This window comes from Urocitellus parryii, chromosome X (genome assembly GCF_045843805.1).
Source record: "Urocitellus parryii isolate mUroPar1 chromosome X, mUroPar1.hap1, whole genome shotgun sequence".
NCBI lineage: Eukaryota > Metazoa > Chordata > Mammalia > Rodentia > Sciuridae > Urocitellus > Urocitellus parryii.
This window is the reverse complement of record NC_135547.1, coordinates 31,210,096-31,282,184: the sequence shown is the minus strand read 5'-3', so window position 1 is coordinate 31,282,184 and position 72,089 is coordinate 31,210,096. Positions and strand designations below refer to the sequence as shown.

At 38.3% G+C, this 72,089-nt stretch overlaps 2 protein-coding genes across 2 annotated transcripts; one reads left to right on the top strand and one right to left on the bottom strand.

The window, feature by feature from the left end:
* Window positions 1-30,028: 30,028 nt before the first annotated feature.
* Window positions 30,029-38,095, top strand: Pgrmc1 (progesterone receptor membrane component 1). Its single transcript, XM_026409065.2, has 3 exons — window positions 30,029-30,428; window positions 33,983-34,138; window positions 36,803-38,095. Exons 1-3 carry the CDS (start codon window positions 30,101-30,103, stop codon window positions 36,904-36,906), a joined length of 588 nt encoding a protein of 195 aa, XP_026264850.1. The 5' UTR covers window positions 30,029-30,100; the 3' UTR covers window positions 36,907-38,095.
* Window positions 38,096-43,435: 5,340 nt separating this feature from the next.
* LOC113196948 (A-kinase anchor protein 17B) lies at window positions 43,436-52,707 on the bottom strand. The gene is made up of 4 exons (XM_026409057.1): window positions 51,955-52,707; window positions 50,310-50,440; window positions 48,386-48,620; window positions 43,436-45,067 (listed from the first exon to the last, which is right to left on the bottom strand). The coding sequence occupies exons 1-4, from the start codon at window positions 52,705-52,707 to the stop codon at window positions 43,436-43,438; spliced, it is 2,751 nt and encodes a 916-aa protein (XP_026264842.1).
* Between the last annotated feature and the right edge of the window lie 19,382 nt (window positions 52,708-72,089).

Below are 72,089 nucleotides of genomic sequence, written 5' to 3'. Positions count from 1 at the left end.
GCTGAGGCTGGCCTAAAATTCGTGGTCCTCTTGCCTCAACCTTATGAGTCACTGGAATTACAGCTGTGTGCCCCAACATATGGCAAACTTATGCAAAGAAAACCAACAAATGAAAATCTAGGCACTGAAGAAATTACTACAAGGAAGAATGTTAAGTTAATTATAGTTGACTCTAGATTACGGGAATATGGATATATGTGTATGCATATATAAATAGAATATATATAAATGTATATAGATGTATATATATATATATATATATATATATATATATTTTCATATGTGTAAATATCATATATACATACTCACAGCTGGGCCATGATGATCTGTTGAACAGCAACATCAGACAAGGCCACTCAGTGACAATGTAGGACTGAGGCAAAAACTAAACCATACCATAATTATATTTCAGCAGACTGAACATTAACACTGTCCAAACTGCAGAAATGACTCAACATCCTCCTCTTCTGGTGAGTATGAGTGACTGCTACTGCTTTGCCAATTACAGCTTTAGCCTTAACTAGCTTGCTCTTTTCCTAGAAAAAATGTATTGAAATACCTGAAGAATTGGCCCCACTTTCTGAAACAATTCAATTCAGAGCAACCCCCAGCTTCCTTAAACTCTCCCCAGGTCACAGAACACAAGACTAATTCTGTAGTAAGTGGTTTCAAACACCCTTTCCTTGAGATGGCCACAGATCCCCATAACATACTAGTCCTCACTGGATAGTATTCTAGAGAGAAAGTGGGGGGGGGCAGTGGGGGGGAGCTGATAGATAGAAACATACACTATTTTCTCCATGATTTGATCTTAATTTTAAAATTATTTTTATTTTTTTTTTGTACCATGGATTGAACCCAGGGGTATTAACCACTTAGCTACATTTCCAGCCCTTTTTAAAAATTATTTTAAGACAGTCTCACTGAGTTGCTGAGGGCCTCACCAAGTTGCCAAGGCAGGCTTTAAACTTGTAATCCACTTGCCTCAGCCTCCTGAGCTGCTGGAATTACAGGCGTGCACCACCTTGCCGTGCTTGGTCTTAATTTTAAACTCTTCACTTAACATTAAAATAAAGCCTTGGTTGGATTTCTGAAAAACAGAGTGAAGTCTCATTAATTGAAAGACCCATAACTTCATACCTGGCAAGTACTATTACAAGTAGCTGAAATTTGCCTTTGCCCCACTGTTAGAAAATGCAAACTAAGCAAATTGATCATGTGAATAAAAATGGTTGGGAGACAGTTTAATTAATTTAGAAGCAGTATCAAATTTTCTTTCTAATTATATGCTAATTACTGTATAATTTACCTATTTATTAACAAAGATCAAGATAACCTCTACTTGGTTACCTTCTGTTAGGCATTATTTGAGGTTACTATTTTACTCAAAAGTAACTTAATTTTAAAGAGCTTACAAGTCACATTTATTACTATTGCACAGGCTCTTTTCCTTCTTCTACTAACGAGATGGGAAGGAAAGAGAGAGAAAAGGGGAATTGCATGGAAATGGAAAGAGACCCTCATTGTTATAAAAAACTACATAAAAGAGGTTGTGAGGGGAATTGGAAGAAAAAATAAGGAGAGAAATGAATTACAGTAGATGGGATAGAAAGAGAAGATGGGGGGAGGGGGATAGTAGAGGATAGGAAAGGTAGCAGAATACAACAGTCACTAGTATGGCATTATGTAAAAATGTGGATGTGTAACCGATGTGATTCTGCAATCTGTATTTGGGGTAAAAATGGGAGTTCATAACCCACTTGAAACTAATGTTTGAAATATGATATGTCAAGAGCTTTGTAAGGTTTTGAACAACCAATAAAAAAAAAATCTCAAAAAAAAAAAAAAAAGAAATGAGAGATCAACCACCCATCACATACCATCAGTAGTCTAGCTAAGACAGACAAGCACCAGGCAATCTCAGTGCACTTTTAACAGGTTTGCAGAGAGAAGAATCCAAGGAGACAGGGTGATCCAAAGAAAGGTATCCAGCCCAGCCTGGGAGGTGAGGAAGGGGCTCCAGAGGATATGACATTTGAGCCAAGTTATAAAGAAATGGGAATTTGCAAGGGAAAGTCAAAGGCAAAGGCTGGGCTGAGTAGCAGGCAGTGTTATGTAATAGCCCAGCTTCAGGAGGGCAGCCATAAGAGATGGGAGCAGAGTAGTAGGCAGGGACCTGCTCATGAAAGGCCTTATATGCCAAGCTAAGAATGGCATCCTTTATCCTGAAGGATAAAGAAACGGCTGGTGGACTTATTAAGATGCAGATTTCCTACTCCTGCTCCTGGAAATGCTGATTCACCTGGCCTAAGTTCCAGGGGAACTACATATTCTTCTGTAGATGACTGTTAATATGGTGGGTTACATTAATTGAATTTCAAATATGGAATCTGCCATCCATTACTATGTAAACTCCATTTGGTGTATTATTCTTTTTATATATTGCCCAGTTTCATTTGTTAGTTAAATGTTGGAGATTTTTTAACCTACCTTCATAAGAGATATTTGTCTGTACTTTGATTGATATTTATACCAGTCTCTTTCAGGTGATGATGACCTCATAAAAGATATTGAGAACATCATCTTCTATTTTCTGAAATAAATTGGGTAAAACTGGTGTTTTCTTCTTTAAAGTTTTGGTAGAATTCATCAATGAAGCCACTTGGGCCTGGGATTTTCTTTTTTTCTTTTTTAAAAATTGTTTAATATTTATTATTTTTTAGTTATTGGCGGACACAACATCTTTGTTGGTATGTGGTGCTGAGGATCGAACCTGGTCCGAATGCATGCCAGGTGAGCGCGCTACCACTTGAGCCACATCCCCAGCCCCCTGGGATTTTCTTTATGCAATGTTTAAAATGAATAATTCAGTTTTAATAAGAATAATAGGTCTATTCAAGTTATCTACATCTTGGGTGAATTTTAGCAGCTTGTACTTTACAAGGAATTGATCCATGTCACCTAAATTGTCAAATTTATGGATAGCATTGTTAGAGATATTCCTTTGTCTTTCCTTTTGGTATCTAAGTGTCCATATCAATATATATCTTATCCTCTGTTTCATTTCTTTTTTTTTTTTTTTTTGAGTACTGGGGATTGAACCCAGGGATGCTTTACCACTGAGCTACATCCATAGTCCTTTTGTTTTTTATTTTGAGACAGGGGCTTTCTAAGTTGCTGAGGTTGGCCTTGAACTTGCAATCATTCTCCTGCCTCAGTCTCCCAAGTAGCTGGTGATAATAGGTATGTGCCACCACATCCAGCCTCTGTTTCATTGCTGATATTAGTCATCTGTATTTACTCCAGTTTTTATTTGTCAATTTCGCTAAGGGCTTGTAAATTTTCCTTGTTCTTTTCAAAGAATTTGGGTTTGGTTTCATTGCTTTTTTTCTATTGTTTCTCTGTTTTCAACTTGATTGATTTCTGTTCTGTATTAGTTCCCCCTTTTCTGCTTTCTTCGGATTTATTTTCTTCTTTTTGTAGTTTCTTGAGGCAGAAGCTTAGATTGTTGATTTGAGAATTTTCTCTTCTTAAACAAACATTTAATTCTATGAATTTCCATGTCAGCAGTGCTTTAATTTAGCCCACAAATTTCAATGTATTGTATTTTCATTTCCATCCAAAATATCTTCTAATTTCCTTTGAGTCTTCCTATTTTGACATATGGTTTACTTAGAAATCTGTTGTTTGCTTTCCCAGTACAGTATTTGGAAATTTTCTTCTCATGTTTCTGTGACTGATTTCTAGCTTGATTCCATTATAGTCAGAGAACACACTCCATGATTTCAATTCTTTTAAATTTGTTGAGACTTGTTTTATGACTCAGGATATGGTCACCCTGGTGAGTGTTCCAAGTACAGTTGAAAAGAGTGTGTATTTTGCTGTAGTGGGTGGAGTGTCCTTTAAATACCAATTATATCTCCTTGGTTGATGATGTTGAGTTCAACTATAATCTTTGCTGATTTTTTTCTCAGGTGTCTACATTTTGGGGAGTGGCAGGATACTGCAGATTGAACTCAGGGGCACTCAACCACTAAGCCACATCCCCAGCCCTATTTTGTACTTTATTTACAGACAGAGTCTCACTGAGTTGCTTAGTGCCTTGCTAACTTGCTAAGGTTGGCTTTGAACTTGCAATCCTCCTGTCTCAGCCTCCGGAGCCACTGGGATTACAGGCGTACACCACCGTGCCCAGCCTCAGGTATCTATATTTTTAACCAAATGTGGTGAAGTGAAATGCAGACTTTGCTTGAGACCCACTGCTTTGGGGACTGAGTGGAGGAGGATGAAAGTATGATTTATGGGGCACTAGGAAAAAAAGTTTCCCTGACTCTAAGTGTCTTTCACACCCAGGTGCAAAACTTGAGGAGTTTCACCAACCCAAAGCTCCAAGGTCTCTGGGAGGATCCACCTCAGATTACATACATTTAGCCCATTAATTCTTTTCTAGTCATAGAGCATGATGTTGAAATAAGTTGCCCTGCAAGTGTTTTGATGGGAAGAAAGGAAGGGAAAGGGCACAAACAGGGAAGCAGTACATTTCTATTACAATCGTTTCTATTATAACTTTGCATAGTGTCAGCCCCTGGCTTTGGGGAATCTGTGGGAACCTGGCATGAGTGAGCTGCTGGCAGCTCTGATAGGACACATGGGAATGAAGAAAACCTTGATGTTCCTTCACTGGGAGGATCCCAGCCTTTGTTCTAGCTTGGTCTTGCTCAGCCCACTCATAGAGAACTGGGCACAGTTCCTCCAGGGTACGCAGCCCAGAAGATAACCGGTCTGAGGGATGGCATCTTCCTTCCTTTTTCCGGTGGTGCAGTGCCAGTAAAGGCCATGATTTTCTCTTGTTATCTCCTTTGTTTGCTCCAACTCCAAGAGTACCTTGATTTCTCTTCCTCTCCGCCCCATATACCCTCTGATTCCACATCCCCAGCTGAAATTTTCCCTCAGAGCACCTGGGTGAAAGCAAAAGTGTGAGTAATTGTTGGGTAGGGGAGGGGAAACCCCAGGTTCCCTGAGCCAGATCTTCCTCCTCCTTCTCTCCCTTTACTTCTCCCAAATTATGGCTGGAGTAGGGGCAAGGGCTCTGAAGAGGGCCTGGAGGGGAGTAGGGCAGGATAGAAAGTAGTCAAAGGCAGTGGTTCTTAATCATCAGTGGGTCCCAGAGTCTTTTGTAATGTACCTGCAGTTATGCCTTTCATTTTAGGGGTGTTTGCAACTCTCAGAGGAGTTGTCTTCAGACCCCTTTTTAAAAACCCTTGAATTAGAGGAACTTACACCTACCTGTCCCTTTTCCCTTCAGATATTAGAAAGCCTACTTCTCTCTGACCGCGAAAGCATTCCCTCTACCTTCTTGATCACTAAAAATGATACTTCCTCTTACTTTCATGTCCTTTAGCTCACATTTCATCTCATTGATTTGTGATTCCAGTCCCTAGCAATTTGGGCTATTTGGGGGATGGAAAAGTCATTGATTTTCTGGTATTATTATGTCTGTAGACAGAGTATCTTTGAGTGATGACTAGGGTGTCATGACTGCAGGTTTAAGCAAAGTAAGATATATAGAGAGTCACTAGGGTGAGAGGATGCTGTACATTTGAACTTAGAAAACATACAAGTATATCCGATTTGGGGCATGAAGAGAGAAAAAGATGGTTTGGTGGAGAATCTGAATTCCTATTAAAAGACTTCTATTTAATCCCCACCCTGGAGCCTTGCCAAGATCAAAATGCATCTTGCATCATTTTATGATGTCATTGACTTTGTACCCTTTACCTGATAGATCTTGGGTCCTCTCAACCAAGTACATCTTTTGATTGTTTTATCAGGCAAGAGGAACAGAATATTTTACTTAGTCCTCCTGTTCCATCTCATCTGTCAGCCTAGTAAGTATTTTCTCATGGAGATTCCAACAACTGTGTCTGAGAGAGATCAAGGGCCTGATTTGTATTTACCTCTTCCCATTAATGTCCAGGATCATTTAACAACTGTTGTCCAAACATGAGGTTGCTTCTTAGACCCAGACTCCCAAATAGTTGTACACAAGTAGCCCCAGTTCCTCAGGCTGGGAGATATCTTTGAAGATGACAGAAAAAAAATCCATCTTCCTGCACATTCATTGGACATTGAATAACATTCCTGCCTGTGTATTTCCACCACGTGTAGATTTCTGTGCTCTAGTGGCCCTGAGGAACAAAGACTGTGGTCAAGTTGAGGGAGGCATTTGATTACTGTGATGCCTTGATGTTTGAGAGACATACCCTGCACCTTCAGGTCTTGACCCCAGACCCTGAAACCATAAAAGGCACAATGGAATCTGTTTTATAGAAGACAGTAAATGAAACCACTTCAGGACAAGAGCTGAAAATCATCCCATTCTATCTCACTCAGTTCTGCCATTTTTCTTCCTAAACATTTTTATTTCTATTAAATTTTAAGTCGTTAGGCTATTTGCCCTTCTTTTTGGTGGGGGGACTAGGATTGAACTCAGGGGCACTCGACCACTGAGCCACATCCCCAGCCCTGTTTTGTATTTTTATTTAGAGACAGGGTCTCACTGAGTTGCTTAGTGCCTTGCTTTTGCTGATAAGCTATTTGCATGGTTCAAAACTCAAAAAGTACAATAAGGCATTCCTTCCTGTGTCTGTTCCCACCCAAATCCCCTGACTAGAGGCAAACAATATTAACTGTTTCTTCTATGTCCTTCCATGGATATTTTGTTTCATTTCTGTTTCATTGCCTCCTCTCAAAGTTTGCATTAGATTTTTTGCAATATTTAAATACAGAAGTGATGGCTCTTCATTTAAAATCAGAGTTTACAGAACAGGTGTTTTCTTGGCAAAGCACTGTTCTGCAAGGCTTGCTGACTTTTAGCAGTTTTTCAGCATTTTGATTTAATTCCACCAGGACAAATGCTATGTATCCAACTTTAGGCCTTGTGAGGAACTACAAGATAAGTGAAGCCTTTGTCACTCCCCTGATAAAATCTCTTTGTTAGTAAGGGAGATAAATAAGACTACCTATCTCAACCAGATGACTAGAGCAAATTGGATGAATTGGGGATTTATGAGACAGTTTTATATAAAGTTTAAATATCAGGAGAAGTTTGACCTCAATACTGTTAATCTTCAGTAAGCTGCTGGTGGATCAATGTCTTTTGCATCAGAATAGATCTTGGCTTCAGTGCCAACTCTGTTCCTTATCAATTCTCTAAACCTCTCCAAGCCTTAGTTTCTTCTTATATAACTTAAGAGTAATGATTTATCAGCATGAATTAGAAGAGATGATGAAGATGCAGCCTCTGGCAATCAATGGGTGGTCAAAAGGGGGATTGGTTGTTTTCTTAATGTATCTTGTTTAAGTTTTAGTTGGACATAATACCTTTATTTTATTTATTTATTTATTTATTTATTTATTTAATAGGGTGCTGAAGATTGAACCCAGTGCCTTGCACATGCTAGACAAGCACTCTACGGCTGAGCCACAACCCCAGCCTTAGTTGTGAAACTTAGGACCACTAGATAGACATACACATTTATGGGTTGTGGGGAGGTGGGTAGAAGGAATAATATTGACAGTTAGGTCCATGAACTTTTAAGAGTGTGAATAGGGAAGGGGCAGAGAGAGGGACCAGATGGAGGCTTTGCCAATACATAGAAACTGATGCTGAGATCATGAAGTTGAGCTTCCTTGTTGACTACTAGAGTGGGAAATAAGGTGGGGGCCTCTGACAGTTTATGGTGAGACTTGAACTCTTTTTTTTTCTTGCAGTGCTATGGATTGAACTTAGAGCTTCATGCATGCTAGGCAAGCTCTCTACCACTGGGCTACATCCCCAGTCTGATCTGTGACAGTTTATGAACATAATCATATGTTAAAAGTAATGTCTTACAAGATTCACATGGGTGTGGGGTGGAGGTTGGTATAGAAAGATGCAGGAGTACAGACAAGTAGTCCAGTAAGGATTGTCATCAAGGTGACAGATTCTAAAAACTGGTACCTTGTTGGGTATGGAGGAAAGGGATATTTAAAGGTGACCATAGAGTTTCTGGTCAAGGGAACTGGAGTTATGATACTGCCTTTAAGAGAAAGAACAAGTGAGGAGGTTCAGTTCGGAGGGGAAAGACAGGGTGGGGATACCAGCTGTAGGACACAGGGAGCAGTAAGACACCTAAGTAAAGTCAAACAGAGCACTGGAGTAAGTAGTTTGAAAGTGATTCCTGTAAATAGAAAGAATACAACCAAAAAGTTGCATATCTACTTATGGAATCCTGAGATAGAGCCGATTGCACTGGGAAAGCTCCCCAATTTTCTCACCCTCCAGCCTTAAAGGAGAGAGGGAGAAGCAGTGCGACTTTACATGTTTTCTTGAGATCAGGGACTGTCTGAATAGCTATGGTGACCAGAAAAAGGAACATGACATTTTTACCACCAGCCATGTCCTCAGGCTGTGCTCCTTTATACTGCCTTGTAACAAAGGTTCTGAGCAGCTATGTTGGCCTAATAGTCTTAACTGGGTGAAGGATGGACCTAGGGCTGCACCCCGATAGGCTATGGAGATAGATAGGGGAGGCCTCAGTTATACCACACTGCCTGGTAAGCACTAGCTCGGGGATCTGTCCCATAATTCCACCGGTTCAGGTCTTTCTGGGCACTGAAGCCTAAATTGAAGCAGAGTGATGACCTTTGTGATATCAACTTTTCATGTCCTCATTATTCTGGCACATCCCCAGCTTCCTGTCATGTCAACCTCTTTTCTTGTGCTTATTGCCTAGAAAATGATGTTGACAAAGTTCTCCGAAGGATAACAGAGAGGGCTCATTAAGGGAACATCACACAGAGATCAGAGAGGCCACATTTGAATGATTCTACTGATATGCTCAGAATAGGCAAGCCCCTAGAGATGAAAAGCAGATAAGTAGTTGCCAGGGGGTAGGGGGAGTAGAAATGGACAGGGAATGTTAATGGGTACAGGGTTTCCTTATGGAATGATAAAAACATTCTGAAATTAGAAACTAGTGATGGTGGAACAATTCTGTGAATATACTTTCAAAAGACCTCTGAATGATACATTTTAAATGATTGGATTTTATGATATGTGGATGATAGCTCAATAAAGCTGGTGTTTTAAAAATGATCATGTAGATTGATCTGCATTCAGGTCAAAATGATTTGCATTCCTGTTTCCTACAAAGTTCATAAATATGTATATGCACTGTTGGGGAGGAGGACGGGTTGCTGCTTTTTCCCTGTCAAATTGCTTTTAAGAGTTAGCCATATCCTCATTACCATATTAATACTTAGCAATAGATTTTAAGTTTTCTAAATCCTCCTTTGCCAGAACTAAGGAATCTTGGGGGATGGGGTAAAGATGAATAGGGGAGGGTTATTTTCTCTGATGAGATTATAAAGTTAAAAAGGGTTAAATGGAAACTAATAAAACAAAATCAAAAAGTTCAATAAAACCCATGAAAGTGATGAGTGCACATATTTTGGATAACCTGAGGTTTTCTTGACTTTGCTAGATCTTCTGAAGAACTCTGGCATCAGGATTAACTATACTCATCTCTTTTTCTGGAATGCTAGGCATGAGCAAGTTTTTCTTCAACATTTACCAGACATTTAATTTATCTCCCCATTTTGAATGAGTTTTCAAGGGTGTTCTCAATGTATGGTACAGCACACATCTTCATCCATAGAACAGTGAAATTATTTCCCCTCAGAGTTATATGAAATTCAGTTCAACAAGTGTTTATCAAGCACTTACCATACACAAGATATCACAAAAGAACAAGATAGTTTCTCAAGCCATTTTCTCCTCTTGGCTGTGTAATTGCTCTTCCAAGCAGTGTTTATTAGGTGCCAAAATACTTCAGCAAAAAGGAGAATGTGTGATTATCATGTGCTAAAATACATCTTCACTTCTGTTCAAGGCTAACTCTGCTGCGGGGGCAGGCTAGGAGTCCTGCAGCACCTTTGTGAGGTCCTCTTAGGGGGATGGTTATAGTCATGCATGGTCACTCTCATGACTTCATTTGAATTATACTCTAGAGATGTGCCTAGCCAATCATCATAACACTGCTGTCAATATTGGGGGACTTCAGGCCCTAGACATGACTGTCACAAACTCAGTGTGCATCCTAAGCTAAATCAGTTTTTCCCCCTTTCTGGTATATTCACTTTGTAAAATTAGGGACAGAAGGTGTATCTCATTGTTAGCTAAGGTTCTTTCCAGTTTGGCTATCTTACAATTTATAGAATTATGTGTTATGGGGGTAAAGAAACTTAGAAGAACAGATCCAGGAGGGTTTAATGCTGAGACTCAGGATTGAGAATCAGTGGGATGCTTCCAGTGACCAAGAAAAGAGGGGCAGGAAATAAGAAGGCATGCTCAATTCAGTTTAAAATTTATATGGCCTAATTTTAATGGGAAAATATGTCAGTGGATTTGGAGGGCATTTACACTTACTCTGGATTAAGAAGAGGTAGAAATTGGCTTTTTTGTGACTGGATAGGAACATTACTAAAATTTACAATAGTTAAAATAACCTCATCTAAGGACTGACCTTAAAAGTTGTCTGTGGGGGTCTGGGGATGTGGCTCAAGTGGTAGCGTGCTTGCCTAGCATGCATGAGGCACTGGGTTCGATTCTCAGCACCACATAAAAATAAAAAAAAATAAAGATTTGTGTCCACCTAAAACTAAAAAATAAGTATTTAAAAAAAGGTTGTCCGTGGGGGCTGGAGATATGGCTCAAGTGGTAATGCGCTCACCTGGCATGCGCGGGGCGCTGGGTTCCATCCTCAGCACCACATAAAAATAAAATAAAGATGTTGTGTCCACTGAAAACTAAAAAATAAATATTAAATTTTTTTTTAAAATTCTCTCTCTCTTTCTCTCTCTTAAAAAAAAAAGTTGTCTGTGGGCATAGGAAGACTCCTTCCCTCTACCCCATTAAATACCTCTTTCCCAAGTTTACTGTTGCAAAACCAATCAAGAAACTCATAACTAATTAACAAATCTCAATATTATTCTTATTAGTGGAAAGAGGTTTACTGGGGGCCCATCTCTGTGATAAGAATTTTATTTCCATCCAATAGTTCATTGAATCCTCCAGACAAGTCTATAAGGTAGGGACTATTAACTGTGGCAACCCCACAGATGAGAAAACTGAGGCTACTTAGTCTGTGCTCAGCACATTTGTGGAAACTGGGGGACACTAGAAATTAGAGGCTTAAAAGAGGACATCCCCTAAAATCTGGAACAGTTCTGTTAACAAAAGTTTTATCAATTGTCTACAATAAAATCACTGAAAGAATTTGCAGGGAATAAGAGAGAACAAAGATGGCTCACTAGTGATAAGTTTTAATTTTCTGGCTTAAGGAGAAATTTTCCCTTTGTGTATGTGTGTGTGTGTGTGTGTGTGTGAGAGAGAGAGAGAGAGAGAGATGGGTGTCCACCATGTTGTCTAGTCAGGCCTTAAACTCCTGGACTCAAACAATTTTCCTACCACAGTACCACAGCCTTCCTAGTAGCTGGGACTGCAGACCTGCACCACTGCATCTAGCTAAGTTTTCTATTTTTATACAACATACTGATGAGTTATCTCTCACAATTTATGCATAAAATTGTAAGCACCTTTATCCATTTTGTCGTGCCACAATCACCATCTTTCACTTTCTGGAAAGCAAACAGGTGGCATGTGAACTTCTGTCTCTACAACAAAGAGGATAAGAGGATAACTATTTTCAAAAATGGAAGGAAGAAAGCAACTTAGTGTGGCCCAATTTTCCACACCTGATGCCCTAGATCTGGCCCCAACCATGGCCACAGCAGACTGCTCATTCTTCAAACCTATGATGTTCTTTTCATCTCTGAACCTTCAGACAAGTTGTTCTTGAGGCCTCTCATTAACTTCTCCCTTCCCCATCAGACAAATTTCAGCCAAGATTCCGATCAAGTACTGTTACTACATTTTGTGAACTCCAGTTCCCATGCACACCAGCAGACTGGATTTCTTTCCCTTTTTCCTGGATACCAAGGAGAACACTAGGGTATAGCATAACACCATCAGTGCATGGCCGATCACCAGCTAGACTGATCTCTTCAACTGTGTAACCTCCCCAATACGCATACACACTCACACCACACGTGGCGTGCATCTTACAGAGTACAATGAAGTATTGTGGTTAGGTGGGTGAACAATGGATCTAGACAATCTGGGTTTCAGTCCCAGCTTTGTTACTAACTTAAATCAGTGACCTTGGGAAAGTATCTGAACCAATCTGATTTAGTCATCTGCTCTATAAAATTTGGATAATAATACTTCTTTCAAAAAGTCATTTTAAAGATTAAATGAATAGAGTTCAGTGTTTGATATACAATTTCAATTGCTGAATCAGTAGTACATAGCATTATTATTGCACAAAGCCTGATATATAGAGTATATATAGGCTACCAAATACGTATTTAATGATCTGAACACAGTAAGCCTTTAGGTGATACTAAGTCACATAAAGAAGGGGCTGAGGCTGGGGCTCCGTGGAAGCGCTCTTGCCCGGCATGTGTGAGGCACTGGGTTTGATTCTTAGCACTGCATAAAAATAAATAAAAAGGTTTGTCAACAAAAATTAAAAAAAAATTTTAAATCACCTAGGGGCTGCGGTTGTAGCTCAGAGGTAGAACCCTCGCCTATCATGCATGAGGCACTGGGTTCAATCCTCAGCACCACATAAAAATCAAATAAAGATATTGTGTTCACCTATAACTAACTATAACTAAAAATCAAATATTTTTTAAAAATCACCTAAAGAAGAAGTCAGGGACAGCTGGGCTATCCAAGGAAGCTGTTTTCCCTGTCCTCATTAATCTAGCTCACTGCACCTTGTTCTTTTCTTTAAATATATATATATATATATATATATATATATATATATATATATATATCACCATGTGTAAATATTACTTATTTAGTATTATCATTTACTTATTTATTATCATTTACTTATTTATTATTATTATCATTTTACTTATTTAGTATTATCATTTCCCAATAAACTAAGTTCTGTGAGACCAGAGCCTATGTGTATTTTAATCATCACTGTAGTTCATGTACTTGGAACAGAGCCAGGAAGACCATAGTTGCTCAAGAATTATTTGATTAACAAATAAGTGAAAAAAGAATTCAGGGGAGTTATTAGATTTAGGTGAGACTAAAGAATTTTTAAGAAGTGAGAAGGCAGGCAAGAGGGCTTCTAAATGGAAAGAATCCTGGGAAACTTCAGCATGCATAAGGTACTTTTTAGCAGGTGAGGGAAGGGAGAATGGGGACAGCAAGTACTTTTATTTGATGGGAAGAACAAGAAACTGTTCCTACAGTTTAGTTCTCCTAGGACATGAGTGAGATAGAAAATTGGTGGGAGTAGGCAGTAAATGGCCTTGAATGCCAGGACATCAGAGACATTCTGTTGGTTAAGCTTTAGCCTCTACCGACGTGCAAATAGTCTTAGAAAAAGTATCTAGTAATAGTGAACTAGAATTGAGAATAAATTGGTTTACTTACTCTTTGCCTTAGAGCAAATTTTTGCCAGAGGGAAAAGTGATGATACCAAGAAGCTACTGCAAAGAAAAAAAAAATCACACCCTTGAGAAAATAAGAAAACCTATATAAAGGGAGAAGGTGAAAAAAACCCCAAAACCTATCTACCTCTAGTGTTACCTTTGTCAAGAACCTGAACCCCAAACTATTTAGAATTTCTTTTGTCACAAAATAGTCTTCTTGGGCTGGGATTGTAGCTCAGTGGTAGAGCACTTGCCTAGCACATGTGAGGCACTGGGTTAGATTCTCAGCACCACACAAAAATAAATGAAATAAAGGTATTGTGCCCATTTACAAAATAGTCTTCTTTATAAAATGTTCAGTAATTATGCCTGTCATCCACTGATTGCCTACTGTGAGCCAGACTCAGAGCAAGCATATTGCATAATGAGGTCATTACTGATATTTTTTTATATGAGGGAACTAAGGCTCAGAGAGAATACATGATTAGTTGTTATTCCACAGACAGGAACAAAACTTAGAACATTAGTAAGTATAATTTCATGATGTTAATATAAAACAAAAATCAACACAGAAAATAAAGAGAATGTTTGTCACCTTAGAGATTAATTCTACTTTGCAGAGAAGGAAAAATACACTTTAAACATGGTTGATGTGGTAAGCTATTTCTTTTCTTTTGAGCTTTTCAAACAAACGTGTCCAAAGTAGTTTTACTCTTTAGATCTCTCCCTTTGAGAATGAAAAAAGATATGAAAGCTAAAAGTACAGTTGCAGCCTGGCTTATTTAGGCTCTTAAATTGCACATTATGAGGATGTTGTTTCATGATAAAAATAGGGGAATTAGGCAGCCCCCAAAATGTGTAATGAAGAACTCTGAAAGGGAACCAGCCCTCCTAACAAAATGATCATAATATTTGTCTGGAAACATACATATTAACAAAGCTGACTGGCATGCGTGCGGCCCGGGTTCGATCCTCAGCACCACATACCAAGGAAGATGTTGTGTCCGCCAAGAACTAGAAAAAGAAATAAATATTAAAAATTCTCTCTCTCTCTCTCTCTCTCTCTCTCTCTCTCTCTCTCTCTCTCCTCTCTCACTCTCTCTCTAAAAAAAAAAAGAATCTGTTTATTGGTTGTAAGGAATAAGTTCATTCTGTAAAACACTTAGTACAGTTTCTGGCACATATTGGGAACTCAATTAACGTTAGCTAGTCCTATTGATAGTGTCCTTGGTGGGGGTGGTGTTATTAATATCAACCCTTGTTATTTGGACTGTAATACAATCAAGAATATATTATCAGTCTGGAAATGTAGTTCAGCAGTAGAACACTGGCCTAGCATGCTTGAGGCCCTGGGTTCCATCCCCAGCACTGGGAGAAAAAAAAGAGAAAATTATCACCTCATAGCACAATCCAGTGCTTTTTTTTTTTCTTTTAATATTTTTTTTAGTTGTTAATGGGCCTTTATTTTATTCATTCACTTATATGCAGTGCTGAGAATCCAACCCAGTACCTCACACATGTTAGGCAAGCGGTCTATCACTGAGCCACAATCCCAGCCCCAAGCACTTATTGTTGAAAGCCCTAAATGCCTATCCTTCCAGAAACTTTGTTAGGGGAATGTATTATTAGTCTTCCATACCTGGGGGTTCCGCATCCTTGGATTTGACCAAGCATGAATCAAAAATATTCTTTAAAAAGTTATATCTAAGACAGGCATGATGGTGCATGTCTGTAACCTCAATGGCTTGGGAGGCTGAGGCAGGATGATCATGAATTCAAAGCCAGACTCAGCAAAAGTGAGGCACTAAGCAACTCAGTGAGACTCTGTAAATAAAATACAAAATAGGGCTGGGGATGTGGCTCAGTGGTTGAGTGCCTCTGAGCTCAATCCCTGGTACCAAAAAATCTGTATCTGTACTAAATGTGCATATGTCATTATTCCTTCAGCAATACAGTATAGCAATTATTTACAAAGCATTTGCTTTGTGTTGGCTATTATAAGTATGCATGAGGATGTGTGTAAGTGATACACAAACATGATACTATTTTCTATAAGGGATGTGCAGAGGGTCCTAGAACCAATCTCCAAGGAATAACTACATATAGATGATCTATTTTCAAGAACACAAAACAATTTTTGGAAATGCCTTATAATTTCATTTTGTTCAGTATTTATAACTGTCAAGGTTTTAATTGCAAACAATAGAAACTAACTCTGACAGAATTGAGCAATTTATTGGGCATTTCACAGAATCAACAGGAAGGCAGATAAACCAGGCTAGGGAAATGGCAGGAAGCAACATGTCACCACTGGCAATAGACATACTACCACTGTAAAACTGCTCCCTTTGTATTCCACTAATCCAACCAACATTGACTTCTGGGGCCTCTGTTAGATGCAGTTTTTATAAACAAATTAAAAACTGCCACTCCTCAAGATTCAAAGTCTTCAATAAGAGCCTGGGTCCCTTGTTGGTGCTCTAACCACCCAGGGCTTATGCAGAGGCAATATGTACTTCCTTTGGTTTCCATGGTAGCAGGTCTCAGCCTTGTCTTCCAGAATTACACTGGGGTTTGGGCATCTACATCAGGTAGGATTACCACATAAAATACATTAAATTTGAATTTCAGGAAAAATAATGAAGGCCTTTTTTTTCAGTATAAGTGTGTTATTACAGCACGGAACATAGAGCAAAACCTTGAAAAGACAATTATGCCCAGTGTAGATGGGGAGGGCATGATGAGGCCAAGTGCTCGCATACATTACTGATTGACATACCCATTAGCATACTTAAGTGCCTTAAAAATATTCACAACTTTCACTAATTAGAACAAATTTGAAAACAAAAATTTAAAAATTCACAACTTTTGAGGGAAATTCTATTTTAAAAAATCATAGCCTTTGACCCAGGAGTTGTTATTGTTGTTGTTGTTATTATTATTATTATTATTATTATTTTGGTTCTGAGGATAAAACCCAGGGATTCATGCATTCTAAGCACTTGCTCTATCACTGAGCTATATACTCAGCCCTCCATGAGTTGAATTTTGAGGAGTTTACCCAAAGGGAGTGATCAGAAACAGACAAAATAATTTGTATATATAGCGTTTGTTGCACTTAGTATTCATAAAGAAAAATAGGAAATACATCTAAATATGAAAATGGAAAAATGGTCAAAAAAGTTATGATTGATATTTATATATGAGAATTTTAGTTATGCAGAAAACTCTGACAAAGGAATGTTCAGAGATAAAAAGCAGGGTGGGTGCCAGGTGCAGTGGCACATGCCTGTAACTCCAGAAGCCAGCCTTAGCAACTGTGAGGAGCTAAGCAACTCAGTGAGACCCTGTCTCTAAATAAAATACAAAATAGGGCTGGGGATGTGGCTCAGTGGCTGAATGCCCCTGAGTTCAAATCCTGGTACCCCCCCCCCGACAAAAAAGCAAGGTGAATAATTGCATATGTAACTCACTAGCTATATGATTTTCAGCTACTTACTCAATCTCCCCAAGTTTATTCATATGTAGCATGGTCTAATCATAAGGATAACATGAGAATAGGACTTGCAAGAGTGCCTTGAACACACAATGTATTATGTATTAGATGCTGCAGGGATGGGGGAGAGAGACAGTAAAATGGTAGCCAAGACACTATTGCAATAATGACAGAAACCCAATTTCCTATTCTGGTCTCTCATTCACTAATTTCATGGATGTTGGGAGGCAGTTTACAGTGGCAGTGGTAGTAACTAGCCCAGCTTCCCTGGATTGCAGCTGTGGTGTTATAGGCTCAAAGTTGATAGTTTTCCTGATTGTTCACCTTCCTGACTGGGGGAGTCACCCTGGTGGGACTATTTAGTGATGAAGTCCTAAGAATCATTCCTCCAGCCTTTCCACTGATTTTTAAACCGTATGTGTGTGTGTCTGTGTGTGTGTGTGTGTGTGTGTGTGTGTGTGTGTGTCTGTGTGTCTTCGGTACTAGGGATTAAACCAAGGGTCTTGAGCACACCATTGTTTTTGTTTGTTTGGTTGGTTGGTTGATTGGTTGATTTTGTTTTTGTACTAGAGATTAAACCCAGGATGGCTTAACTACTGAGCCACATTCTCAGCCTTTTAAAAATTCTTTTAAAAATTTTGAGTCAGGGTCTGGCTAAATTGCTTAGGGCCTTGCTAAGTTGCTAAGGATGGCTTTGAACTTACAGTCATCCTGCCTCTGTCTCTTGAGTTGCTGGGATTGTAGGCAAGTGCCACAGCACCCAGCATCATTGGTTTTTGCAAGCACTTAATTCCCTGTTGTGTTATGTTACATCCCTTTCTCCTCAAAATCATAAATATTTTGTTTCTCTCCACTGAAGAATAATCACAGGGATAAAATAAAATACTTATTTGGACATGCAAAGATTCTGATGCCTATTGACATCAAGTATATAGTAATGTATACAGGATCTGCAGTCCAGGGGTAAGACCAGGGTAGGATGTTTAAATATGTAATTGATAAGTGATATTCATATATGAATAGCATTCTGAGCCTTAGGAATGGATGAAATCACCTGGAAAGACAATGAGAACAGATGTTGACCCAGGACATACCTGGGGTGCTCCAACATTTAACTTTCTGGGAAAGGAGGTGTAAATGGTAAAGATGGCTGAGATGGAATAGCCAGTGAGGAAGAAGAAAATCCATCAGAATGTGTATGCCAGAAATCAAGTCAGGAAAGTAATAATTTCAGGTGCAGTGATCAACTGTCAAATATTATTGAGGGACAGAGAGAGAGAGAGAGAGAGAGAGAGAGAGAGAGAGAGAGAGAGAGAGGTTATAAAAACATCCAGGACTGTTTCTAAATAATATTTAATTTTTTAAAAAAATATATTTTTATTATTTTTAAAAATTTTAAAAATTTCTGGGGATGTGGCTCAGTGGTTAAGTGGCCCTCAGTTCAAAACCTAGTACCCCCTACCCCCAAAAAACCCATCCAGGGGATTAGAACCTGCCCAAGAATCGTGTTGAAGCAGTGATGGGGGCAAAACCCCCAATGAAATGGGCAGAAGAGAGAGTAGGAGGAAAGGATGTGGAGATAGTGCACACAAGACACCCCTATGTAGAAGTTTGTATATACAGGGAGCAGAACAATGCAGCAGTAGCTAGAAGGAAGATCTGGAGTCAGAGGATGGCATTTTAAAAGAGAATAAATACTAGAGATGTTTACCTGCATATAAGTATGATGAAATAGAGAGGATGAGATTAATATGTAGGAGACAGAGGTGATTACTGTGGGAGCCAACATCTTGAGAATAGGTGAGGCAAATGAATGTAAAGTTTGGGGTAAGGTCCTTCCTAGGAGAAGGAGACTCCCTGCAATGTATCCAAAGGAAAATAGAAAATGTAAATGCATTTAAAGGTCAGTGGGTTAGGTAGTGGGAAGATGATGGAGTTTCCATATAATGAAATCACCTCAGGAAAGTAATAATTTCAGGTGCAGTGATCAACTGCCAAATATTATTGAGGGACAGAGAGAGACAGATGTTATAAAAAACATCCAGGGCTGTTTCTAAATAATATTTTAAATTTTTTTTAAAAAAATATTTTTAATATTTTTTAAAAATTTCTGGGGATGTAGCTCAGTGGTTGAGTGCCCCTGAGTTCAAAACCCAGTACCCCCTACCCCCCAAAAAAACCCATCCAGGGGATTAGAACCTGCACTAAGTTCTTAACGAAATAAAATGTAAGGTCATGATTTGAGAATGAGAGTAAAAAAAATGGATATTGGAGATTTGAAGAGAGTGGAGATGATGCAATTGAGTCTTCCTAGAGAAAGAGGATGCGAGAGAGAATGGCCTGGAGTTGTGTAGTATAATTGCTGGACAGCATAGTCCATTTGTGAATTATGATCAACTATTTTCAAGTGATTGCCTTTCATCCTTTATCTCCATGTAACCACTGCTGTTTTCTGTTTTCATAAATTATATTGAATTTTCTGGCAATTTATACAAATGGAATCATATGTTTTCCCCCAAGTATTTCATCTTTTTGATGCTATCATAAAATATATCTTTTTCCATTTCATTTCTGATTATTCATTGCTATCACCTAGACATAAAATTGATATTTATGTCAATTTTGTATTCTACAACCTTGCTAACTCATTAGTTCTAGTAGCTTATTTGTAGAATCCATTAGATTTCCTACATAGATGATTACGTCATCTGTAAATTAAAAGTCTTATTTCTTCCTTTCCAAAGTTTGTTTCACGTGAGACTAGTGAGTAGAAAACAGTTTTCCACTGTAGGTTCAATTATTTATGTGTAGTTAGGGAGTGGGTGCTACAGTTGGGTTTAACCAGTGGGAATTTTGAAAAGGTCTAGTGTGTGACCAAGGGAGAAGGTGGCTGATGTAGGGTAGAGGAAAAGGTGATTAGAGGTAATAAAAGTGAAGAAAACAGAATGACAGGTTGTGAGATGGGACATCCACATGAACGTTAAGACCACTAGAAAGGGTGAACCAGTTTGAGGAAGACAACTGAGTTTGGAGGAACTTTGGGCTTCTAAGGAATTGGCAGAGGTGGTGTACCAGGATATAGATCCTGGACACTCTGGGACACTGCCTTTCACATATGTGCCCAGGATCAGGGGATCTAGCACCCGCTGAGACTGGCCCACCCTTTATTGTCCCTATACCCAGAGGCCTTCACTCTCAGACAATCCAGCTCTAAGCTCTCAATAACCTAGACTTTTTGGAAACAAAATCCTGTTTATTCTCCTCCTGGCACAAGTAAAGTCCAGAGTTCCTTGTCTCAAAGCCCTTGCTATCTTTTGTGGCAAGACTGAGGAGAAAGAAAAACAAATTTTATTTAGTGTTGAACCTACTAAAACCAGAGATCATTAATTTCTCAGTTGGATTATCCTGTCATCCAAAAAAATCAATAAAGGAATAATTCCATCATATTAACTCTAGATATTTCCAGTTAGTGGGGGGTGTGTTAGTTAGGTTTTCATTACTATAACAAAATACTTTAAGTAAGTGAACTTTATAAAGAAAAGAGACTCATTTAGCTCACAGTTTTGGAGATTCAAGGACATGGCACTGACCATAGCTCAGCTTTGATAAAGATATATATATATATATATTATATACATATTTGTGGTACTGGGGATTAAACCCAGGGCCTTATACATTCAAGGCAGGCAATCTACCAACTGAGCTATATCCCCAGCCCTGATGAGGACATTCTTGGCTGTGTCACAATATAGTGGGAGCACATCTGTATGGTCTCTCTCCCTCTTCTTATAGAACCACCAGAATTCAATTATGGGACTACACCCTAATGACCTTATGTTATCCTAATCACTTCCAAAGGCCCCATTTCTAAACACCATAGTCAGATTACTTAATCCACCCTCTTAATACTTTATGATGCAGATTAAATTTCAACACATGTAGCCTTGGGGGATATTGAAACCATATCCAAACCTTAACATTATAATATTGGGATCGTGCTTATTATACACATGCAGAGGTATGGACTATGTATGTGTGTCTTAATTACACACATGAGCTCTAGGAAACAGGGAGAAATGGTCTTTGATTCCTTCCTGCCACTTTTGATGCTCCTTTCCTTTTTATTTAAGTCTCCTGTCCCAGGCTACTCATATCCCTCTCATCCCCCAGGCTACAGAGGTTGCCTACTATATGCCCTATGAAATAGCAGGATTTTCTCTACTTCTATCCCTACATACCAGTTATCTTTTGGATAACAATGGATATGAATAGGTTAATAAGATTCAAAACAACCTACTGTTGCTTTAGCAAACCACTGTGTTTCCTAGGCAACATAATGCCTGTATTTCTCCTGTTTCTTCCTGTGCCAAAAAGCCCCTATGGAGGGAATGGTGAAAATATTAACATTGGCCAGTGCTCAAGCCCTTGCTTTGTCCTTCGCTCTCCCCATTCTATCCCTGCAACAGTTGACCTTGACTCCTATTTCATGAAATATGTTGAGACTGTCCAGTGTGCATTCCTCAACCTTGAGATCTCCACAGCTTTCTCCCTCCCCTCCCAAGGGATAATTTCTGATCCTTCCACCTATTGTTTTGATTTCATCCTCTCCTCTCTCCTTTCATGAGACAGGATTGAATAATACCCTCCTCTTTCTTGTATTTTCAATCCCAAAGCATCTACTAGCTGTGTTACTGCAGCCTAAATTGATTATAGTTCAGAAAAGCAAAAATCAAACCATAAAAATCCATCTTTTCTCTATTCTCCACAGCCCCCACCCCTGTCAAGAATCTTAGTCCATTTGTGCTGCTGCAACAGAATATCACAGACAAGATAATATACAAATGAAGAAAAAATTATTGGCTCCCAATTATTGAAGCTAGGAAGTCTAAGATCGAAGGAATGCATCTGGGGGGCCATCATGCTGAGTCATCCCATGCAAAATGAAAGGGAAAAGGCAGATGGAGGCAAACTCATCCTTTTTTTTTTTAGTTGTTGATAGACCTTTAATTTATTTATATGTAGTGCTGAGAATTAAGCCCAGTGCCTCATGCATGCCAGGTAAGCATGCTACTGCTGAGCCCCGGCCCCAGACCCCAACTCATCCTTTGATAAGGAATTCACTCCTATGGTAACAGCATTAATCCATTTATGAAGGTGGAGTCTTCATACCTAATTACCTCCCATTAGGCCCTACCTCTTCAGGCTGCTACACTGAAGATCAAGTTTTCAACTCATGAACTTTAGCAAACAGATACAAACCATAGCATCTGGCTTCTCAAACTTACTGAGAGATGGGTCTCCATGCTCACATCCCACTCACTCCTTAGAGGAAGCCACTAGAACCAGGCTTTTGCTCTTCTCATGTCATGATGAAGAGACTCTGGCACAAATAATCTGGAAATTCCTAACTGCCTAGTCCAATTTGCTCTGTGGTCTTCATCTTTCTTGATGCATCCACACAGCACTGTGAACCTCTCCCTCCTAGAAACTCTCCCTCTTGTCATCAAGATTCTATCTTGGCCCTCTTTTTCTTTCTACAACCAGCTAACTACCTGTAGGTGCCAGCTAATACAAATGAGTAATAAAAGTCTGGTGGGTGTGTGACAATGTGTATGCACTGAAATTCACACAAAAATATGCTCTTGGCCTTTTTTTGAAACAGCAACCTTATTCTCTGCCTTTCATTTTCTATTTTTGACAGCCACGAGTACAAAAAGAACCACATGTTTGAATATCCACTTAGCTGTACTATTAACAAAAACATAGCAAATATGATAAAAGAAATTAATATTTGATCTCAGCATTGGGATGCACTAGGGAGAAGTGGATCACCTTTAGGTGTACCATCCAAAGGAGACAAATGCTAACCCACTCTGGCCAGTTGTTGCCACACTGGACTATAATGTCAGAGCTTCCCATTTTTAAGAGGAGTCAGAAAGATGGGTTTGATGTAAACATCTGTTGGTTACATGTTTATGAATGAGTTAAAGATGTTCTATCTCAAAATATGCCATTGGTATATCCATTACTTGAAGCTAAAATCACTTGTGGAACTCCAAAAAGAGCCATCTGTATTTTGTTTTCTTGCAGGGAACAGACCCTGGAAGATTCTTTTGAGAGGGAATGTCCTTCACATACCAAGGCTAGAAAATAGCCTTGAACACCAGAGAGTGATTCAATGAGGCTGCAATGTCTGAATAAGCAAACTCTTTAAAGTAACCCTTATCTTCCAATAGCTTCTACATTAGCTTCTACATATATCTCTTAGTAACATCCCTAGGATTTACTACTCTTGTTCACATAGCCATTTACCCTATTATTCCTTCACACATTTATTGTTTTTTGTCTAAGAAGTGTAAAAGGGTCATGTTTTGGCCATTTTTTTTCAGGTTTTACTTTCTGGTGAAGATTCCCCGTAACATGTAAAATTAATAAAATTTTCATGCTTTTCCCTTGTTAATTAATTCTGATATTGATTAGGTTCCTAGATCCAGCCAAAGAGCCCACATAAGGGGGGACAGTAACCGTGGTGAATGCTTGTAATCCCAACAGCTCGCAAGGCTGAGGCAGGAGGATTGTGAGTTCAAAGCCAGCCTCAGCAATTTAGCAAGGCACTAAGCAACTCAGTGAGACCCTGTCTCTAATAAAACACAAAATAGGGATGGAGATGTGGCTCAGTGGCTGAGTGCCCTTGAGTTCACCAAAAAAAAAAAAAAGAACTAAGGGGGGAAGCAGAGAGGATCTCTCTCTTATCTACATTTACATCTGATGTTTGAAAAACTAAAATAAAATGAGAGTCAAATAAACATGTGTTCAAGCCAGCTCTGGCCAACAAGGTCAACAAATTTCACCCTTGCCTTAGTGCACTGTGCAATGAGCCTTGGAAAGACCTCTGCCCTGTGTTCTCCTTAGTAATCTCATTCAACGTCAGTGACTTCAACTCTGCCCTCAAGTTGATCCTCCTATCTTTACCTCTCCTGTCCAGACCTCTCTCAAGAGACCCAACCCCAAATATCTGACTGGATACATTACTGGATATCTTCACCAGAATATTCCCTCTGCCTGTGCTTTTCTTTCTTTTCCTTTTAAGATTTTTTTTAGTTGTAGATGGACACAATATCTTTATTTTATTTATTCATTTTTATATGGTACTGAGGATAGAACCTAGTGCCTCACATGCACAAGGCAAGAGCTCTACCACTGAGCCACAATCCCAGCCCTGCCTGTGCTTTTCAAACATTAATGTGCACATGAATCATCTCAAGGTCTAGTTAAAATGGAGATCTGATTCAATAGGTCTGGGATACTAACAAACTCTCAGCTGAAGTTAACACCACTGCTAGCTCATGAACTGCACTTTAAAACACAATCCTGGGCTGGGGCTGTAGCTCAGTGGTAGAGCACTTGCCTATCACGCGTGAGGCACTGGGTTCGATCCTTAGCACCACATAAAAAAAATAAATAAATAAAATAAAGGCATTATGTCCATCTACAATTAAAAAAAAATATTAAAAAATAAATAAAACACAATTCCCATTTGAAAAAAGGTCTTCTATGCAGGTTTTCTCTTTCTCCTGTAATATTTCATCTTGGTGTATGATATGTCATTCATCCACTCATGCAAGCAAAAGTTTGGGGCATAAGTTCCATGTAGAAGGGATAGAAGAAGCAGAGAAGGAATCCTAAGCCCCCTATATCCAACTCTTCAACATAAATCTTAACAATCCCTGCATTATGTCCTTAGTATTTACAAACTTAATTTAAGCCCTCATTTTTTCCCATGGTGTTTTAGTGAGCTTTTTCACTGCTGTGACCAAAAGATGTGACATAAACAATTTTAGAGGAGTAAAGGTTTATTTGAGGGCTCACAGTTTCAGAAGTCTCAGTCCATAGATAGCTGACTCCATTCCACAAGGCTTGAGGTGAGGGAGGACATCTCTTGTTCTTTGTAGCTTATATTTAATTTGGAGAAGACAACAAAAATGAGAAATTATATTGTAAATTTGGAAGCAGTCAATGTGATAGGGAAAAATAAAGCCAAGAAAGGGGAGGAGGGGCTGGGATTGTGGCTCAGTGGTAGAGCACTTGCCCAGCATGTGTGAGGCACTGGTTTCAATTCTCAGCACCACATATAAACAAATAAATAAATAAAGGTCCATCAATAACTAATAAAATAAAAAAAGAAAGGAGATGAGTAGGGGAAGGGGGTGTTTTGAGATTAGAAAGATATTTGGGGGAAGAGTATTCCAGGTGAAAGGAATCACAAATACAGAGCCCTCAAATTGGAAATATGCTTAGTTATTCAAGGGACAGCAAGGATACCATTGTAGCTGGAGCACAGTGATGAGGGAGGAAGTGATGATGTCCTAAGGTAGTAAAAGGTAAGGGTAGATGAAGTAGTGCAGATCCTGTAAGATCTTACAGGATATTGTAAGGCCTTTGGTTTTTACTCTAATATGAATAACCATCTTGGAATAATTAGGATCAGAAGATTATATTGTCCCCACCCAATTATATTGTACCCACTTACTATATAATTTAGTTTAACAAATATTATGTGGCTATTATATGACAGACATGGTCTAGAGATGAAGAAAATGAATCTTGCATTCTAGAAATTTCACTCTTGCCAGCATATATCAGAGTGCTTGTCTTGCTATGTGATTGCCAACTCAAGTATTGCCTTTCTTAAAATTGCCAAGATTACAAAAAGAAAAGACAATTTGAGCAATCCAAGAGATGAAAACTGGCACATTGTTATTATGCTTCTTTGGATTTATTTGATTACTAGTAAGGTTGAACTTTTTTCCCCTATATTTTCTAGCTAATCAGTTAATTGTCTTATTTTTCTTTAGAAGCTCCTTAAAATCTTTGAAAATAAAGGAGACAGGAAATTCAGAAGCATTGAAAAACTTAAAATCTATCTTGGGAAATAAGTAGTCCTTCAGTCAAGTATATAGGCTTTAGGAATTGATTTGCAGTCAAAGAGCACACATAATGCAACTCTTATGAGAAGGGTTTTTTCAGTTATGAGCATCCTTTGTTATTTCCAGATAACTTGGAAACTGCCACACTGAATGAGACCTGTCCACTCAGCATCCATTCTGACATGAGCCCGAATGGTGGGATATTTTTCAACAATCTCTACATCACAGTGTTGCTAATAGCACATTTTATTTTAACATCAAATCTGGTTTGAAAGCATTTATATTTTCAGAGTGTATCACTTCTTGAGTTTTTAAATTACACAAATTTTCTACACTCCAGGTGAAGCAAGACTACCTTTCTTTAATCTATTAAACCACTAAGGGGACACAGAGATGTGGCAGAAAGAACACTAGACTGTGATAAATGAGAATGACAAAGTTCCTCTAGTCCTCCAAAGAAACAACTTACCCATTTTTAATAGTGGTTACCTTTGAGGAAAGAGAATCAAGAATGAGAATAGGGGCTTTAATTACCTTCTGAATCCTGCCATTATTTATTTTTTTTAAATGGACTAGGTGTTGAACTGAGGGGTGATCTACCATTGAACTACATCCTCAGCACTTTTTAAAATTTTATATTGATATTTTCTCATGTATGTATATGAAAACCACACAGTGAATCCTACCACCATGTACATCATAAGAATAGGATTCTAACTAGAATATGATATATTCCTTGCTTGTATAACTACATCAAAATGTATTGTGTTGTCATGTATAACTAAAAAAAAATACTAAAAATAAGTATATGGCAATATTTTATAGTTGATTGACCAGCAAACAATTCAAAGCATAATTCACAGCAAAAGAAATATAAAATTGAGAAAACAAGAAAGATCATGATGAATACAATGTCAGTATAATTTACTAATAGTTATTACTTAAAATCACAATGTAATTGATAAAGTAGTTTGAAAATATTTTTAGGTTTTGGCAATATACATAATTTTCAGAAGTTTATTTTGGCATTAGGTTAAATGACATTAACATTTTCTCATTTTTCTCACTAAAACTTTTTTTTTTTGGTAGTGCTGGGGGTTGAACCCAGGGCCTTGTGCATGCTAGGTAAGCACTCTATCAACTGAGCTATATCCCCAGAACAGAACTTTGTGTTTTTAATTTTTTTAAGTTGAAACAGACATTCTGCCTATTTATTTTTTCTATGTAATAAAAATATTTGAACATAAAAAATATGTTGAGACAGCATCTCCCTAAATTGCTCAGACTGGCCTGGGACTCTCAATTCTCCTGCCTCAGCTCCTGAGTTGCTGGGATTATAGGGGAGCACCACTAGGCCTGGCCAGTTTAACTTTTCTAACCTCAAAAAAAAAAATGTAACTTCAAAATAATCCCAGTAGGAGTTATCTGGGTAGAGAGAAGTAACTTTTTTTTTTTTATTTTTAATCTTTTGACATTGTGTCTGAGTCTGAACAAAATGGATACATCTTTTATTATTTAAACTTTTCCAGCGCTTTATAAAACAAAAGTCTCTCTGTGTTTATAAAGTATATATATTTTACTTTATACACTAAGGTGCTGTTTAAGTTTGTATTATAGTGAACATGTATTATCACTCTACATTTTTTTCAGAAAAGAAATAATAAATCATTTTCTCCTGAATCTTAAAGCAACATGTACCCACCGTAGAAAATGTAGAGAAGTATAAAGAAGAAACTAACAATCACAACAGTTAACATTTTAGCATATTTCCTTTCAGGCTTCCTTTAATGCATTTTTGGACATAGTTGAAGTCATGCTGTATATAGTTTTGTATCCTGTTTTTCTCTCCCAATATTAAAACATAAGCATTTTCTCATGTCATGATGATATTAGGATGGCCAGTATATAGTTTTATCACATTTAAAGTGGATTAATTCGCCATTTTATAAGTTGAACATTTGGGTTGTTTTGATTTTACGTATTAAAATGAATCTGGGATGATCATCTTAGTAATGAAATCTTTGTCTGCATTCTAAGTGTTTTCTTGGGATGTATTCCAGAAGTATAATTTCTGGGTCAAAGAGCAGATTTCTAGAAGTGGAATGAATGACTAGAAAATATTTTTGTGGATGGCAAAAGTTTATGCCAATATCAACTCCCACCAAAGGTACATGAGTCTCGCCACTCTGGCCAGCATCGTCCCTTTTATATTTCTTATAAGAAGGTCGTATGTCATAGTGGAATCTCCATGTTTTTATTACTAGCAAGAACTGAACATTTTTCACATGCTTATTTATCACTGGTATTCCCTCTTGTGAAGAAACTGCTCCTGCTTTGTGCATTTGGACTAGGATCTTAAATATTGTTTTCTTATCAATTAGAATGAGCTCTTAAAGGACATTGATCTTTTGCCATTTTAGTTACAAATGAAAATATTTTTCACAAGTTTGTTGGTTTTTAAAAATGTCTTGGCTGTACATAGCTTTTCTTTTCATAAAAAACAAAGGATAATTAGATTCTAACTACAGATGACTGGCCTCAGTTTCCCCATGATTACATTGAAGAGGTTTGACAAAAGCTTTGGAGGGGCCATTTTAGCTAATCCTAAATTTAGCTCTGAAAACAAAATGTGTGGGGCCTGATACAAAGTTTGCTCATTACACTTTAAGACGATTTAAGATGATGGGGGAGGGGCAGAAATGGAAACAGTTTTTGTCAGAAAATTTTTAGACTTCTGAGATAGGAAGCCAATTCTTTCCTCAAGTCTCTTGTGTGTTCGGAGAGGGGGCAAGTTATGTGCAAGTGAACGGAACCCTTGATGGAAAAGTACTGCTCTGTGCTGCAGATGTGTGCATGGCTTGGTTTTAATTATTTTCCCTTCTCTCTATCCTTTCTTCCGCTCCCCTCCCCCGCCACAATAAAAAGAGCTGCCAGATTAGGCCTCTGAAGGGTAGAGACTACCCTTCCGCCTTCGGGACCTGCTCCTGTGCAGGCTGATAGCACATCAAAGGCCGGATGAAATACCTAGGAAAGGAAGGGACCAAGCCTAGAATACTTTCAAACTCCCGCCTTTGTCTGGGCTCTAGTTCAGGGTTATTGTGATTGCCAAGGGTTGCTCTAAAAACTTCAAATAGAAGAATGCTGCCAAACAAAGAAACTTTGGACAGTATTCTGAAGGGGGGAAAAAACTCAACAAGAAAACGTTACTTACAAATGCCTGTGACTAAGCAAATCAGTGATTGCAAAAGGGCTTAATTTTTTTTTTTTTTAGAACAAACCCCAAAAGTAAATTGTGTGATCCGATACTCAGATATTCAGAGAATTGACAGGCCTGTGCGCTGACTTTAGCTATCCCATGGATGTCTGTTCCAGGGCATCTGGGATTGAACTGGGCAAAAGCCGTCAAAATGAGTGAATGCAGGTTCCCAAGGTGAAAATGGGTAGTCTAGATCTCTAAGGAGGAAAAGGAAGTTAAAGAAATGAGTTTCCTAAGACAGCTTTGTGGTCGTGGGGGATGCCAGGGAGAATGGGGGAATGAGAGGGTAAGGAAAGGGAGGCAGGGAGAGAAGCAAGAAGCAAGAGAAATGGAATTCAGTTTGGGCACGCATCAGGTGGCGGAGGGGGCCTCAAATAGGGGCCAGCAAAGCCGAGGCTCTTCCAGACGGTTGGTCTGCGTGGAGCAACCGGTGGTGCTAAGGAGCGCCCTGCATAGCAACCAAGGGTGTGGAGGAGGGCTGCAAGCCTTGTGGCGGTTAGCTAAAGGATGGTGCGAGGGTGGCATGAGGCTGGGACAAGGGCCCCGCAGGTAGAACTGAGGGGTAGGCTCTGCTGGGTAGCAGGGGAGGCAGGGGCCAGCTAGGGGAACCAAACCAAAAACCGGTGACTACGTGGGGGGCCTGAGCAGTGACCAGGCCGGACAGAGCAAGGGCGGGGCGTTTAGGTGACCACGGGGTAGGCGGAGCTGGGAGGCTCCTCCCCGCCTGGCCCCACCTCCTCCCCTGAATAGTCAGCGTCCGTCACTGAGCCCGGCGCGCCACAGGCTCGCAGAGAGGGAGGAGAAAGCATTGAGTTCCGGAGCTGTGCCTAACCCGGCCCAACCTTTGCTCCAGAGATCATGGCTGCCGAGGATGTGGTGGCGACTGGCGCCGACCCGAGCGAGCTGGAGGGTGGCGGGCTGCTACATGAGATTTTCACGTCGCCACTCAACCTGCTGCTGCTTGGCCTCTGCATCTTCCTGCTCTACAAGATTGTGCGCGGGGACCAGCCCGGGGCCAGCAGCGATAGCGACGACGATGAGCCTCCCCCGCTGCCCCGCCTCAAGCGGCGCGACTTCACTCCTGCGGAGCTGAGGCGTTTCGACGGCGTCCAGGACCCGCGCATACTCATGGCCATCAATGGCAAGGTGTTCGACGTGACCAAAGGCCGCAAGTTCTACGGGCCGGGTACGGCCGCCAGTGATGGGGGCGCGGAGACAAAAGAAGGGGGGCCCAGCATGGGGCCAGGCCCTGGAGTGAGGGGGGAGCGGGGCGCCCCTAAGGGGAGGGAGGAATGGCGACGCGCCAGGGAGGGCGGGCTGGAGGAGAGTCGGGCGGTCGTGGCAGGGCGGCTCCCTGGGCAGGGGGGGGGGACGAGGGGCGCACTAGAGGGTCTGCGGGCCAGTGGGGGACGCAGATCCTCATCCTGCGCTGCCAGCACTGGGATGGGAGTGGAGGAAGAAGGCTGAGGTTCTGAAGCCCGGGAAGGGGGAATGGGGCCACAAGGCTCAAAGGGGACATTGCCAGAGTGCAGGATGTTGGGAGTTTTCGAAGGTACCAGGTTTGGAGGTTCTTGGAAGGAGGGGTTGGTATCAGTTTGAGAAAGGAAATGAGAGTGCTCGAGGAGGAGGGAGTCCAGATTTAGAGAAGACGTGAAGGCCAATGACGCCAGGAGTAGCCATGGTGGAATGTTAAGGGTGTGGGAGAAAGAAAGCCGAGATGAGGATTAGCAGCAGGTAGAAGCATTGTGCTTGGCGGAGACTGGTGTGTGTGTGCGCGCGTGCGCGCGCGCGTGCACACACACACAGGCGCGCGCACTTCTGCGGTGTGTATATATTCAATGTATGTAGTTTGTCAGGTGTGTGTGTGCACGTGCATGCGTGTGCTTGAAACGTGGCATGTGTTCGATATGTGTGTGTGCGCGCGTGTGCCGTGTGTGATAGATTGACCAGGAAAGTCTGGAAGGCAAACAAGGGAGGCCCCATAGAGGGTAGGGAGCTGGTTGAAGAAGGAATAGAGGCTGAATGTGGTGGACGATGGTAACCTGGTAAGCTGATAGGTAATGCAGAATTTAGACTGGAGTAGGAGAGAAATAATTAGAACCCCCTCCCCCCTCTGAGGGAGAGAGAAATGGGAGAATTCTGAGAAACAAAAGGGGTAGGGCTATGAAGGTGGCTGGGTGGGGGTATTTCAGAAAAAAAAAAAAAAAAAACAACCAGAGGCAAAAGGATGAATGGATGGGTGGATGACTGCTGAGCTTCTGGAGGGGCAGTCTAGAAAGAATCCTTAGAGATGAGGTTTTTCCAAACCTGGTTGCCTATCAGAATCACCTGATGCACTTGATGGAAAGTGCAGGTTCCTGGCCTAATTGGCCAGAAGCACACAAGAGTGTCTGGGAGAGGCCCAGGAATCTGCATTTTAACAAGCTCCCATAGGCAAATTTGAGAAGCCACCAGATTTGCAACTCCTGACTATGGAATACTTGGAGAGAAGAAACAAGAAAATTTAGGTCCTCCAATATGGATTCCTCTAAACACAGTGAACTGGGTGGGGGAGGGGCTGTATGTCTACATCCACACTGGTCTGAGAGGGGGAACAGTAGGCTACACTAAACCCATTATACCCATTCCTTTGTTTTAATTGCCTAGTTGAACTAATCAGAATCAGATGTGTGAAGGTTCTTAAGGAACTGTTCCACTTAGTTCTTTTCGTAGACATTTTAGAATATCTATTTTCTGTAGACATGTAACTGCAAAATAATTTGCAAACCACACTTATATTGTCATTATAGTAGTTCATTATCAATAAACATCTTCATGTTAATACCTGTAATTACTAAGTCAAACCATAAAGTAGTCAAAACATGCATATGGAGAATCATCATGTGGTTATAGTTTGCAAAGTCATTCTGAATGTTGATCTGTGCACAGAACACAAAACTGGAGTCAGGCAACCTGCACTCTAGTCCTGGTTAGGTCACTGAACAGCTGTGCGACCTGGTACAAAGCATCTCTCGGAGTGAAATTTCCCTCAAAAATTACCAGGCCCATTGTGACATCTTTAAGTCTGTACCTTCTACTATCATTGAGTGGGCCCATGACTACATGACAACATCATGGTGGAAATGATACTTCATGTTTCAAAGGATTCCTAAAACTTATTCATTCAAATGCCTATTACTCTCTGCAAGGCACTGTTGTAGGTGCTGGGAATGTAGCAGTGAGCAAAAACAGACAAATATCTGTTTGTAAAGCTTCTAGTGAATATACATTATAGTGAACAATATGTATTCTCCAAGACTCTTTAATGTTCCTGCTAGACCTTGTTCAGTTATTCAAAGGGATTTGCTAGGTGAAGACTCCCTCTACCAATCTAATGAACATACTTTCTCAACTGGTGAGGTCCAAGCCAGTATAATTTGCCTATTTCAAGCATTAGAGGTGGAAATGGTAGCAACTAGTTTGTCGAAAAATGTGAATTTTTTTACCTGCCTTCATGGAAATGGCAGCATTTAATGATGCCTGTTTTTAATAATCATTTTGGGGAAATCTTTTTTTTAATATTTATTTTTTAGTTGTAGTTGGACACAATACCTTTATTTTTATTTATTTATTTTTATGTGGTGCTGAGGATCAAACCCAGGGACTTGCATGTGCTAGGCAAGTGTTCTACTGCTGAGCCACAACCCCAGCCCATTTTGGGGAAATCTTAATTGCACTTAAAAGTTGATCATAGAATTCATCTAATTTGTATTTCAGATGACCAGGCCATATCAAAACTTGATTCATTCTAGTACTTGGCATAATGGTTACCTACAAACTTTTAAACCTCAGATTTGCTATCTAGCCTACTTTTGGGAAAACAAGATATTGTTTAAAGTACACTGGATCCTTTTCATTTATTTATGCAATATTTAAGTTTAAACATCCACTTTAAATGCCTACAGAATGATTCACTGCTCTTGGACAAAAGTTCAGTATAATATCATAAATAATGGCATTCTAAGTTTTGCAGGACTATTTTGGGGGTATTGATTGCTTTTTTTCCATGAAAATTTTAGTATTTTCACAGTCCTCAAGTCCACCAAAAATGGAATAATGAAGCTGATCTCTGTGTTATCTATTTATTGACAGTGAATCTTACGTAACATGTGGATATGAGTATCTGAACCACTGATACTCATAAAATGATTTCTCCTACAGACAACACCAGTTAATATTTAATTGAGTCTCACAACCAAAGAGACCTATAATTTTGACTTATTAAAATATTTCAGATAAATTTTTGAAAAAATGTTTTCATTTACACATTAGTAGTTATCACCTTAAGAAACCATAACTCACTGGCGTAACGCAATAGCCTAGAGTAGAACAGATCCCGTGTTCAAAGTCCCTGAATTGAATTCTAACCTGTGGACTGTATTATCTTGGATCATTATCTAATACCTCCACCCCCTGAAGTAACCATTTAGTGACTTTTGTATTAACAACTTGCAAATCACAGGATATTGAAAATGTAAAGTGTTTTGATTTAGTTATTTAATAAATTTCATGACAACAGGTTTCAGTTTTACCTACATAATTATCAAAGTATCAATATCACTTTATGTTTTGAATGGAATTTGATATTCAAAAAGGGGGCTTTCTATGTTGGTGGGTAAAGAAGCCACTTTCTTGTTTGTAAACTGCAGAGAAACTTATTATCTAATAAAGAATTGGTCTTTGGTAATTTTGTTTTTAAAGAGGGACCGTATGGAGTATTTGCCGGAAGAGACGCATCCAGGGGTCTTGCCACATTTTGCCTGGATAAGGAAGCACTGAAGGATGAGTATGATGACCTTTCTGACCTCACTCCTGCTCAGCAGGAGACCCTGAGTGACTGGGACTCTCAGTTCACTTGTAAGCAGTTTTTTTTTCCCCCCTTAATTGTGCCTGGATCAAATTTCTACCAGTAATGGGGATTCATGGCAGGACAATGGTTATTACTAAGCAGCCTGAAGCTTGGGTGCATTTTGATAGGCTCCTGAGTCTTGGAGGGATCAAGTTCATGGCTTGAAGTAATTGTAGCAGTGCTGAGTCACCTGCAATGATTGCATACCAATTTTTAGCTTTTCTCTATGGAAACTTGGGTTTCTGTTTTTTTTTTTTATTTTTAAATTTTGCATAGAGGTTTGTATAGATTTTACCCTAGGATTTGGGCATGTAGGGGAAAGGACAGTGGCCCTCGTGGCTATAGAAAGAGAGGTTTTTATAAGCCCTCTCTTGTAGAGCTTGCTGTTTAAAAGCAGCCCACATCTCTGTTGAAGAATGGGAGACTTGTATTCTGCAAAACAGCTTCTCTTTGAATCTAATTGAGCCTAACTATAGGCCTCATCTACAAATGATGCTTATAATCTGCCCAGCAACAATGGTGTCTGCATTTTTAGAAAGAATGAAAGAAAAAAGGAGACACTTGTTTCTGGCTTGTGCTATGGGCTGAGGTCTTGGGAAGGGGTTAAATTCAAATTTTGAAAATTCAGGAATTGGCTTCTGTCAGACCTAAATTCCAAGGGTTTAATTATCACTACAGCAATATTTTACTGACACAAATTGATTATAAAGTTTCCCAAATTTTATGAAAAGTATGTGAAGACCATGACTGTTTCTTTAAGAAAAGATTTTTCATTAAAATGTAGCTTTCTATTTGCTGTTCTCTATAATCAGTTAAATATTACATGCTCTTTTGGCTATATCCAACCATTTTCTTTGAAAATAATGCTGACCTCACAGAGAGTTCTAGATTAATAATTAGCCAGATGTAGCTCTACCATTGAGTTTGGATCTCAAGCAGACCACATATAGCTTTCAAATCTAGAGGCAAATATCTTTACTTTGAAAACATAATCCAGCTACCTAACATAGTCACGAATTGTATCCCAAGGATGCCTTCATAATGATAAAAGTCTTCTATATGAAAATAATAAGGAATAATTTATAACTTTTGGTTACCACTAAACCTACCTTAAGTAGACTCTACAGTTGTAAGAATTTATAAAAGTATGTATATGAACAACTAATGTTCTGTTTTCTAGGGCTTACCTTTATCAATGGGAGACAAATGATTTTTTTTCCCTTAAACTAGATGAACCTCAAATACTGTTGTAACATCTCAGCTACACTCAAAGCTAGTGTAGATTTCCCCCTTAAGGCAGGTTTCCCAGGTGCCACCTGCCTTTTATTTGTCTTGCACAGTCCCGAACACCCCAGGGACCTTTATGCTATGTTCAAATAGGGAAGTTCTAATTGTTCCCAATGATTATTTCACACAAAAGCAGCTCTAGTTACCTGGTTAGACAGGTTGGTTACTCCTCTCATTCCTACCCATATTCCAAAAGAGATTTGGGCCTTTTGGCTTCTGACATTGAGGTAATTAACTCTATATTTATTTGACTGCAATAATGTTGTAGTTTGTTGACTCTAGTTTGCCCTCAAAAATCTTTTGTCTCCAACATCTCCAGTCCTCTCCTGGCTCCTTTACCACTTCATTTATCTACTCATAGGTTTTTCTTTATGCTGGAGAAAAAAAAAAAATTCTCTCCTGCTATCCTGTATATCTACTAAACCATTATTCTTTCCTTTAACTGTCCAATAAACTTCTGATATGTTGTCATCCCTATACACTGCAAAGATTTTCAGGGTCCTGCTTCCTGCCTGTACTGCAGTGCCCCACAATCTCCTGTTTTGTGCCCCACCAGAGTGGCTCCCTCTACAGAGTCCCCATTTTGGTCCATGGGCTATTTAGTTTTCACTCCATTAACTCATGTTTCCTGTTTTCTTTCAAAGTATCTCATATCCTTTCCTTTCCATTCCTATGGATACCACCCTATTCCTGGCTCTGGTCCCTTCACATGCTGGTCTCCCTGCTCCTTGGATGCCCTTATTGAAATCTGCTCTGTATCAGTGATGTTGTTGCCAAATGCTATTTTGCCATGTCATTCCTTTACTCATGAACTTTCAATGCCCTTTGCCACGTATAGGTTAAGTTCACATTACTTGGGCTGGCTTCTGAAGGGATTTCATAATATTTCCCCACACTGTTTGGCCAACCTTATCTCCTACTACTTCCAAATGTCAATTCTTCTCCTGGCAACTTGGTCGCTTTATTGCTTTCCAGATATGTCCAGGCTTACCTGTATGCCTTTGAACATAATGTTTTGATTTTCTGGAACTCTTTCACCAAATCCTTCTCCACATTCTCCAAAGCATGAAAGTGCTCTGCAACCCTTCTGACTGACTCATGGATAAGGTCTTATTCTTCTAAATACTCCCTACACACACAATTCATTTTGACATTACTTTGCACGTTCATTGTCAGACATAGCTACCTGTTTCATACTTCTGTCTTTTAAACAAAACTCTAATTCCCTGTTGGCAAGGACTGTGATATAAATTACTTTTGTATCCTTCACAGAAGCTAATATGTTGCTGAGTATGTTATAGGCCCTTAATATTTTAAAAGGAAATGTAGTAATTTTTTTTAAGAAGCATGTAAATGACCATCTGCATTTTCTTCTCTACCACCAGTCAAGTATCATCACGTGGGGAAACTGCTGAAGGAGGGGGAGGAACCCACTGTGTACTCAGATGATGAAGAACCAAAAGATGAGAATGCTCGCAAAAATGATTAAAGCATTCAGTGGAAGCATATCTATTTTTGTATTTTGCAGAATCATTTGTAACATTCCATTCTGTCTTTAAAACATGGTGATTTCAAAATTTAGAAAAGTTTTGAACTTGCTGTAAATTTTTAAATTAACATCACTAGTGACACTGATAAAACTAATTTCTGTCTTTGAATGCATGATGTGTTTATGTGTCACAAATCCAGAAAATGAACCACAGTGGTATAATACAAATGTTAATGCTGTTTTTCTTCTATCTGTAGTTAGCACAAGCTGAATTTAGATTTGGTTTTCCTGAGAGTCAGGTAAGACATGGGTACCTCCCCAAACAGGTAAAAATGTTACATGTGTACCAAGAACAAAGGATTAACTTTTAGTCATGTTGTTCTCTAAAGGCAACAAATCCCTTTTACTCAATTGACTTAACTGCATGATTTCTGTTTTATCTACCTCTAAAGCAAATCTGCAGTGTTCCAAAGGTTTGGGTATTGATTAAAGAGAGCCATCCAGTAACAAAGTGATATCTCAACACCTCCCTCACAGGGCTCATTCAGGAAGATTCACCGTGTTTCTGGACTGCTTTGTTGTCCTTGCCCTCGCAGGACACACAGACACCTTCACAAACACACTAACCTACAGTTAGGATTAAAACAGGATCTGAACATTCAAAAGATAGCTTTAGGGGGGAAAATCTAAATGCATGAAGAAGATTGTAAAGCTGGCCTCCTGGTCCCCATGTTCATGACATGGCAATGGTTATTTGTTTATTTGATAAAATGTTCAATGTGAGAGGGGTATACGGACCAGGAGCAGGTGGGTGCTCTCCTTAGAGTCTTCATCATAGTCCTGAAGAATGAAGAAGCAGTACATGTCACTAGCCATGTGGTTTTTAAAGTAAAATGTATTCATGAGATAATAACAGTTATCCTTCGGTTGTTACAAATCTAGCCACTGCAAAAGTAGTAGTCAAGTATCTAGGTCTCAGATAGTACTCTTTTGGTTAACACTAAACCTAGCTTAAGTAGACTCTACAGTTGTAAGAATTTGTAAAAGTATTATATGAACAACTAGTAAGGTTTCAAACTCTTGTAATTGTAGTTAAATAGTCATTGTATTTTCTTGTGAGCTGTGTTTAATGGTTTTACCTCAAATCAGAAAACAAAATGAAGTGCTTTGGTCAGCTAATAAAATGGTTTTACCCTGTATAGTGTGATGGCTCATTTTAACTTTTTAAAAACTTATTCTAAGAAACTAGATTGAGAGCTGGGTGTGGTGGCCCATGCTTATACTCCCAGCAGTTTGGGAGGCTGAGGCAGGAGGATTGCAAGTTCAAAACCAGCTTTAGCAATTTAGCAAGGCCCTAAGCAACTCAGCAAGACTCTCAAATGAAACAAAAATGGACTGGGGATGTGGCTCAGTGGTTAAGCACCAAAAAAGAAAGAAACTAGATTTAGTCATTTTACTTTAGCTTAAAATTCAGTTTCACTTTTGAGTGCAGATTTTTTTTATTTGTGCTCCAAAAGAAGCAAGTATAATCCTTCCACTACAAATATCACCTTGTCTTCTTAAGAAATTGTGAATTGAGCCAGAGATGGTGGCACACACCTGTAATTCTAGTGACTCAGACGGCTAAGGCAGGAGAATCACAAGTCCCAGGCCACCCTCAGCAATTTAGTGAAACTTTCAAAATTTAAAAAGAGGGGAGCTGGGGATGTTGTTCAGTGGTTAAATACCCCTGGATTCAATCCCAGGTACCAAAAAAAAAAAAGAAATATTGAATTGTTTTTTAAGTCAGAGCTTTTTTTTTAAAGAGAGAGAGAGAGAGAGAACTTTTTAAATATTTATTTCTTTTTTAGTTCTCGGCAGACACAACAACTTTGTTTGTATGTGGTGCTGAGGATCGAACCCGGGCCGCACGCATGCCAGGCGAGCACACTACTGCTTGAGCCACATCCCCAGCCCCAGAGTCGGAACTTTCTTAACTGAAGTCTGTAGCAGGTTTATTAAGGAGTAATGTTATTAACTGCAACAGTGCATGAATATTTTTAAAATGTGCATTTTTTTCCCCCACACTATTTTATCCAAGAAATATTCAAATGCTTATTTTATGTCAGGTGCCTTACTGCACCTTCTGCTTTGGAGAAACTGGAGGGAGAGAAGTTAGGCCACCTTTGTAGCCTTAAGTCTTATTTAAAAAAAAACAAATATTTATTTTTTAGTTGTAGTTGGACACAAATTCTTATTTATTTATTTATTTACTTATTTACTTATTTTATGTGGTGCTGAGGATGGAACCCAAGGCCTCGCACATGCTAGGCGAGCACTCTACCCCTGAGGCACAACCCCAGCCCTCATTTAAACGTGTAGATTAGGCTACTCTGTTTACACAGTTTAGCAGGTTTTTCTGATGCCAAGAGGAAAACATCTAGAATGTCATTAACACTTCAATCCCAATATCCTGATTCCCCTGCATTCAGAGCTGAATCAACATTGTGTTGATTACATGTCAAGAGATATTACCATAAGGCAGGATTTTGAGGCAAAACTTTTTATCAAGTCCATACTATATATGCCATAGTATAGAAAAATGTGTAATTCTAGAAAAGATAGCAGTGATTGTTACCACTTCCATACATCCAGCAGGGCAGGTATCTGGGTAACCTCTGTTTGCTCCCCACCTGCTGTCACCCAACCAGCTGCAGAGAAACTTTGTTCTCAGTACAGAATTGGATCTCAAGCAGCATTGGTTACATATTTTCTATGTCTGTGGTTTACAAGCAGCATAAGTTACATGTTTTCTGTATCTGTGTTTCAAAGCAAGCATTAGCTAAGTTTTCTGTATCTCCCTATCTGGCTTCTCTGTAGAATGTAACATTCTCTTTACCTCTGAGGGCCAAATTTATGCAAATTTGCTATCCAGAACAAGCATCCACTATTCCTTGCTGTTTCAGGAAGAGTTCTTTTAACCACACAAGTGCCCAGAGTTGAAGGTACAGTCTGTCTTAATTATATAATACCTCAAGGCAGTTTGTTGTGTATTTCATGTACAAATATAGTTAACTCTTAAATGATCAAAGACTGATTATCAGGAATCTAGCTTCTCTACTAGACTCCCCATCCCATACCCAGTTATTTTTTTTTTGTATTGTATAAACTTTGACACTTCCACCCAGTGCTGAGGGGATAAGATGAAATTTCATACTCAATTCTGCTACCTTTTAATAGGACTGATAAAAAGTGTACTGAAGGAGGGATGATTACAAATCAAACATGATTTTGATTTATCCAAAATGAAAACAATACTGGTTGTTGGTACCATGAGCCCTACACAGTTCCCATGAACTCATCATAAAGGGAAAACTGGCATAAAAACAATATTAAAATTGGTCACTATGTTTTCAGACAAACTGTTAATTATGAGTGTTCAATATTCTAGCCAATACATGTGGCAAATGAACAAAGACTCAACAGTCACTATGACAATTTTATTTTTAATATATATGAAAATTAAATGTGTCACTATTTCTCTAACAATGCAAATGAGGAAAAAGAGCAACATTAGTGCAATGCTGTATTCTACAGGTAGAAACTTCCCCCAAAAGTGGAATTATCAACATTTATTTAAAAATTAACATTTTAAACAGTTTGCAACAAATAAAAAATACATTTATTTGGTTCTATTTTCAAAATTACCAAGTTACATGGCTTTCTACCTGAGAAATTCAAACTGAACAAAAAACATGACAGATTTTTTAGCTTTCTTACAGCAGTATGAGCAGCACATACAAGGAAAAACATGAAAATACCTATTTAAAAAGACAAAGTTTAAAGTTCAGGCCCTTATTTAATACGACATAGAAAAAGGATATGAGAAAATACTTTGCACCACTTAAATAACAGCACAACAAAGAATAACATCAATTAAGAGAATACGGTTATAATAATTTCAGTTCTATTTCACTCTTTACTAAGCCACTTGATTGAAAAGTACAGGATAAGTTGTCTTTCTCATTTAAGGCTACACAAAAAGGTTGACTCAAATCTAGAATGCATTACCACAAGCTATAAAAATACAGGTTGTTCAGAAAGTCAACATAAAACCTGTATTCTTACTTTCTTCTAGGTCCCAGGATGGTATATAGCAAACAAACCAAACAAGACAAAAATACCATGTAGAAATGAATTAGCACCAGTTCTATTATACAAAGAAAAATTGCACATGCTATATTCAGCAGTTTATTTTTTATGTCTGTTTGCTGAGCAGTAAATTGTTTCCATGTCTTAAAAACTGGGCAAAGACAAAAATTATCAAATGATGGAAAAATTTGAGATTTTTCCCCCAATAGCTATTTTCCATTACAAACTCAGAAAGTTCTTTGTTTCAATGACATAAAATATGAAAAAATAAAGAGACAGGTTTTTATTGGAGGTGGATAATAACCTAGTTAACAAAGTTGTCTGATAAAATATGAGCTGTTAGTATGTTTAAAAGGCTACTCTGGACAACAGCACTTTGAACATGAATAGTCATTGCTAGTCCTCAGAGGAGAAAAGGCACTTGCCCCATGAGCACTTTTTCAAATTTGATTAGCCAAACCTAGTTTTAATAGGGGAGTCACTGGCTTAAAAGTGGGATTGAGCACGAGAGCCAACAAATTACTCATTGGTTATTATTAGTAATAGACATGATTTGCTATGGTGTATTCACTTCTGAATTTTGCATGTCCTAACATATCATTATTAAAATACAAATTGATCCATGAAACTTGTGGCTCTTTAGATAAATGAGACTTTGTAGCTACTTCAGATACCAGGTTGCTCAAGAGGCTGGTTATGGGCACACATTGTGCGACATCATTCTTTGCAACCACACTGACTGGCATCCTACCTGTTTCTACTAGCTGGTGCTTTTCTACAGAATATCAAATTAAGATAGTTTGAAATGAATTATAATATGAAAATGTTGCCTTTCACTGATTTTGTGGATTAAAATAATTTTCTCCTGTGCAGGCAGTATCTAATCTAACTGATATCTTCTATTGCCAGGTCAGGTATAGCTTTGTTGGGAAAATAAAGGATATCTACTGCCCCTGAGGTCCTAAATCCAACATAAGGCAGAATTCATTGGCCAAGCTTTCTATAGAACATATGCTGCACTAAGATTTAATCTTTAAGATAATCTATAAAATGTCTCAATTTTAAAACATATTTAAGAAGTCCAAAATGAGTAGGTAAAAAGATAAATTCTTTATGTTAAATAGAGTTTATAAATCCTGAACACATACAACTTTTCCACAACCAGAAAACTATGTTTTTTTCCCTTAACTCTTCCTAACTCCATGGCATAATTGAGGATTGAGGAGGCACTTGTTACTGTCTTATAAAAGTCAGTTTGGGGATATTCAGTGACTTTTTACAAACCGATGTCACCCAACCCTGAGTGAAAGAATTACATAACCTGAAATGGAACTGTCATATCTTCTCTTCCCAAGTGCCATTATTGGTGCTCCAGGATATTGAATATTTCATTTTGCAAAGCCCTCTAGTTATATCACTTCAATCCTGTTGCTTTTCCATGATGGAAAGATATGGGGTTCATAACACAACAACAACAAAAACTATTAATTGTTCCCTGACCATTTAAACCACAAAGGACAATCTGAGCCCCCTTTAAATTCTTATTCCAAACTTCGTCTCTAAAAGGACAACTCTTTGGGTTTTATTGACATATATTAATATGATGAATTACCTTCCTGTGGATACTGAAAAAACTCTCTAATGTCATGAAGAAGTCTATGCTCTAGCTGTTGTCTCTCTCTTTTATCTATAATTATTAATAAATAAAAGTGAGAAAGGATTGTTATTGCACTTGGTGTTTCTGACCAAATCAAAAAACATGTAAAAGGTTCCTTATTTGTTCACTGTTGTCCTCTTTGAAGATGAATGATACTAAATGATGATGTTGTGTCAGCAAAAGAGCCATACAGGGCTATCTCTCAACCCTTCTCAATGTTAATCTGCTCCTTCACTGGCACCAAATTAAAGGTATTAAAAAAAAGTCTGTCCTGGCCAGGTGCAGTTATACACACCTATAATCCCAGCAACTCGGGAGGCTGAGACAGGAGGATCTCAAGTTTGAGGCCAGCCTCAGCAACTTACTGATACCCTGTCTCAAAGTCAAAAATAAAAGGATCTGGGGATATAGCTCAGTGGTAGAGCACCCCTGGATTCAATCCCCAGTACCAAAAAAAAAAAAAAAAGAAAAAGAAAGAAATATTTAAATCATGAAGCTTTGCAAGCACATTGTTTCATCAAACTTCATGATCCAGAGGTTTTATATTTCCAAAGCTTGCCAACACACCTGCGGTCATTTTGATCTATGTTTTACACTTTGGAAAGAGAAACAAGGTTTTGCATTTGACCCTGCTCAAGCTCTTGCTGTGTAGTTACTAACTACATAGTTATATTTGGTTTTAAATTTTCTTATTTCCAAATCATTGATTATAAATAAGAGTGTTCCTGATCAAAGTAGCCATCAGAACATTTGAAAATATAAAGAACTAGTGTAGTTGTTTGCTAAATAGCTTCCATAGTCAATGTGCTCCTGACTATTATGTCTAACATGATGATTATCAGAACTGAAAATGAGATCTTTAGAATTCTCATGTCTTTTAAGCCTTCTTGCATCCTGGTTATAGTCTGCCTTCCAAGGACTCATTCTTCTTTTGGGAAAATATCCCAAATAGAAAGCATTAGCACTTTTTGATGTTATTGGCACATGAGAGGTTCTATAGTTCAAATTCTGGTCCAGTGCACCCCTACTAACCCTCCTCTTCTTTGTGATGTCCTCTAATTGATCACTGGAACTGGATTCGTGGTAGTAGCCTTCATCAAACAAGTAGTTGGGGGCCATTTTTCTCCTCTTTTTGCTGCTATTCTTCTCATCATTAACGGAATTGCTTTCATCCTTAAGCCATGAACATCTCGGTTCATTCCTAGACCTCTTGCCTGGTGTCTTAAGCTTGTATTTGGAGTATTTTTCCTCACCATCACGTTTCCACTCTGAATATGAAGTCTGCTGACTTGACCTAGTTTTTTTTTCACAGGTAATGATTTCATCTGCATCAAGAGTTCCTTTTTCAGGAGAACCATGATATGTGGTCACAGATTTCTGTTTCTCCTGTTCGTTTATGCTAAGAGTTTCACTGAAGCATTCAGAATCACTACTAATTTCCTCTAAGAAATCTGTCAAATGCACATCTAAGCCTACTGAGCTGGAGGGGGAAGAATCTTGACTTTTCCTTTGGGATTTGGAATCTTGGACCTGGTCAGTGTGAGTCTTTTCTAAGAGATGGCTTTTACCATCAGTTGGGGACAGCTGATCACCAGTCTCACTGGCTGTATCCTTGCAATCATTTTTAAATCTCTTAGAGCACTCTTTGGTATAATCTACTTTCCCCCCATTTTGTGGTTTATCCTGAGGATCCTGAGTACATACCTTTGAGCAGTAATCATCTTCCTGAACCTGTTCTCTCCTTTCCATGTTTTCGATTTGACTCCAAATGATTGAGTCAGGCATACGTTTTCTCAAATTGATCTCAAATCCATTTCCCTTAGCATGAACGTCCCTGTGCCACTGATATGTGCTTGTTGTGTGACTTGGTTGTAGACAGATACGGGCATATTTTGGAGTCTGATAATAGTTTAATATATAGTTAATAAATTCATCTGTTTCATAGATCTTCTCTTTCCTGCCATGGTCTCTCTCAGAGAATCTTGAAGAATAGGATTTATTAGAACTGTGGTGGTCTTCTTTTTCAAGAGACTGACCTTGGATCATTGTAGTTTTCAAGGAATTCTGGCCAGAGACCAGTCTGTATCCATCAGTTAATAATTTTGCAGTCCTCTCTTTTCTAATTGAGTATCTTAACTTTTTTCCCCGAAGGCAGTGAGAAAATTGATGTAAGCGAACCCTATTTCGTTTCTTTATTTTTTGTGTTTGTTTATTATCTGACTTGGCAACCTGGTATTTTGGCATTTCTTCTTGATTTGGAAGATGCTGAGTGTTGAATTCTTCTTCCTCCAGAATTTCCAATGTGTTCCCTAGAGTATAAATAGCTTCGGGTCCTGTAATGTCAACCTCCTGTGGGTTAAATTGTGTAGATCCCTTCAAAGGAAAAGATTAAAAATCTCATATGAGAAACTAAATAGATGGAAAAAATTCCAAAGAAAACTGGGCTCTTTTAACATTATTCCAAAGAGATTTCTAATACCTGGGATAGATCCAAATTAGGAACAATATTGCACTGAAGAAATGGGAAGTAATAAAATAAATATCTTTATCTAATATGAGCTACTTTAATTAGGTCTGTGCCCTTCCTTTTATCACAAGGTACCACACTTTACATCACTTTCAAAGCACATAACCCTTTTTTCCACTTGTTCAAAAATTGATGAACCTACTATTCTAGGTATCATACATAATAGGAGCTGGAGAGACAAAGAGAAATAAGAAACATTTTATAGCCCTCCCAGAAATGTCCTAGCATAAGAAAGGACTGATGGGTGAAATATGTGTCCAAGAATCAACTGGCTTCAAAGATAAACAATCTCTGTTTTATATCCCAGCCTCTTACTATGGAGGGTATCTCTGAGTTGCCCTACCTCACTTGCTTCATTAAAAAGCAAGCCCATGAGGGCTAGGAAAGTGGTGATGCAATTGCCTAGTATATGTGAGGCCCTAGGTTCTATCATCAGCATCATGAAAATAAATAAATAAATAAATAAAAAGCTTCAAGTAGCAAAAACGGTTATGACCATGGGTCTACCTACTATTATATCTTAATGCTATCTGTTCTACATAACTACAGAGCAGGTGAAAGGTGCTGCCCACACTGCCACCCAACAAGGGTTTGTACTGTGCTCCCACTCACACCTATCATACATCAGGGTACAGTACCTGCCCATTATCTGGGATTAAAACCAGAGGACCACATAATTGGTACAAATATTAATGGGACTCAGAATTAGACACTATACTCACTTAAAAAGACACATTTTAAAAAAAGGAGTAACCCTCAATTATTAAGTTAAACAAAAAATGCAGCAAACCTTGTTATACATGTAAATGTGAGATTTTTCTGGTCCTGATTTCACTAAGTTTGACTGTCCATACTAATGAGAAAGGCCAAGATGGCAAATAGACATAAAATTAATTCTATGTAATGACATTCTCTCTTCATATTTACAAATACTAAATATGAATTTTTTAAAAAAATAATTGGTACTGCCCAGGAGCTCTTTATATCTCAAGTCCTTTTTTATTTTTTTATTTATTTAATTTACTTTTTTGGTCATGAGGATAGAACCTAGGGGTGCTTAACCAGTGAGCACATCCCCAACCCCTTTTTTATATTTTATTTAGAGACAGGGTCTGGCTGAGTTGCTCAGGGTCTCATTAAGCTGCTGAGGATGGCTTTGAACTTGATGATCCTCCTGCCTCGCCTCCCAATTCACTGGGATTACAAGCATGCACCACCACACCTGGCCCTTTTTTATTTTGAAACAGGATCTTGCTAAGTTGCTCAGGCTGGCCTCTCACTTGAAATCCTCTTGCCTCAAAATCCTGATTTTCTAAGATTACAGGCATGTGCCACCATGCTCACCTAAATATGGATTTTTAAAAAATATATTTTTAGTTGTAGATGGACACAATACTTTATTTATTATGTGGTGCTGAGAATCAAACCCAGTGCCTCACGCATGCTAGGCAAGTGGTCTACCTCTGAGCCATAAACCCAGCCCATAAATGTGGATATTTAAGTTAATACTTTGGAAGTATTTCTGGGTTTGAATCCAGGGCTTGTGCTGAGTCTGACTGTCTTTAGGAACCCAGAAAGGACTCTCATACATTGCTGGTGGGACTGCAAATTAGTGCAGCCAATATGGAAAGCAGTATGGAGATTCCTTGGAAATATGGGAATGGAACCACCATTTGACCCAGCTATCCCTCTACTCAGTCTATACCCAAAAGACTTAAAAACAGCATACTACAGAGACACAGCCACAGCAATGTTTATAGCAGCATAATTCACAATAGCTAAACTGTGGAGCCAACCTAGATGCCCTTCAGTGGATGAATGGATAAAAAATGTGGCATATATACACAATGGAATTTTACTCAGCAATAAAAGAGAATAAAATCATGGCATTTGCAGGTAAATGATGGCACTGGAGAAGATAATGCTAAGTGAAGTTAGCCAATCCCCCAAAAAACAAATGCTGAATGTTTTCTCTGATATAAGGAGGCTGACTCATAGTGGGGTAGGGAGGGAGAGCATGGGAGGAATAGATGAATTCTAGATAGGACAGAGGGGTGGGAGGGAAAGGGAGGGGGCAGGGGATTAGCAAGGATGGTGGAATGTGATGGACATCATTATCCAAAGTACATGTATGAAGACACAAATTGGTGTGAACATACTTTATATACAACCAGAGGTATGAAAAGTTGTGCTGTATATGTGTAATAAGAATTATAATGCATTCTGCTATCATTTATTTTTAAAAAGATCAATAAAAAATAAACAGGTATTTCATTAAAAAGGAGAATCAAATGGCAAATAAGCATATGAAAAATACCCAGTATTATTTGTTGTTAGAACTTTCACATTAAGGGGTTGGGATTGTGGCTCAGTGGCAGAACGCTTGCCTCGAATGTATGAGGCACTGGGTTCAATCCTGAGCACCACATAAAAATAAATAAATAAGTAATAAAGGTATTGTGTCCATCTACAACTACAAAAATATTTATAAAAAAGAAACTTCACATTAAAACCATAATGAGATACCTGAGAGATTGTTAGGTATATATATTTTATATAAATGTATAAAATATATATATATATATTATTTGCAAAATAAAAAGTGTTAATAAACAATAAAATAATAAAAAAGGAACCCAGAAAGGGAAAGAAACACCTTCCAAAAATGAAACTCTCCAAACAAAACAAATGCTCTGTGAGATAAGAAATTCTTCAGCAAATAGTTCAAGACTAGACTAACATAAGCTTGCTACAGGCTCTCCCTTCACATCCAAACATGTCACAGATGAATGGACAAATAAAGTTAATAGAAGACAGCAACCTAACACCCACACCTATCCATTGCTTCCCCTTGCATTTTTCTGTTACAGAAAAAATCAATAAACTAGCTAAATGCTCTGGGTAATACAGTCCTGAAGTTTAGAAATATAAAGTATATGTATAGGATGGCAGAGTTGAGACCACTCCTTTAGAGAATGTTGATATCCCTTTTGGAAATTCCCAGTTAGGGTTATTAGAGATCAGTTGATTTCCAAGCAACCCCAGTGAATGCCATGAGTCTTCCATGAGTTGATTTTCAATAGGCCAGTGCTTAAATGAAAAGGCTGGAGCTCAGAAAGGTTAATACCTACCCAAACTGAATAACAATTTGGAAATAGCCCTACCGAGATTTTCCTCAGGAGTACCCGTAGCAATCGAAGGGCCTCAACTCTCCTCTGAGCCAGCATGTGCTTCCTCTCCTGCCATTCTTCTGAAGAGTCTGGCTCCTCAGGTGCCTCAGCTTTGGCCTTCACTTTCTGCTTCCTTGACCTGTGGCTGTCCCTCTCCTTCAGGGCTCGCCTCCTGGTCCTGGCCTTCTTCCTCTTTTCGTGGGCTCTCCTCTCCTCATCTTTTCTTTTTCTGGACAAAGATTAACATCAAACCATTCAAAAGGTATTTATCAGACATTTGGCCTCCTCTTTCCTCCTTCCCCTGTTAGGGGAGGACAGATCATTTAGGTTTCTAGGAATATACCACTGTTAACCCAAAACACACACACACACACACACACACACACACACACACACACACACACATAAAATTACTGTTAAGCATCGGTCAAGGGAGAAAGATACATGATTTAGTTGGTCAAATACAAGCATGTAAAGGAAATCTAATGCAAAGATAGACTATCAAAAGAAGAGGAGGAAGAATAAGAGGAGGAAGAAGAGGAAGAGGAAGAAGAAAGCTGCAGATTTCAAAGGAGGGGCTCCATCCTCCACATTCTCAAACCACAAGCAATGACAACAGGACCGAGCTTTCTTTTAGTTCTCGGAGGACACAACATCTTTGTTTGTATGTGGTGCTGAGGATCGAACCCTGGCCGCATGCATGCCAGGCGAGCGCACTACCGCTTGAGCCACATCCCCAGCCCAGGACCGAGCTTTCAAAGTGATTTCATTTTTCTTGAGATTATAATGTTCTGTGGGTTGGTTTCACATAGGCAGTTAAAGATAAGACAAGGCACTAAGAAAATCTTCAGGATGAAAACTGATCCCTGGCCCCTATTACTTAGCATAAACACTATTGTAAAAACACACTGGCTTGGGAGAAGATGGTTTTTAATGCCTTTTTCAGAAAATTAAAATTAATTCAGTTAGGTCCCTATGAGAATGTGGGAAGGAGAAAGAAAGAGCAACTACCTGAAGTCAGGACTTAGCCAAATGACAAAGGACTGTCTAAATGGGATATTCAACCTGGAATTTGGAGGAGAACCATATCTTGACTGGGCTCTGGTTCCCTAGCTGTGATCTCAAGTAACTCCTATCACCCCACAAGACAAAAAGTGAGGGGCACATGGAAGGGTACTATTAGCTCCTTTTTTGAATGTTATAATTTACATTCAAGAGGAGGGGCCAGGAGGTAAAACTGGTTTTCAGAACCCTATATTTCCGGCCCATCTGTACCTCCTTGACAAACCTTTGGAAATCCAGTACCCCATTCTAGGTTTAAGCCTCTAAATTGGAAAACTATAAACTCAAAGAAATAAATGTGGAAGCTCCATAAATTCACAGAAAGAATTTAAGCCAACAAGAAAAATGGCCCCAAGAAATCTGTGACTTTCTTGCCTATGGGTTACTCTGATAAATGTGAGTACAGTACCTATGGTTTGTTGACCAATTTGTGGAATATAATCTTTTATAAACCTATTCATCATTTTAAATTGGTAGGCAAGTAATATTGGTAGATAATAGGTAAATTACTCAAATTTCTAATTTGCTAGGTTAGAATTTTTACTATAAGACTCCCTGAGCCTTCTTTTAAAAATAATTTCTTTCCAGGCATCTTAATCTGGCTAGTCCCATAATTCCTTACTGCTTATTCTCATTTATAGACATATTTTTTCCAGTCTCTTGTTTTCAACTGTTTCATCATTTTGGTTTCATTACAGCACACTTTAAAGACTTTAATCTTCAATAGAGTTTTGTAGTCTATACCAATATCTGTCCCCCACCTCAATGTTATCTATCATGTTTAGCTATTCACCCAAAGGAATCAATCTACAAATCAAAAGAAAAAACCCTCCTTACCTAAAATCAGTCTACTCACCTTTCAGCCACTTCCTCTTCTCTTCTCTTTTCTTTTTTCCTTTCTTCCTCCAGTTCTTGTAATTTTAGCCTTTCCTGATTTCTCCTCTTTACAGCTCCTTCACTGAAGTGTTTGGTTGTGTCAAACATAACCTGCCCCCAAACAGTTTAAAGTTTTATTAGAAAGATTTGTCAGTTGACTGGATGTGACACAGGCCAGAGAGATTTAAAAAAAAGTTGGTACATGGCAATTTGAAACCAAATGAATTCAAAATGTCCTCTCTGCATCCCAGTGCCCATATTGTTCCACTGCTTCTCAGTTACCAGCTGAAAAGTACTTGTGAACACTCAGATTTTCTTTAGTAGAACCCTTGCGTAATTATATCAAACATTACTTGACCTTTTACAATTTAATATGTCAAATATATCTCAATAAAGATGTAAAAAAAAAAAACCCTTGAAGAGTTTGGTTGACATGGTCATGGGCAGCATCACAGCACCAATATCAGCACACTCTAGAAATGTGAGTATATTACCTCTGGTTTGTTCTAAAAATCAACTGAATTACTGTATTTATGTAAATGATCAGGAATAAAAAAATAGTCAGTTAGCTTAATGGGAAATGGGGGTGGGGACAGAGAAAAACTACAAGAAAACTGAACAATGTGATGTGAAATGTGACTACCATGATTATTAAACTACTTTTCAAATCATAAAGTGAAAGTCAGGCTGAGATAAACAGATTTGCTTAAAAATGTAAAAGCAGCTAGAGAGAGCTATTTAAATCTATATGATAATGAAAAACAACAAATTCATGACCATGGTTACCTTTGAGGGGAGGAAGGCGAATATGATTGAGGGTAGGTACATAGAAGGGAAGTGCTCTTTCATCTTACTAGTAATGGTTTATTTTATAAACTGAGCAATAGTATATGAGTAGTCATTATAATTTTTGGTATGTCTTTTGTCTTACTGAATAGCTCATAATTTTAAAATATGCATTTTAACAAAAGTACTCACACATGATCACACACGCACCCCCTCACACACACAAAGCTAAAAGTGCAAATTCATGCTAACGGTAACGACTGATTTATAGAAAAAGGAGCATATAGCTATCTCTTTTCCACTGCTGGGTTAAGATTTCCAAAAGTAGATAACCAAAGCATACAGACATCAATGAGATGACATGACTGGATAGACAGGCTGATTTTGAAAGTAAAAGATCCAAATCTGGTAGGATTATGTTTTAGCAATTTACCTGACAGACATGCTGAAAAATATAAGCTGTGACTCCCAGAATAATAAGGAAATAAACTATTGTCCTTATGGTTTTAAACTGCATGTGTCCCTCTCTCTCAGCAACCTAACACAACAGAATATGAGATACTTCATAGGAGCCACAAATAATCTTTTAATGCCCTCAAGAAGCTACAGCAGAACCCCAGATTATAACAACCATCATGCCTGAGAGTAGAAGGAGTGTTCCAATCAAGATTATTTTTCTCCCTAGACATCCATTGCTTAATGACAACATAAGTCTTTACCTGAGTTATTAATCAGAGCCTGGTGGAATCTAAGGAAATTTATTCTAGATGCTTCCTTCCAGCTTTGACTCAGGATCACCTGAAAAGTGGGAAATAAAAGAAAGTCTGGCTACTTCTTACCTTAATGTTACATGCCAGAGCTTTCCCATCATCACCTTTAAGCATCAGCTTCATCCCTCGAAGGGACTCCATGGCTTTAATAAAGTCCGTTGACTCCTGGTACTGTATAAAGGCCTCAAATGTCTGCAAGCCAAAGCTAAACCCCCCAAAGCTCCCACCAGTCATCACTTCTCTGTAGGGGTCAAGCATAGGGATATCCACATTCTTGATCTTCCCGAAACTTTCAAAGACTACCCGAACAATCTCTTCACATGGCTTCTCCCCACTGGAACCTTTTGGTGCAAACCATTTACAGGGCAAGCCTTCAAAATATATGGAATCTGGGCTCTTATCGTGGTCCTGCTCTTCAGCCCCATCACTCAGTGAAGCTTCTTTTTCCCTGGGGAAGTGTTCCCACTCTCCCAAAGCATCTGTAGCCACTACTTTTAAGTCTGTTTTCAAACCATTTAGCTTGATGATCTTTCCATGTAACTTTGCCTTTAAGATTTGAACCAAACTTCTGGTTTCAGCCTCACCCTCAAATCGGATAAAGTCTTTTGTACTCTTGGAGAGCCGAACTGTGGTGAACTGGTCAGGGCAAATGAGGCTCTTTAGCTGGTCAAGAACTTCCCAGTTAGAGAAGGGCCTCACAGGATCCATACTTTCTGGGAGCAATACACTGATCATCAATTTTGCTATGGGCTTGAGGTAGAGGTGCTGAGCCGCACAGAGCTCTGTTGCCTCAGAGTTATCATATACCACTGTGACTGTCATGGTATCCTCAGTTCACCTTAAAGGGCAAAAGAGAAAATTTTTATACAAATGGAGCAAAACACAGATTTGTATTACAAAATGGTGCTTTGCTGGACTTAGATCTATACTATGGGTAGAATTAAAATAATATCTTACAACTCATGGAACTAAGAAGCAATCCCAGTAGGGATGCAGGATACAAGGTTAATACAAAAAAGTCAATAGTTTTATTACATGCCACCAGTGAACAAGCAGAACTTGGTATTTAAAACACGATACCATATATATTAGCATCCAAAACAATGAAAGATTTAAGTAGAGATCTATCAAATGTGCACAAGATCTATATGAGGAAAACTGCAAAACTCTGATGAAAGATATCAAAAAACTAAATATGTGGTCCATGGAAAGGAAAACTCAAGATATCAGTTCTTTCCAACTTGATCTATAAATTCAGTGCAATTCCAATCAAAATCCCAGAAAGTTATTTTATGGATAACAACTGATTGTAAAGTTTATACAGAGAGGCAAAAGACCCAGATTAGTCCACTCAATACTAATGGAGAGGAACAAAGTTGAAGAACTGACACTATCTGACTTCAAGACTTTGGTAAGGCTACAGTAATCAAGATATGGCACTGGCAAAAGAACAGACAAATAGATCGATGGAACAAAATAGAGACTCCAGAAATAGACCCACATAAACATATTCAACTGATCTTTGGAAAAGGAGCAAAGGCAATACAATGGAGCAAAGGTAGTCTTTTCAGCAAGTCTTTGCTGGAACAATTGTACATCCATGTGACCTTGGATACGATGATGACTTTTGAATGCAATGCAGGTGTGATCCATTAAAGCAATAACTGATAAGCTGGACTTCATTAAAATTTAAAACTTCTGCTCTGCAAAAAAAATACTGTCAAGAGGATGTAAAAGACAAGTCACAGATTGGGAGAAAATATTTGCAAAAGGTAAAGAATTGTTATCCAGGGCTGGGGATGTGGCTCAGCGGTAGCGCGCTCGCCTGGCATGCGTGCGGCCCGGGTTCGATCCTCAGCACCACATACCAACAAAGATGTTGTGTCCGCCGAAAACTAAGAAATAAATATTAAAAATTCTCTCTCTCCTCTCTCACTCTCTCTTTAAAAAAAAAAAAAAAAACAATGGGTTCCGATAATTTAAAAAAAAAAAAAAAAAGAATTGTTATCCAAAATATATGAAGAACACTTAAAACTCAACAATAAGAGAATAATCTGATTATAAAATGGACCAAAGGTCTTAATAGACATTTCCTCAAAGAAAATATACAAATGGAAAAACACACATAAGAAGATGCTCCACATACATAATAAGTCATCCAGGAAATGTAAATTAAAACAATAATGAGATGCCATTAACACCTATTAAATTGCTAAAACATTGATCACACCAAATGCTGGTGAAGATGTAAAGCAGGGGCTAGGGTTGTGGCTCAGTGGCAGAGCATATTCCTTGCACATGTGAGGCACTGGGTTCAATCCTCAGCACCACATAAAAATAAATAAAAATTAAAGATATTATGTCCATCTATAACTAATTTTATAATTTATATTTAATATAAATATTTAAAAAGATGTAGAGCAACAGAAACTCACTTATTGATGGTGGGAATGGAAAATGGTGTAGACAATTTTGAAGACAATTTGCTATTTTTTACAAAACCAAACATACTGTTGCCATGCAATCTAGCAATCTAGCAATATTCCTTTATTTATCCAAAGAAGGTAAAAGCATATGTCCACACAAAATCTGAACTCAATAGTTATGGGAGCTTTATTCATAATTGTGCAAACCTGGGAGCAACCAAGATGTTCTTTGGCAGTTTAAGTGGATTTAAAAAAAAACACTTTTTAAAAAATATATATTTTTAGTTGTTGATGGACCTTTATTTTATTCATTTATTTATATGTGGTGCTGAGAATCAAACCTAGTGCCTCACACATCTCACACATGCTAGGCAAACACTCTGCCACTGAGCCACAACCTCAGCTCCTAAAAAAAAAAAAAAAAAAAAAAAAAAAAACTTTGTTACATCTAAACAATGGAATATCACACAGCACTAAAAAGAAATGAGCCACAAAGCTACTGAAAAGACAAGGAGGAAACTTAAGTTCATATAATAAAGAGAAAGAAGCCATATACTGTATGATTTCAACTATATAACATTCTAGAAAAGATAACTAGGGAGACAGTAAAAATATCAGTGGTCACCAGGGGTAAAGGGGAGGAAGGTATGATCATGCTCAGCATGGCGGATTTTTAGGGTGTGTTATGGTTTAGATATTAGGTGTCCCCAAAAGCTCATGTGTGAGAAAATGCAAAAAAGTTTCAAGGTGAAATGATTGGGTTACAAAGACTTAACCCAATCAGTGAATTAATTCCCTGACAAGGATTAACTGAGTGGTAAATGAGGGATGGTAGGATGCAGCAGGAGGAGGTGAGCATTGGGGGCATCTTTGGGGTATACATTTTGACTTTGTTGAGTAGAGCTCTCTCTGTGCTTCCTGATCATCAGGTGAGATGCTTCCCTCTGGCATTTTCTTCCACATGATGTTTTTCCTCATCTGGAGCCCCAGGGAATGGAGCCAACTATCTATGGAGTGAGACTTCTGAAACTGTGAACCCCCAGATAGACTTTCCGTCCTTAAAAATGTTCTTGTAGGTCTTTTGGTCATAGTAACAAAAATTCTGACTAAAACAGGCAGTTTTATTTATAGTTCAGGGGGCTGGGGTTGTGCTCATTGGTAGAGCACTTGCCTAGCATGTGTGAGGCCCTGGGTTCAATCCTCAGCACCACATATAAATAAATGAATAAAATAAAGGTATTGTGTTCATCTACAACTAAAAAAATATTTTTTAAAAAAAGAGTTCAGAGACACCAAGATGGCAGACACAGTATTAGAAAAGCCACTAGAGAACAAGGAGCCAAGTCCTGTCTCTGTTTACAATAAATCCCATTATCATGACAACTCCCACCCCCAAGGACTTATCACCATGACAACTCCTACCATAAGTTCAGTATTTTAAAATGACCACTGGGAGTAAAGTGGGAAGTATTCTAATTCAGTTTTCTAAAGTTACCAATGAGGGGATATTGGACAATATTCTAATGAGGTATCATAAGATAACTAATGGGAGCAAATGGGGTAAGGTCTTCAATCAGGTCTGTATAGGGGAGAGAACACCTCACAGCTCAGCATATAAGACACTAATTTCCAGAGATTTGGGCCTTGAGCTCTTCTCCATTGCATGGCTCACTCTGCTCTACCTAATGGAGTACTACTCTTACTTTCACCTTCAATAAATCTGTACTTTGCCTGTTACTTGAGTGTGTCTTGCTCAAGTCTTTGTTCAGGACACCAAGGACCTGGACCCCAACTGGACACCCTGACGATAACACTACAAATGATACCATAATGGTAAAAACATACTGTTATACATGTGTCCAAACTCATAGAATGTATAAGGCCAAGAGTGAATCCTAATGTAAACTATGAATTTGGGGTGACAATGATGTGTCAATGTGTTAGTCAACTGTAACATGTACCACTCTGCTGGGGGGATGTTGACAATGGTGGAGGCTATGTGTGTGGTGGGGCAGAGGATATATGGCAATTCTGACCTCCCACTCTATGAACCTAAAACATCTCTAAAACATAAAGCCTAATAATAATAATAACAATAATAATATCTAATTTTTATTTAATAACATTTAATCTATTTTAGAATTTTCAAAGAGTTTCTATATCTTTGATCTCAGTTTCTTAACCATAAAATAGAGAAAACAGAACCTCTGAGGATTAAGTGAACAAGTATAGGTGACATCATTATAACAGTACCTGGCACACAGAAAGTTTTCAATAAACATAAGCTATAACGGTTATTTATTAGTGGTTATTTATCTCATTTTATTTATGAAGCAGCCTGTGATAAGATAATTTCATGCCTGTTTTACAGATAAGGAGATTCCAATAGAGTAAAGGAAATTAAATGGCTTGCTGATATATTAAAACTCCAAAATTCCAAATCTTCAATCTATTAAACAATTTATCTCAAATGTAAACTTTCATAAAAACCTTCTGGGGGTCTGGGGATATAGTTCAGTTGGTAGAATGCTTGCCTTGCATGCATAAGGCCCTGAGTTTGATCCCTGGCACCACAAAAAAAAGAAAAAGAAAAAGAAAAACCTACTGGGGGTTATATATAAACAGGGCAAGGGTAAAACACATGTAGCACATTAATGAATGCATACCCAGTTGATAATTCTAACCCATACACTTGGTTTAGCATCTTCTGTCCAGGTTGGTTTCCAAGTCTTTTTGAAATTTGTTATTGGTACATTATAATTACAAATAATAGTGGGATTCATTGTGACATATTTGTCACATAACATAATTTGATCAATTTTATTCCCCAATAACTCTTCTTTCCATCCTCAAGACTCCATTCCTCTACTCTACTGGTCTCCCTTCTATTTTCATGAGATTCCTTTTTTTCACTTTTCCTCTCTAGCTTCCACATATGAGAAGAAACATATGACCTTTGACTTTCAGATTATGGCTCACTTCGTTTAATATGATACTCTCCAGTTCCATCTATTCTCCTGCAAATGACATAAGTTCATTCTCCTTTGTGGCTAAATAAAACTCCACTGTATATATATAACATACATATTCTTTATCCATTCATCTGTTAACAGACATCTAGGCTAGTCCCATAATTTGGCTATTGTGAATTGCACTGCTATGAACATGAGTATGCTCATCTCTAAAGTATGCTTACTTTAATTATTTTGGATAAATACTGAGGAGTGGCATAGCAGGGTCATATGGCAGTTCCATTCCTAGTCTTTTGAGAAAACTCCATATTGATTTCCATAGTGGTTGTACTGATTTACAATCCTACTAACAGTTGAAAAGCACTCCTTTCCCCCTACATCCTTGCTAACATTAATTATTCTTTGTACTCTTGATAATTACCATTCTAACTGGAGCTGAAACATTAGTGTAGTTTTGACTTGTATTTCACTGATTGCTAAAGATGTGAAAAATTTTTATATATTTGTTGGTCATATGAATTTCTTCTTTTGAGAAATGTCTATTTAGTTCATTTGCTCATTTATTGGTTGGGTTTTTGGCTTTTTTTTTTTTAAAGAGAGAGGGGGGAGAGAGAGAGAGAATTTTCAATATTTATTTTCTAGTTCTCGGCGGTCACAACATTCTTGTTGGTATGTGGTGCTGAGGATCGAACCCGGGTCGCACGCATGCCAGGCAAGCGCGCTACCGCTTGAGCCACATCCCCAGCCCCTGGCTTTTTTAATATTAAGTTTTTTGAGTTCTTTATATATCTTGGACACTAATCCGCTGTCAGAAGAGTAGCTGGCAAAGATTTTTTCCTATTTTATAGGTTCTCTCTTCATGCTTTTCTTTTGCTATGCAGAAGCTTTTTAATTTAATGCCATCCCGTTTATTAACTCTTGGTATTATTTCTTGAGTCTTAGGAGTCCTATTAAAGGAAGTCATTGGCTCTGCCTATATATATTGCCCCTATGTTTTCTTCTAGCCCTTGCAAATTTTCTGGTCTAATTCCTAGGTCTTTTGTCTATTTTGACTTGACTTTCATGCAGGGTGCACAATAGGTAACAAGTTTCATTCTGCTACATATTAATAAACAGTTTTCCCAGAACCATTTGTTTAAAAAAGGCTCTCACCAATAGATAGGTCATTCAGATGTAAAATCAGCAAAAATATTTGAGACCTAAAAATACTATAAATCCAATGGACCTAAAAGATATCTACAGAATATTTTATCTAACAACAGTTGGATATACTTTCTTCTTAGCTGCTCATGGAATTTCTTCAAAATAGATCTTATTTTAGGTCACGAAGCAAGTCTTAGCAAATGAAAAACAAAGTCAATATAATTATTTGCATATCATCAGATCATAATGGAATGAAATTAGAAATTAACAGTAAGAAAAATTATAGAAATCACTGAAACACATTGAGATTGAACAAAGTGCTTCTGAATGATGAATAGGTCATAGAAGACATCAGAGGAGAAACTTAAAAATTCTTAGAATCAACTAAGACTAGAGATACAACATACCAGAATCTCTGAGACAGTAATAAGGCAGTGTTTGTTTGTTTTTTTTTTATACCAGGGATTGAACTCAGAGGTACTTAAGCACTGAGCCACATCCCCACCCTTATTTTGCCTATTTTATATTTTTATTTAGAGACAGGGTCTCACTGAGTTTCTTAGCACCTCACTTTTGCTGAGGCTGGCTTTGAACTTGAAATCCTCCTGCTTCATCCTCCTCAGCTGCTGGGATTACAGGTATGTGCCATGACACCTGGCCTAGGAAGGAAGTTCTAAGAGGAAAGTTTGTAGCACCAAATACTTATGTAAAAAAAATCAGACAGATCCTAAATAAACAACTTAATGATGCATCTCAAAGTCCTAGAAAAACAAGAACAGATCAATTCCAAAACCAATATAAGGAAGGAAATGATTAAGATCAGAACCAAAATTAATTAGAGAATTTAGAAAGGATCAATGTAACAAAGAATTGGTTCTTTGAAAAGATGAACAATATTAATAAACCCTTAGCCAAACTAACAAAAAAAGAGAGAGAGAAGACCCAAACAAATAAAATCAGAGGTTAAAAAGAAATGAGCTGTGCCACAGATATCACAAAAAAATCCAGAGGATCACTAAGGGCTATTTTGAAAATTTACACTCCACAAATTGAAAAATATAGAACAAATGGACAGATATGAATGCATAAGACCTACCCAAATTGAACCAAGGGGACACAGGAAACCTAAACAGACCAATAACAAGCAATGAGATTGAAGTGGTAATAAAAAAGCCTTCTCTTTTAACTTTGTATATTTCTTCTTGCTTCATTTTTTGAATTATGATAAACATTGTTACATTTGCTTTAAAAGTTTTTAATTAAAAGCAGAAACATATAATAACAAGCTATTATAAGGAAATAAAGTATAACTGGTGATATAAACTTTTGTATAAAAGGTTCAAAACAGATTAATATAGTAGCAACCCCTTCCCTGACCAAAAACACCCCTCTATCTGCCATCAATGTAAATGCTCCTAGGAACCTGAACCTATAAATCAAAGTTTGTGTGAATCACGACTGAAGCTGGGAGATTAGGATAGGACTTTTTGAACAATGAAAGATCACTTGGCAACTGCAATAGTAGCTGCATCACAAGCTGCAGAACTCATTTATGAAACTGCCTTATTGAGACATAACTGATGTACGATAAAACACATTCCATAACATAAACTGTGCATGTATCAAAATTGTACATTTTAGTAAGTTTTAACATATGTACACATGCCCATAAAACTCTGATCAAGACAGTGAAAACACTCATTACCCACCCGAAATTTCTTGTGCTCTTTTATAAACCCTTTTCAGCCTTCATCAACCACTGATCTGGATGCAAAATGCTTAGTCCTATCTGACTTATTGGGTAACATAATAAAAATAGACATTTTTTTCTGGAAAATACTCATACAATGCTAAATTTCAACAGGTATTTTCCTGTAAATCAGAATGATTTATCAATTTCAAGCTTAATGTACCAATCTTTATCTAGTTAAAGCTGTATGGAGTCCTGGTTTGCTCTTGAAAATAGGTCTAAAAAGATTTGTTTCCCCCTATATGATCCCTGTTTGTAACCCTGTTTAAACCAAATAAACATGTTCTAGAATATTATCTATTTTAAATTATATATTACAGATTAGATTATATATTAATTAAAATATATCTGCTAAAAACAGGTAGAATCGCTGAGACCAATTTATTAGGCTATTACTCAAAATTGATTATGTAGAACAATCTAACTTACCCTTTAATTTTCTTTTTAATATTCCTGTGCTTCAACTGACAATAATGGTAGAATTCATTAACATTCTCATCATTTTCACCATTGTAATATCCACAGATTGATTTATTCAACAAGGTTTTCAGAGTCTAGTATAAACCAAGCCCTGATGAAAAAGAATGCCATAATTATGACCTTCATAAATTAATCAAAAGGTCAATTTAAAAAAAATGTTTATTTTTAATAATACTTAACATTAGGGTTATTTTGACATAATTATTAAAGCATGGAATATAATTTGCTCTAATTCAATCTCCAGGGCTTTCCTTCCCCTCTTCTTCTCCCTCCACCTGTTCCCTTCCCTCCACTGTACTGGTCTTTCTGCTATTTACTTATATAGTTTTTTAATTAGTGTCTTGGATATATATGATGGTGAGATTCATTGTTGTATATTCATATACATCCATAGGGAAGTTAGGTCAGATTCATTCCACTGTTCTTCCCTTATCCTGATTTTCCTCTCTCCCCCTCAGTCTCCTTTCTCTACTCCACTGATCTGTCTCCTGCTTTATTGGAATTTCCCCCTTCCTTCAAAAGGTCAAATTTTAATGAATATTTTTACCTATTTCCCTGTTCTCTTGTATTCCACGTTTACACCTTCTCCAACCTCATGCACACATTTTGCTGCTAGCTTTGTGATTAAAAGCCATACTACTGAAATGATTTATTCCTTAATACCTTTATAGAAGCCAATAGGAGATCCTTTAACCTTAAAAAATTACAGTTGCTTAATAATGCTTACACAGTGTGCATTCTAGCAATGGCTTGTGTATGTAGCTTTACAGAAATATTTCACTCAACATGCTCCCAATGCCAGAACATTTCTAGAAGATTCTCAGAGAACATGCTGCTTTCTCTTATCACCTGGAACTTCATCTTCCTTACCTCTGTACCTAGTAGCAAAGCTGGCCAAATAGGAGTGGAATAAGAGATTAGGGGAAAGGTATCACACTGGAAATGTTCTCCCAAGCCTAAAATAGTTGTTTTAAACTGCAGTGAAAACTCCATAAATTCTGCACAGTCTGCATCCAAAGTCATTCCAAAACCTTTTCTCATTTCAGAACATATCAGAGAGCCTCATCTTATACCTCTTGGGTTTTTAAAATCAAATTAACTTTGAAACATTGAAAGTACTTGAGTCATAAGTATCCACCCATTTGTTCTCTCTTATTCTTTCTCACTCAAATATTTGCTGTCATATGTAAATCAATGGAAGTGTAACTGATGTGATTCTGCAATCTGTATACGGGGTAAAAATGGGAGTTCATAACCCACTTGAATCAAAGTGTGAAATATGATATATCAAGAACTATGTAATGTTTTGAACAACCAACAATAAAAAAAAACCAAATATTTGCTGTCAGAGTGTTTAGCAAGGTGATCTGAATAAGGCACATTAAAAAAAAACAACAGTAGAAAATAATAGGACAATCTGCATAACTCAATATCCTCTTTTGAAGTAGGTCTTGCTGCTTTTCTTTTTTCTCCAGGCTTTTGAACCTCCAAGTTTGTCATTTTGAAAGCATTTTAGATGTATAAAATTATATCAACATATTTATGTAAGTCAGCAGGGCAGCCAGTATTTGTTAGGGTCAGATCAACCTAGGAAATTTGCAACCTTCTGGTCATATAGAATCCCAGTAAACAGGGTGCAGAGGCACATGCCAGTAATACGAGCAGCCGAGAAGGCTAAGGCAAGAGGATTATAAGTTCAAAGCCAGCCCCAGCAATTTAGCAAGGCTCTAAGCAACTTATCAAGACCCTGTCTCAAAATAAAACATAAAAAGTATTAGGTATATGGCTCAGTGTTAAATTGCCCTGTGTTAAATCCCCATTAACCTCTCCCCAATAAAAAGAATTCCAGTAAGTTTTGACCAAATAGAAATATTTTCTGGCTCTTTAGTCAAGATGCCACAGATAAATGTTCAAGCATTCTGACACATCATTAACCAAACAGCATTTTAAAATGAAGCCTTAACCATATGCTCTGATCTTTGGAATAATTTCAAAATCACATCATTAAAATAAACTGTACTCAATTTTGCAATAGTAGGAATATAGCCAGTAGATAACCCTGTAAACAACCAAATTCCCAGATTAAGATGGTATGAAAGAGATTATGGGGGGTGGGCAATGAAGATTTCTGGAAAGAAGTGACTTGTGAAGATCCACAGCTATTCAGTAATGATAACTTTGCAACAGTGAAATATTAGAGTTCTACAAAGACAATCTCTGCTATCATCACTCAAAGAAATTTACCTCTAAGGTAGAGTTTAGTGTGGGGATTTTTTTTTTTTTTGGTGTTAGGGATTTAACCTAGGGATGCTTTACCACTGAGCTACATCCCCAGTTCTTTTTTAATATCTTCATTTATTTTTTGTGGTGCTGAGGATTGAACCCGGTGCCTTGTATGTGTGAGGCAAGCACTCTACTGCTGAGTCCCAGCCCCAGCCCCCCAGTCCTTTTTATTTTGCTATTTTGAGACAGGGTCTCATTAATTTGCTGAGGGCTTCCCTAAATTGCTGAGGTTGGCCTCCTACTTGCCATCCTCCTGTCTCACCCTCCCCAATCACTGGAATTACAGACATGTGCCACCACACCCAGCTTAGTATGAGGAATTTTGATCTTGAAATAAAGAAAAATAGATTCATGTTAATTCATCTCTCAGGGCAACTTAATTTTCTGTTTTCTTCTCCCTGTGTCAAAAGATTGTTCTAAGGTTTCCTTTATGTGATATTTATGAAAGCAAAGTGCTTTGAGTGTTTCTGAGGCTACCAGAAAATAAATAAACTTTTAAAAAGTTTGTATTCAGCCTTTCCATGCAAATGCATTTATATAACTCTGTATGCTGGAGTGAGCACAGGCATCCTCCCATGACAGCAAGGGAGGGAGCTATTTTTAAAAAACTGTATATACAAAGCAGTGGGCAGACCTGTCCAACAAGTCTTTTAGTCTTTTGCCCCTTCTTCAGCACTTTGTTGAAAAGCACGTTTTTTGCAGACACCTCCAGCCAAGAATGACGCTTTATACCTTAGATTAATTTACCATAATGCTACTAAAGTTGACTCCCTTCTTTCTGCTTTCTCTTCTCCACATGACCTCAAAAAAGAAAGAAAAGGGCATCATGGATGTAAAGGAATGTGGCTAAATATCTCCCATATTTTTTTCCTCACTCACTGAGTAATATTAGAGTTGTTTGTGGGAAATGCATCTTAGGAAATTACCAGTGTTTTGCTTCCAGGTTCTGTCTTGAGTCTGAAAATTACCAGCAGAATTCCTGTCCACAGTCGCCACCTACAGGAGAAAAGCAACCTTCACATGGGACCTGGCTTTGTCCTACTAAGTTTCTGAGTGCAGCAGTATTTCCCCAGCTTTTCAAAACCCTAAGGTGATCTTATTTGAATACAAGTCCCACAGAGCCACATATTACCCAATATCTTATGTGGAAAATGTGATCGAGGGAGGAAAAACTAGGGAGGCCACAATTCATGTGAACTCTTCATAGTAACCTATGGCATCCTAACCAGGCAACACTCTGCCAGAAACAGGTATAGTCAAAAGTGGATGAAATAGTACAAAAATAAGTAAAACAACTATATCTTTACAACCTTAAGCACAAAGAGTCTGATATTGACACAGTCGTACTTATATACCATCATAATCTGGTTTTGTACTTGTTTTTATTAACAATTCCAGTTATTGATATCGTTAACACATTTCTCACTTTTTATGCCTGCAGAATGTTCCTGTAGAAATTTTTTTTTTTAGAGAGAGAGAGGGGGGGGGCGATTTTTTAAATATTTATTTCTTTTAGTTTTCAGCGAACACAACATCTTTGTTTGTATGTGGTGCTGAGGATCGAACCCGGGCCGCATGCATGCCAGGCGAGCGCGCTACTGCTTGAGCCACATCCCCAGCCCTCCTGTAGAAATTTGATAGAGAAATTTTGTAGAAATTCTATAGGAACTTACTACAGATTTAGTTAGAGATATTCCCCCTCCATGGAGATTTGTGTTTTCTAATATTCTTTTTTCCTGAAAGACCATTACCTTTTCCAAAGGACTACTGCCATAAGAAAAAACAACTACCATGAAATTATTTGTACAGATCTTTACAAAAATGATTTCCTCAAAATGTATTTTCAAATATATTTTGTCAAAGGGCAGGAATTCATTCATATGGCTCATTAACTATTGTCAAATTGGTCTCCTGAAACATTAAGTCAATTAATCAGGCCATCAGTGAGCAAACATGCCTGACCCCCTTGCAGCCCTATACACATTGGATCCTTATGATGTTTATATTTGCTGCCTTTATTAGTATATAACAGAAACTCCAAGTAGCTCTCATTTGCATTTAATTTCATGTAGACTGAAGCTCCAGTCAACCTTGTATCCATATTCCACTTCCTGTTCAATATCTCCAGTTGAATATTTCTTTTTTTTTTAAAGAGAGAGTGAGAGAGGAGAGAGAGAGAGAGAGAGAGAGAGAATTTTTAATATTTGTTTTTTAGTTCTCAGCGGACACAACATCTTTGTTGGTATGTGGTGCTGAGGATCGAACCCGGGCCGCAGGCATGCCAGGCGAGCACGCTACGGCTTGAGCCACATCCCCAGCCCCATCCAGTTGAATATTTCATTGGCATCTCAGATGAACAAGTGCACCAGAGCTCTTAATTTCCATCCCCCAAATCTGTCCTCAATCTCAAACTTGTTTCTTCCCACCTAGTGATTACCACCTCCCCAAATAGAGTCACACTCCACCCAAGTGCTCAGGCTGAAAACTTAGGACTTATTCTTCCCTTCTTCTCTGATTCGTTCCTTTTGCAAGTCCTTTGGACTCCACCTTTATCACACATTCCAAACCCATTTCCAACTTCATTGCTATAACACAGGTACAAGCTACCACCATCTGTCACCTGAATCATTGCAACAGCCTCCTCTTCCATCCTTGTCCCAACAGTCTACTGTATGCACTAGCCAAAGTGATTTTTAAAAAAAAAACTTTAAGGGCTGGACGTGTAGTTCAGTGGTAAAGCTCTTGCCTAGCAAGGATCAGGTTCTGGGTTGCATCCCCAGTACTGAAAAAAAAAAACACACACACACACCACCAACAAAAACATTGTTTTTAAAGAAATAAGTAAATAAGAACCTTAAGTCAGACCATGTCTCTCCTCTGTTCAAAACCCTCCAGTGAACTGGGCACAGTGATGCATGCCTGTAATCCCAGCAATTTAGGAGGCTGAGGCAGGAGGATCATGAGTTCAAAGCCAGCCTCAGCAACAGCAAGGCCCTAAGCAACTTAGCAAGACCCTGCCTCTAATAAAATACAAAAAAACAAGGGCTGGGGGTGTGATTCCTGGGTTCAGTCCCTGGTACCAGTAAACAAACAAACAAATCCAAAACCCTCCAGTGGCTTCCCATGACATTGTGAAGGAAATGCAAACTGCTTATCCTCAAAATATGGCCCCTGCCCACCTCTTTCAACTCATTTCACCCCTCCTCCCCTCATTCCTTTGTTCTGTCCATCCCAGCCCCACTGGTCTTTTTACTGCCCCACAAATGTAGCAGTTTCACTCCACAGGGTGAACATGGAGTTCCCCCTATCTGAAGGGCTCTCAGCCAAGATTTCTTTAAGGTTGATTCTTTTTCATTTTTTTCAGGTTTGACTTGAATGTCATCTCAGAGCATCTTTCCCTAAACAATCTGAAATAGAACTGGCCCCACCCCTATCAACAGTAGCATATCATTCCATTTTATTTTTACCATAACATTGAAGCTAGCTACTAATTTTGACACCTTGTAGATCTGTATAAAAGTGTGTTGTGTTGAAGCAGCAAATGCATGAGTGCTGCATTTGGAATATTTAGTTTTATCTTTAAGCACCACCCCGTGTATTCATTTATGCCATCTAATATATGACAACCAGTTGTAGTACATACAATTTTATGATCTTTATTTCCCTTTGTATTTTCTTTAAGCATTTAAATAAATTGCTGAATTGTGATTTTAAAAAAGAAAGAAAGAGAGAAAAGATGCAAGTGGTAAAAGTAGCATGCAGGGGCTGGGGATGTGGCTCAAGTGGTAGTGTGCTCGCCTGGCATGCGTGCGGCCCGGGTTCTATCCTCAGCACCACATACAAACAAAGATGTTGTGTCTGCTGAAAACTAAAAACAAATATTTAAAAAATTCTCTCTCTCTCTTCAAAAAAAAATAAAAAGAGTAGCATGCAAGTCACTAGACTCCAGGTTAAAAAGGAAAATAGTGGCCAGAGCCTGGGGTCAGATATGTCACTGGTGCTTTAGTCTAGCAGGATATTTCAAGTATTCTCAGTTCCTTATTCTCTGACATTCTGAGTCCCCAACAGTTTCTAGTATAAAGTTGCAAAAGTCATACCTTGTAATATTCATGGAAACATACCCATTTCAAAAAAGGTGCCCCCAATGTATAGGGGATCAAGCATGTGAGAGTACACCTTCACTTCCTATTAAATGAAGTCTGAGTTTCTGATCCAGTTATCAAAAACACTCTGCGAATTTCATTCCCTTCCCAGGTTGTATATCCCCCACCACCCTTCAGTCACCCTACTCCACAGCAAAATTAATTCACTCCTCTTCGCTTCCAAGTCTCCACAGCTTTGCTCCTTGAGTCATTTTCTCTCTCCAGTGTCTCATGTCAAGCTTTCGCTCATCTTTCAATTCAATCTTAGATCCAGCTTCTTCCTCACTTCTCTGCTTTCCCCAATAATCTATCTCACTAATGTGCTTGCTTAGAAATATATCTATACCTTTCTTAACACACTTATCACTTTCAGTGCTGCATTATAATTATTTGGATGTCTATAATTTCAAGAACTGAGATTAGTTCATAATTTTATTTCTTTAGATTAGAAAAAAATCTTTCCTGTGAGTTTAACTTATAATTTTGAATTAATTAATTTATGAGTTCATTCACATGCCTATCACTGTATCCAAAATGATTTATTATTTTGTTTGACTTTTATTTAGTCTCCAATTAAGTTTCTGCTGTAAAATGGAAGATAAATCATAAATTTTTACCAAAAATGAATTGGGCTTCTAGATGTATACATTTCTAGTTATAAAATCTTTAAATAATATTCCCTTCTATTGATGTGACTTAAATCAAGAATAATAATAGGGGCTGGGGCTGGGGCTCAGTGGCAGAGTGCTTGACTAGCATGTGTGAGGCACTGGATTCGATCCTCAGCACCACATGAAAGTAAACAAAATAAAGGCATTCTGTTCATCTACAACTACAAAAAAAATTTTAAAAGGATAATAGTAAATGAGGGGGGTTCATAGTCCTACCACAAAGGAGTAAACGCTAAAGTATTTTTTTTAAAAAATTGAAGCTATCCATTTATGTTGTATATTTGTTAACCTACTTTTGCCTGTCTGTCCCTTCCCTTCCCAGTCTGTAAGTTCTGTGAGGGCAAGGTTGCATCTGCCTGGTTCACTAGTATATCTTCAAAGCCTAAGATAGTACCTGGCTCATATAAAGAAATAATAAGGAGGCTGGGGTTGTGGCTCAGTGGTAGAGCACTCACTCAGCCTGTGAGGAGCTGGGTTCAATCCTCAGCACTACATAAAAATAAATAAATGAATTAAAGGTATTGGGTCCAACTGCAACTATATATATATTTTTTAAAAAAGAACTCATAAGGCTAAATCCTACCTAAAACAGAGATTCTGTTCAAAAGCTGCATTTGAAAGTATGACTTTAATATTTAAAATCCTAATATTAGCACTCAAAGACAAATAGTAAAATGATAATGCAGATGTGCATGTTCTTTTGGATTCCTAGAGCTATTAACATTAATTAAAATTGAGATAAATTCAGGTATATCTACTAAACACCTACCCAGTTAGACATTTTGAGGGCTACCATAAGTCACCCTCAAAGGACTAAGTCTGCAAAGAGAAAGAACTTATAACTTGTAACTGGAATATGAGGAATAAAATGGTGAACGCCATGAGAGGTATAGAGTATTTTGGGCCACAGATAAACAATAAAGGTCTTAACACTCTTTCACACAAAATGAGTGTTAGAATTCCTGGGAATGTGCTTTGTGGGTTTAATGGGACGTATGTAGAAACAATTGTACTTGTCACAATAACTGGCAAAGGAATAAGCTTCTCTGCCATTTGCTAAGCAGGGGGCCAGCAATTGCTTAATGCCCTGCAGTTCCTGGACAGACTTGCACAATAAAGATCTTCCCATGACAACACAGAAAAGATTCACCTAGAATATATGGAATGTATTCAGGGAATTCCAGATTCATATTTCTAACATGTTGCTTTCTCAGGTAGTCACTTCTGGGTTGTTTTTCCTCTGAACTCTGTGTGTGTGTGTGTGTGTGTGTGTATAAATTTTTTTTTAAATTTAATTTATTTTAATCGGTTTTACTTGACAGTAGAATGCATTTATGCACTTTGATGTATCATACATAGATGGGGTATAATTTCTCGTTTTTCTGATTGTACATGTTGTAGGATCACATCCATCATGCAGCCATATATGTACATAAGGTAATAATGTTTATTTCATTCTATTATCCTTTCTATCCCCATATCCCCTCCCCCTCCCTTCACTCCTCTCTATCTAAAGTAACTCTATTCTTCCCTAGCAACCCCAACCTTTATTGTGAATTAGCATCCACATATCAGAGAAAACATCCAGCCTTTGTTTGTTTTTTTTGGGGGGGGATTGGCTTAATTCGCTTAGCATGATATTCTTTAACTTCATCATTTACCAGCAAATGCCATAATTTATTTCTTGTTTAAAGTTGAGTAATATTCCATCATATATATCACATTTTCTTTATCCATTTATTTATTGAAGGGCACCTAAGTTATTTCTGTAGTTTAGCTATTTTAAATTGAGCTCCTATAAACATTGATGTGGCGGCATTACTGTAGTATGCTGATTTTAGTCCTTTGAGTATAAACGGAGGAGTGGAATAGCTGGGTCTTTGAACCAGATCCTATACTCATCAAGTGTTCAGCAGAAAGAAAACTTGAATCCAAGTAAAGGATGAAGGAGAATAGCAAGGCCCACCAGAATGTCTCTGTCGGGTCATAGATTTTCAGCCCCACATCAGAGGAAAGTTACCACCCATGGAAAATACTCAGTCCCTAGCAGTTAGCCCTTCCCTAATGATGATCAGCATCCCTGTGTGTTATGATTATTCTCATTTCTCAAAGACAGTTCTACTGTACCTCTGATAATTCTGTAATTACAATGTAAAGTAAGAAGCCAATTTTGAATTAGAATCTTCCCTGGTGGGGGCTCCTTTCTCTTGAGCAGTAGCTCAGAGTCTACAGAGCCAGGTAGCCCCCAGAATGGGGGTTGGGGACTGAGCAGGGAAAGCAGAACACTTACCCTAGCTAAAGGGGTCAGTTCTGCCCAGCTCTCCTTTCTGGAGGTGAAACATAGCTCAGGCCTTCTAACATCTCAAGATAAGCTGTAGATTCCAGTTTTGATTGAGATCTTTAGCTTTTTCAATGTTGACCTCTACTTCAATTGCTTTTTCAAATAGTGTGCAGGATGAAGCACATCATCTAGGCCTGAATTTGACCCAGGGCCTCTAGTTTGCTCTTTCTGCACACTCAACCCAGGAATCTTTTCAGTTGCATGCATTGAGTATTCCCCACTGAGTCAGTAAATTTAAAAAAAAAATAGTTAAATGTACTGACAACTTGGTAGGTTTTCAAGATAAGAGGAGAGATGCACAGACCCAGGGACCCAGGTAGGTCATACCAGATGATTGGTACCACTTTTGTTATGTTCTTCCTTGCTTAAAAATTCTTAATTCCCTCCCCTATTTCTTTCTTTCTTTTTTTGGTACCAGGGATTAAACTCAGAGGCACTCAGTCACTGAGCCACATTCCAGCCCTATTTTGTATTTTATTTAGAGACAGGGTCTCACTGAGTTGTTTAGCACCTCACTTTTGCCGAGGCTGGCTTTGAACTCAGGATCCTCCTGCCTCAGTTTCCCAAGCTGCTGGGATCACAGGCATATAGTACCACACCTGACACCTCCCCTATTTCTTACTGCACTTAGTTACTTCTAAGGCTCTCCAAAACATGATTCCCCTGCCTTGCCAGCCCTATATTTTATCATGTCCCTGTGTTCATCCCCAATTCTATTTGAGCCAGTCTTCCTTGAATTCCTTCTAAGATGATGATCTGTTCAGCCCAATATCTCCTGTCCTTATTGAAATCCTATCCACCATTCCAAACTTTGCTCACACTTCACCCCTTTTATTAAACCTTCCCTGTGACAGTAAAAAGCAAAAAAGTATGGTGTCAAGAAGACCTAGGTTCAAATCTCACTTCCACCATTGATAAGCTGGGAGATATCCTTGGGTTTGTTACCTAAATGCTTTGGGCTTCAGAAGATGATGCATGTTGAATATCCCTCAACTGAAATGTTTAAGACTCCAAGTGTTTCAGATTCTGGATTTGGGAATATGTGCATAACCAATAATGATCTCATTGGGGATGGGATTAAAGTCTAAACCTAAAATTCATTCATATGTTATATACATGTCAAACACATAGTCTGAAAGTCATTTTATACAATATTTTTAGTGACTGTGTTTTGACTGCAGCCTGTCACAGAGGACAGATGTGGAATTTTCCACTTGTGGTATCATGTCAACTTGGCAAGGTTTTCAAGATAGGAAAAGTTTTGAATTTTGGAATACTGGGGATTTCAGATGTTTGGATTAGGGATAGCCAGCCCCTAATAGTACCTACCTTATGGGATTTTCTTTTCTCTCTCTCTCCTCTCTCTCTTCTCTTTTCTCTTCTCTTCTCTCTTCTCTCTTCTCTCTTCTCTCTCTCTCTCTCTCTCTCTCTCTCTCTCTCTCTCCCTCTCCCTCTCCCTCTCCCTCTCCCTCTCCCTCTCCCTCTCCCTCTCTCTTCCTACAGGATTTTTTAAGGATTACATAAAATAATGCAAATAAAGCACTTGCTCCCCAGCAAGTGATTAATTAATGTGAACTCTTATTGTTAATATACCTACTCAATTTTCACTGACCTTCCTCTCCTCTGTAAGTGCTCCAGCCCTTCTGCTGCCTTTTCTGAGCACAGACCCACTAGTTTCCATGCAGTCCATTTTTACTCAACTGTGACCCAGGTATTGACCTGCCTCACCTGAAACTTAGCTTTAAAGCTTCTTAAAGTACTAGGAGTATGTAGGATACAACATAGAATCCATAGACCAGAGTGAATACTGAATCAGAGTTGCACAACAAACACTACCTCTGAAACAAGTCAGCCAAAGTCCCTATCTCCAGCAAAGGCAAGAGTGCATGCTGGGAAGAGCAATGTGTATCTAATCTCAGAGGTGGAGACTGCTTCCATGTTTAGATAATCCTCCCCTCTCCCCGCCCCCCCCACACACCATCTTGTTTTATCCAAT

Bases quoted from the DNA above. Each gene is read 5' to 3' on its own strand.
- Pgrmc1 (XM_026409065.2), top strand. From the start codon at position 30,101: ATGGCTGCCGAGGATGTGGTGGCGACTGGCGCCGACCCGAGCGAGCTG. The intron at 30,429-33,982 runs GTACGGCCGCCA...TTGTTTTTAAAG, and splicing joins CCGCAAGTTCTACGGGCCGG to AGGGACCGTATGGAGTATTT. The intron at 34,139-36,802 runs GTAAGCAGTTTT...CTCTACCACCAG, and splicing joins CTGGGACTCTCAGTTCACTT to TCAAGTATCATCACGTGGGG.
- LOC113196948 (XM_026409057.1), bottom strand. From the start codon at position 52,707: ATGACAGTCACAGTGGTATATGATAACTCTGAGGCAACAGAGCTCTGT. The intron at 50,441-51,954 runs GTAAGAAGTAGC...GTTTGGGGGCAG, and splicing joins CTCTGGCATGTAACATTAAG to GTTATGTTTGACACAACCAA. The intron at 45,068-48,385 runs GTAGGGCTATTT...TTTCCTTTGAAG, and splicing joins TACTCCTGAGGAAAATCTCG to GGATCTACACAATTTAACCC.